The sequence below is a fragment of the Morus notabilis genome, unplaced genomic scaffold (genome assembly GCF_000414095.1).
Source record: "Morus notabilis unplaced genomic scaffold, ASM41409v2 Scaffold538, whole genome shotgun sequence".
Taxonomy (NCBI): domain Eukaryota; kingdom Viridiplantae; phylum Streptophyta; class Magnoliopsida; order Rosales; family Moraceae; genus Morus; species Morus notabilis.
In genome coordinates, this window is record NW_010359796.1 from 3,164 (window position 1) to 73,773 (window position 70,610).

The following is a 70,610-nucleotide window of genomic DNA, read 5'->3' on the forward strand; positions in this document are numbered from 1 at the left end:
AATTAAGGCATCAAATTTTATGCATCGTTCGAGTTCAGAATTTAAATAAGTTTTGACTTGAACTAATGAAATAAAAATGGTCTTAATAATGTAACAAATTGTTAGTTTAAATTTTATTTCTTATTTAGACCTTACATTATGTTGTAGGATAAAATGTCGAACCTTAAATTAATCTTGCATGGACTTATACGCTCTAAATAACAGCATTAAATGATTAAGGACAACTCAGCCCTAGCAGCCACTCTTAAGAGCTGCCGTTGTAAAGAAGTGTCAGACATATGAAGGAGGTCAACTGTTCTGAAAGAACACAAAGGACAACATGCAGCCGACCATATACCCGTAATCATAGGCGTAGGCGAATAAACTTCTGAAAACGTTTATGAAGTCAAGGCTGCACAAGAGATGTAATTCGCAAGATTTGCTATTTGTAAACAAAATATATGAAATTTAAATAAGTAAACCGTCATAATTGATTGTAATCTCTATCTTTTGAGAAACTATTCTTAAAGATAAAGGAAATAACCTAAATTCAAATAGAAAAAGTTTATGGGCGATAACCTAAGCTATTATAAGGGATTATGAGTCAGAAAATCTTGAAGTTTTATGAGCATTAATGCATGTAATTCCTCCAAATATAATGAAATTTCTCTCCTTTCCGCAGTGCAAGTAGCTTTCAAATTGAGGATGAACCACTATAAATTTAATGTGTTATTGTTTAAATTCCGCTTTTAATTATGTTTTAGATCATTTAATTAACGCAAACTGTTTAAATATTTGTTATTATTCTGTTGACGAATTTTCACCATTAACACACTACTAAATGCTAATTTAAACTATAAAAAACCCACATATAAGTTTAAACCTATACAATTCGAACATGCGAAGCAAAATGTAGTCTTAATTGACCTATTTTTAATATAATATAAATGTAAATGTAATCAAATTAATTTTCAGATTAGTTTACAAAAATAATAAAATTTGGATATCTTATCTTATTGTAGTAAAATATATATTTTTTTAAAAATCCGTTGTGGCTAATTTCTTGGCCCAACAACAACTGTGAGGTGGCACAACGGAGACCTAAAGCCACCCTATAGTTTCTATGATTAAGCCACCCTATAATTAAGAAGTTATTTTAACTAGTAATTTTTTAGTAATACACTCTAATCATATTTTTTATTTTAGCTAAGTATAAATTATTTTAATATTTATTGAGTTTACAAAATCTAAACAACTGTATTGAATTTTAAAAAAACCTTACATTTATTATAGTTTGAAACAATCAAATAATACAAAAAATTAAATAATTAGTCACTTCTTACTAGTTATATTTAGCTAATATGAAGTGGATTCTCTAAAATAACTAATAGTTAGAGTGGAGAAAAGTTAAATTCTAATTAAATTATTAATTATTTTAATTAAAGATATAAAACCTCGTTTATTTTATCGATTTGAGTTTTGTTATAATAAAAAGTTTTAAAAACAGTCACATTTAACTTTTTTATTACAAATAAAATTTTTTATATAAAATTACATCTCAATTTAAATTAAAAATTAAAATTAGTGAACTAAATGGGCTCTAAAATAATTAGTGTTGTTGGAATTACTCTAAACTCGCCTTTTACAAAACCAGATAAACTTCCGGGGTAAAAAAGGAAAAGCAGAAAAGGCATTCTCCTGAGTCAAAGTCAGACGCGCACGACCAGAGAGTGTGCTCTAAACATTTCGACAGATAAGGACTTTTCACGCGGGGAAGAGGATAGACACGCGCGAGTGCGCGTATTCCAAAGAGGGAGGGGGATTCTGGAGTATTGAATGAAATGATAATTCCTTAAGACAGGATAGTAAAGCATATTCTTCAGAGGATGGGGCAGTCCTCCAGTAGCTGCTGCTGCTATACTAAATGCGCTTTGTCGTGTGTACAACCAAACAGGGAACAGGGTCGCACTTGTATATTTACAACAAATTGAGGAGTATTTCTGCAAAATTGAGTTCAACGAAAATAATTCTCGCAGTTCTCGAAAAAAATATTATAATAGAAATTTAAATTTAAATTTTTCTGACAAAAATTATTATAATAAAAGAGTTTGAGTTGTGAAAAGTAAAAATATATTTGTTTTGAAATTGTGTCTATTTTTTTTAGAGATTGTTATAAGTATAGAAAAAGTAAAATTGAATTTAGTTATGTTTTTGCTAATTAATATTTATAAATTAAGGATACAAATTTTAATTTATTACTAGTTCATTAATTATGGATTAGTTAATATTATAAATTTAATTGTTTTCATTTATTAATTTATTATAAGGAATGACTTATTATAAAAATTTTAATTTATTACTAGTTCATTAATTATGGATTAGTTAATATTATGAATTTAATTGTTTTCATTTATTAATTTATTATAAGGAATGACTTATTATATACAATTAATTGGTCATTTTTTAAGATTTTTTTTTTTCGTTTTTGAAATAAGACTACAAGCAAACATTTTTTGTTATCCCAAAGTAGTGGCATCAAGAAACGTCAAAGCTTTTAAAATGATGGAACCAAAAGGCCCTGAACTTTTTTTCATAAGCAAACTTGTATTATTTTAAGTTTTTACTTACCGATATATTAAATAAAAACTTATACTAAGTCCATATAAGTTTTTAGCTTTTCTTTTTCATCATATAGTCATATATTTTTTTTTTTCATAGGCAATTAATTGTAATTATAGCAAATAAAAAGAAGGCGGTTTGCAATGAAAAGGAAAAGTTAGAAATGTCCTTGTATTATGAGTTCATTGGAAAAGTATACCATCTATTTTTGGATCTCATAAATATATATCAGGCTGCTTTAAGTTGTAACAAATTCATATCTTAGATTGGTCAATACTTAATTTTAACTATTAAGAAGATAAAAAAAACAAAAAAGACAAAAAATAACTTTAAAAGTGAAAAAATGTAAAGAAAAGAAAAAGAAAACGATTAACTTTGCAATATTAAAAAAAGTCAAAAACACGACAGAAGACGAGTCGCACACTGTCAAGTTCTTCATATAACAAAAGTTTTGCTATTTTTTTAATTATTTATTAGAACATTTTTGTCATTAAATTAATCAAGATTGAGCATCGATTATCAGTTATAAATTTTATTTATTTATTTTTTGATAATATCAGTTATAAATTTATAACACACTTCAAGCGTCCACCTAAATGTGTTTGATAAAATCCAAAATAGGTGATGCACTCATTTTTTATATATAAAAATGATATTTTTTTAAAAAAATTATAAAAATGATATATTTAATATCCAGCTAATCATTCCATAATTTAAATTCCTTAAAAAAAACTAGTTTTATAGATATTGCTCTAACAGAACAAAGAATACAATTTGCATACTTCCAAGGATCAGGAGTATAATTTTCATTCAATTTACTGATAATTTATAATGAAATTGTACACAAATCTAGAGATAATCATCGGATTCAACACACTAACTTGAAAATAAAGCTTCGGTCAAATCTTTAATGAGGTTTGACTTTCTTTAAGCTTCAATAACAACTTTGATAAATCTCGCACACCAGACTCAAGCTCACATGAGTTTCACAGTATATTCACATGCCATGCTCAAATTCACATGAGCTTCACAGCACTTACTTCAATTTTAAAAACTTCACATATCAGGCTCACACCAACATGACCTTCACAGCACATGCTTCAATTTCAATTTTCCAAAAAATAGGACCCGTTCACTTCGCTGATTCGAGTTTATAATTCGAGTTGAGATGTGATTTTGTGTGAGAGCTTTTTTTGATAAATCTCGCACACCAGACTCAAGCTCACATGAGGTTCACAGTATATTCACATGCCATGCTCAAATTCACATGAGCTTCACAGCACTTACTTCAATTTTAAAAACTTCACATATCAGGCTCACACCAACATGACCTTCACAGACCCGTTCACTTCGCTGATTCGAGTTTATAATTCGAGTTGAGATGTGATTTTGTGTGAGAGCTTTTTACTGTAGCAAAAAAGTTAGATGTGACTGTTTCTGAGAGCTTTTTACTGTAGCAAAACTCGAATTCTAAACTCGAATCAGCGAAATGAACGGGGCCTAAATTTCAAACCACACAATAATTTTTTTTAAAAAAATTTATCCTTTTTTTCTTTTTCTTTTTTAAAATTTTTCTCAATGCAATTCCTTTTTCTATTCAATCAATCATTTTTTTTTTCTTTTTTTTTTAATATACTTTATTTTTCTTTTCTTTCTTCTTCTACACGTTCTCTTTCGTCTCTTTTATTTTCTAATCTGTTTTCTTTTTTCCTTTCTTTGCTCCTCCTCTCACCGGCCATCTCTCTATTCTTTTTGTTCCTTTTTTCTCTTCTTTCAATCGCTCAACTCCCCCACCTTTTTTTCTTAACTACTCAGATACAGCTTTGAGACAAATAAAGATAACCAGCAACTAGGGATTAAATATGCCACACGACCCTTCATGCCCGCAACACAATCAGTAAGAAAAAAGAAAAATAAGTCTTCAATAGAGATTTGGCGATTCGGCAACTTGGCTAGAGATGACGTTGGTTTTAAGAGCAAACTCGCTATGATACTAAATTAAAAATAATAATAAATAAGACAAAATAAAAAATAGAAGAAACGAACATAAAATTTAACGTGGTTCGGCAATTCGTCTACGTTTACGGATCATAAGTATGCTTTTCATTCCATTCACTAATGATTTACAATGAGGTTATACATGAATATAAATAGGGATCGTTCCTCAAAATACAAGGTATCAATTAATGATAATTTCCCAAAATTATGCTAAGTTTTCTAAATTTCTTTCAATCAAACTAATGACACCCAATTAACAATTAATGCGCAAATCATCAAATAATTGAAAATAAATCAGAATTAGCAAATCTCAACGTATGCGTATACGAAATTATATACATGTCAATAATTTAAAAAACTGAGCATTTATTAGAGGCAAAGTAGATGAATGTGTACAACATTAAACACATAATGAACTCATCATTATCTCTACCCAAAGTTAGACTTAGGACTTAGGAGGCTTAGGACAAAAACGAAAAGTGTACATATTAGGTTACAAAGAATTGACCATTTAAAAGTTTTTTTTTTTTTTAAAATACACACACACACACACACACAAAAGAATAGGCCATTTAAAAAGAAAATGAAATAACCTTTTGCCTTCTGTAAAAAATAGTGGATTTAATTTTAAGAACAGACCTTTGCTTCGTATAAAAATCCATTTTAAAAAAAAAAAATCAAACCTGATCATTCTCAATTGTCAAAAAAAAAAAAAATTAGAAATCAGATACAAGTTTTGGAATTTCTCTCTTAGCTGAGAACTATAATTTATTTTATTGAGGCTAGTTATGTCTTTTATCACAGTCATTGTTGGTTAAATATGATATCAGGAGGGAATTTTATCTGATTATAAAACACATGAACGGATTTTATCGGACTAGAAAAACAGAGAAAATGATCTTAGCATTTTATAAAAAAAAAAACACACACACAAGATATATTTTGCATTTCAATTAAAGCACATATTGGAGGTTTTCCCCATTTTTCATTTAAAAAAATGCACAGCCTGAGATTGGGTTATGACACAAATTGTTAAGAAACGTTTCCCTTAAAAGATATTTACATACATAGTTATTTAAAAAAAAAAAATCAGGCATTGAAGTGAAATTTTGGATATATTTATGTTGTCTGTCAAAAGTAATGAAAAATAGTACTAAGTGAGAAAGGTAACAAATTTTATCTTTAAGTTCGTAAAATCAAACACGTGAGTTTATACTAAATCTTGTTTGTAGTCGTTCTTTTCAATCCAATATCATATTTGATTGTTTCCCTAAATAAAATATCCAATCGATTATTGTGACCTTTGGATCTCAATTGGAAAGAGGGCAATGTATGTCTCCTTCACTTTGTTGTTTTATTTATTTATTTATTTTATAATACATGATCGAATCTACACCTTCTTAAATTTTTTAAGCTTAAACTCAAATAAATGCCTTATTCGTTTCGCGAATTTAAATTTTCAATTCGAATTGAGATGTGATACTTTCGGAGAGTTTTTAACTATAACAGAAAAAGTTAGATGTGATATTTTCTGAGAGCTTTTAACTGTAGAAATTTAAAACTGAAAATTAGAATCGGTGAAATAAACGAGGCCAAAATTTATCGATATTATTTGACCCAATGATCAATGATCAATTTTGTCACTCGTTTTAATTAAGTCTTGATAAATTGTGATTTATGCTTTATGTCCCCAAAATCTAACATTATTAACGGGCAACCGCTTTCCTCGATTGCCTAAGACCCCGTTCTTTTCGCTGATTTGAGTTTAGAATTCGAGTTTTGCTACAGTAAAAAGCTCTCAGAAACAGTCACATCTAACTTTTTTACTACAGTAAAAAGCTCTCACACAACATCACATCTCAACTCGAATTAGCGAACCGAATGGGCCCTAAGTTACTCCAAGTATTCATACCCATCTTTATAATCTAATGTTAAATCTTGAATTAACTTCCGGAAAATGACACACTTTGTACTCGAGTAAACTTGGTTATCAACTTTTTAAATGGATAAGCTTTTCATATTAAGGCAGGGTAAATTTAGTAGTAGCACCCGAAAAAGTGCTTTTGAGATATCAACAAATGAAGGAGGTTTTGGCTAACAAAAGTTTGATATTTGGACGAAAATTTGATTGGGTTGCTACATTTTTTGAAAAAATATAATTTTTTTTATGTCCATAAAAAAACTATAAAAATGTACACGGTTTTACCTGAAAAGGACAAAAAGGATTTGGATATTTTTTTTCCTTAAAATATCATAAAAAGGAAAATGAAACAAAATTAGGTTCGGCATAACTTATAGCTCGTATAGGTATGTACCGAGCTTTTCAATAGTCGGCACCGTCTTCATACAAATCTTACTACGGTCTTTGTTTCCGCCTCCATAAAATATCCCCATGACCTTATTTGATTTTTTATTTTTCAAATTATTTTAATTTATTTCAAAAATTATAATAAATGACAGATTTAGAAAATTAAGTTAAGTAAACAATAGATTCTAATATTATTTAAAATAAATAACAGTTTATTATCTAAACTTTTTATTTTACGACTGAAAAAAATAATTTATATAAAAAAAATCTTTATTTATATGAAAATTTTCATTTTACCAAATTTTAATGAAAATAAATCTTTTATTAATTATAAAAAGAACATTTACACTTATATACTTTAAATATCTCTAAAATTTATGTTATTTAATTTAATTTAATTGTCCGAACTAAATTCTATTATACGGAACTCATTATTATCTTCTTGTCCTACTTGACGTGTGCTTCATTCCCCAAATCCCAACCGTTGATTTTTCCTTGAAATTCGTGCACTTCCTATATCCTAAGGGAAAGTAGACGGCGGAGATTTCACCAGGGTGATTTGATATTCCTTTGTACCTTTCCTTCTTTAACTTGGTCTTGTTTGGTTTTTATAGTGGTTTTCTTTTTGCCTTGTTTGGTTTGGTTGACTTTAATCTTTGACTTAAAGGCCTCAATTATAACAACGGTCCAAAATTTTGACAGAAGCGTGAGGGGATTGTAACTTTGACCAGTTCCGAGAGAGAGAGAAATCAAATACAAATAGCTGAGTTTTGGAAAAAAAAAAAAAAAAAAAAAAAAAAAAAGGAAAAAAAAAAAAAAAGCAATGTCTAGAGGGCAAAGGGTACCTACACGGCTGAAACTGTAATCGGAGGAGGCATAATACAATGATGGATGTTCAGTTGAGTTAAATTAAGTTTCCAATTTCATCTATAAAATAATCTGTTTATCAATTTCTCAGGAAAAAGTATTTTTTTTTTAGGGGGAAATTTATGACGAACTGTACTTTTACTTTATTCATTAATACAGTAAATCAGTAATGTTTTCAACTTGTCCGATTAAATTTACATTTTCGGGCCTATTCTTTTATCTAAAAAATTTAAAAAAAGATAACTCGAATTCTAATTTTATTCAAGTTCATATTTTTTTAAGTTCTAACTTTATTTAATTTTACTTAACTTTATTCAAGTTACAACTTCAACTCAAGTTATAACTCAAATTTAACTCAAAAACTACACTCAAGTTACACTCCAAAAGAACAGGCCCTAAGTATATTTGAGGTAAACTACAACTGCGTTTGGTAAAGAGATTCATAGTATTATTTAAATCATAATTTATAGTTTATTACAGTATTTTTTTCACAAAAAATACACGTAAATTAAAAATGATTCTAATCTATGAACCAAACGTCTCTTACGTATAAATTTACATTCTAAATGAATCGTTTATCATAAATTTTTTAAAATATGTTTAAAAAAAGTGGCCGTATTTGAAATTGATCCTGTTTTTATTTTTTACGTTTTTTTAGAAAGAAAAAATGAAAACGTTTTCAAAACGGTGTTTGGCGTAATAAAGATAAAAAACAGAAATGGAAATGATTTTTTGATTTAGTGTAAAATGGAAGAGAAATGAAAAATGATTTTTAGTCGTTTTTCATTTTTTGTTTTCGTTTTCTCCTCTTTCGAGCAGAGAGAGAGAAAGAGAGACATTAATGGATTTTTTTACACTGAAAATAATCTCTTGATAAAACTATGAAACGCATTTTCAAAAATAATTTACGTATGAGATTGAAAACGTTTTCATTTTCATTTTCATACAAAACATAAAATCATTTTGAAATGAATTTCAAACGCACCAATAATATGTATACTATAATTTCCAAGTAGAAAATGTACGAGGTTTACCATTTTTGAATCCTTTCAAATTTACAAACAAATAGAAGAGAAAATGTTATACATTCTTGACTACACCTCATTCAATCATTTCGTATAATAACTTTGTATGGAGTATAGACAATATTTTCTCTCCTTTATTTTTCTCCAACCAAATATTATTAAAATAATTAGGCAAATCATTCCTTCTTTTCATCCTTATTTTTATCTTCTCCGTCCATGCATCTTATAACTTCATTTGTAATAATGAAATGTAAATTCTCCTAGCTTTTTATTGAAGTAATAGTTAAGGCCGGTTTGTAACCACTAACCAACCCCAAAGAAAAGAAAAAAAATTCTTTTAGGGTATGTTTAGTTCGTTAATTCGAATTGAGATGTGACTTTATGTGAGAGTTTTTTACAGGTAATATGCTAGAATGACTATCTAACAAAGTGAAAATAGCAAAATGACCTTCTTCATTTTTTATGAAGAATGACCACCTAATCATTCTTTGTAAAAAATGGTCATTTTACAAATAAAAATTTTTAAAAAGTTATTTTACTAATAAAACTTTTCTATTGAGTTATTTTTACAAAGCCTTCATTTTTTACTGTAGTCGAAAAGTTAGATGTGATTATTTTTTAGAGCTTTTTACTGTAACAAAACTCAAATTATAAACTCGAATCGGTAAAGTGAACGGAGATTTTAATTAACAGAAACAAAAAGAAATATGGAATTGAGAAAAAGCCCTTTAGTGGGAGGAAATTTATAGCGCTCGAGTACATGCCAGCATTTTTAAAATTATTTTGTTTTTAGGATTTTATTTTATCGATTCTCAAAAAAAAAAATATCAGACTTAGGTTATCCAATGTGCAAAATGATATCTAATAATCACAAGATGACACGTCATTTAAAAAAATTTAAACTTTTTTAATTAACTTTTTTTATGCTTTAATGTTTGACACCGTTAAATAATATGATAACATATAATTAGTTGGATATCATTTAGTTAGATTTGGACGTAGTAAAAATAGGGAAAAAAACAAGTATACTAATGTACATCTGATTTTTCACATAATCCTCATCTTACATCTTAAAAATTTTCTCTATGCATCATTTGAAAAAAAAAAAAAATCTTTATGCATCGTTTCTTTTCTTTCTTTATTTATCTTTTTAGAGAGAAGTCTTGAATCGGGTAAGAATAGACGTTGGATACTTTTCCATGATCATCACGTTCGTTTTATGGATTCGAGTTTTCAATTCGAATTGAGATGTAACATTTTTAAGAGCTTTTAACTGTAGCAGAAAAATTTAAATGTGACATTTTTTGAGAGTTTTTAAGCGCTCGTTTGGTTCATGGATTAGAATTATTTTTGATTTACGTGTATTTTTTGTGAGAGAAAATACTATAGCGAACTATGAAATCATGATTCGAATCAGATAATGAATTCTTTAACCAAACGGACTCTAACTGTAAAAATCTAAAATTAAAAATTTAAATTAGTGAAATAAATGAGATCAAAAATATTTTGTCTGTTGTTAAACGTACGACCAAAGAATTTATAATCCTTATACGGTTGGGGTTCTGCCATTCAGTAGGGTCAGGGAACAATTATATATTATACAGTAACATATTAAGTAATTCGCAGCTTTACGAACTCAGATCGTTGAGTTGATTTTGAGGTGCTATAACAACCGGCCAGATATATGGCCCCGTTATAATTATAAATTACCGGTGCCCTTTTCTGATCTTATTGATCAATTCCCACCAACTCCTTAAGTGTCCAATTAAATGAAAATTTAGCCCAAAAAAGGTATGTAAAAGAATAATTCATGGCGTATCTACTCTATATTATATATATATATATATAACTCATTTATTTCATTAATTTAAGTTTTTAATTTAAGTTGAGATGTGATTTTATATGAGAATTTTTTACTGTAATAAAAAAATTAAATGTGACTGTTTTTAAAAACTTTTTATATTGAAACAAAATTCGAATTCTAAACTCAAATCGATAAAATGAACGGGACGTATAATGTGTCAAGTTGAAATTCTCTGGATATCTTTCAAGATTTTAAGATAATTTCTCAATTCTCATGATATTTTACCGGTTTATTAGTTAAATGCTGTTTTTCTAAAATGATCAAAACTCGACTAGATGGGAAACAATTATACATGGAATGGAAATCAAACATTTAAATTTCTATAAAAAAAAATAATAAAAAAAGGAATCAAGCATTTCAAATATTCAGCCAAAAAAATATAAAAAATAATCCCCACAGATCACAACTGAAAGTATAGTAATAAAGGTCGCAAGCAAGAGGTCGCGGCATGCCCACTGGACAAGAAAGCCTGTACATGCGTACGTGCGTTGTCCAGAGGTTTTAACTGATATCTATGTAATTACAATACGCCATATATACGTATTGTTATTTTCTTAAATTTCTTTGAAGGAAAACGATTAATTCATTCTACGTATTGTTGAACAGTATGATTTATAGAAATTAGTAATAGTACTTCAAATTAGTAATAGAAACTAGAAATTAAGTGAGGCGTGGCTATACTGTCACTGTTAAGAGAACTTTTATTATTAGTTGATAAATAGCTCATCTATATATGTTAATCTCTTGTTTTTGATGGAAAAGCATTTAGCATTTTGTCATATCACGTCTGTTAGATCCCTACGTGACTAACTGGCTAAATCCTCTATTCCTCTTCTTATCCATATCGTCCATATGAGCAGTTTTTCGCATTATTTGATTAATAAACAATATAATTATTTAAAAAAATCATAAAAGAATAGGAAAATAGATTGTCATTTTTTTAAGGAAACTTTTCTGTTATGATATTTATATCGTATTTTGTTAAATTTACTTAATATTTTATTAAATTAAAAAAGTTTACAGAATTAGCACATATCTCATGTCTCATGTCTGAAAGTAGGGGCTCAAATTTTTTTTTTTTTTTTTGGTTAAACAAAAATTCGTTAACGTATTTCAGAAAATCAGATTTCATTCAGACACCGTAGAAAAAGTCCGTGTGGGGGTTTATTTTTAACACCGGCTAGTTTTTCGTTTTACGCTGATAGGGTTAAAAGGAGAGTCATAATGTGGATTCCATGATATTACATGCAGATTTTCGTACCATTTTTAGTCAGCCCATTGCATTAGGGCTTTGCCATTACGGGACCCACAAAATTGCACCCCCCCAGTGTCCTAACCATTAGGCGACGTAGCAGATCCCTAGGCTCTGGACTCCCCAAGTATCTTGCCCCGAGGGGCAAAATAGTCTTTTCAACAACAATACCACAAAGAATTAAAAAACTTAAAAGAAGAATACAAACAAACAAACAGACAGAGAACAGAAGTAAAAAGAAAAAAAAAAGTAATAATAACTCTGATGGGTGCCTTTTTTGTGATCATGACGACGTTGGCGTATATTATCAGAAGAATTGAATTTAAGAGAGAGAGAGAAAGAGATAGAGAGAGAAAGAGAAACTAAGGTCAAAGGGAAGCAGTTGTAGTATGGCATAGGGGTAATGATTTAGAGAGAAGGGGTGGCACTGGCAAAAAAGATCAACTTTGTTTATTTTATTAATTTAAATTTAGAATTTAAATTTTATAATAATAAAAAAATTTTAAAAATAATTTTATTTAATTTTTTTATTATCATAAAATTAAAATTATATTTAAATTTAAATTAAAAATTCAGATCAATTAACTAAACAGACATTCATTCAGAATATATCATAAAAAAAATAAAAATTTCGTTTATTTTACCGATTTAAATTTAAAATTTAAAATTTATTATAATAAAAAATTCTTAAAAATAATAATATATAATTTTTTTATTATATTAAAAATTTTTAATATAAAATTATATATTAACTCAAATTATATAAACACCTCATCAATAGTACTATTGATTTTTATTATTTTTCTCTCCAAATAACTCTCGTTAAATAGAAGAGAATTTTCTCACATTTTCCCTTCGTTTTGTTTTATTTTCTTGTTTGGCAGAGAGAGAGAGAGAAAGAGAGAGAGAGGGGTTTGTGGTGGTAAGGAAAAACAGAAGCACAGCAGGGCCAGGCAGGTATTATCAGACTCCTTAAGGAATTTACAGAGCCTCTCAGCTTCGTCTTTTCCTTTTCTCGTGATCTTTCTCTCTCTATAATCTCTCTTTCTCTATCCTCTTTTCTCTTTATGTGTGCTTATAAAAATTCCTCTTCATTTCCAACACTTTTAAAGGGGCTACAGCTCCAAACCTACCTAGACACATCCAACGGGATAATTTTGAGAGACCACCAAAGAGAGGTCTTTTCTTCTAGAAGAAAAAGAAGAAGAAAGGGTTTATATCATATCATCAAAAGAAGACAAGAAAGGAGAAGTTTTTAAAGAATTTTGTGAAGAACCCAGTTGGTGGATTTTTATTTGGAGGGAAACAAAAAAGAGAGGATTTTGAAGTACCCATTTGGATCAAAAGTAGTGTTTTAGATCAAGAAAAAATGACAAATAGTTGTGGAAGAAATGGAGCTGTTAGGCAGTACATAAGATCAAAAGTTCCTCGTTTGAGATGGACTCCTGAACTTCATCACTGTTTTGTTCATGCTATCGAGAGGCTTGGAGGCCATAAAAGTCAGTTCTTTATAATGATATTCTCTTTTTCTTCGTTTTCATTAATTTGGATTCTTATTCATGTCTTTTTTTTTTTTTTTTTTAATATTGTTTTTCATTCTCCCTTTCGGTCTTCTCTTTGTGTAGAGGCCACACCGAAACTTGTTCTTCAGTTGATGGATGTAAAAGGACTCACTATTTCACATGTCAAAAGCCATCTCCAGGTTTTTCTTTCTTTTCAAGCTGAATTATTATTTTTTCTAGGTTTAGATAATTCAACTTTTACTTTTCTCCTACCCTCTCTCTTTTTGTCTTTGCTTCCTTTTCTTATTTTTGTCTTCTTCGCTTTGTTTATTTCGCTCTTCTTTTGTTTAAATAATTAACCAGATGTATAGGAGCATGAGAGGAGATCTTGGCTGCAGACAAGGTAATTCAATCTCTTTTTTTTTGGGTGCAACAGATACATTTAACCCTAATAAATAAATAATAATGCCCTTGTATCTTTTCTATTAAAGTGTGCTTTTGCAAAGCCAAAGCTCATTTTGTATGACCTTCCCAACTTTGCAATTTTTGTTTCCATCCAAGCAGTGATGGCTTCATTTATTTTATTAGTCCCTTTCTTATAGTATTTAGTATTTACACCAAGTGTATATGTATGCCAAAACTAGGTGAGAGAAAGAGAAACCATTACTCTTTCAAAATCTTCTAATATTGGCACTCATGATGAAACCCACAACCTCGGTCACATCTGTCATTAAGTTTTCGAATTTTAGTATCCCTTTGCGCCTTCAATTTTACTTCCCATTTTCAGCAAGTATATATAATTTATTTATATATATGTATACATATATATTTATTTATTTTTGCTTTACGTCTCATTGGGTATTTTTTTTTGGGCCTTATAAATTATAATATTCAGATAGAGATTCATCCCAACAAAGGAAGCAAAGTTTTAAAGAGCATGATCATCAACATAGCCTTATTGACGGCCATGATCAAGTAAATGGTGTGGGTTTTAACCGGCCATCTTCAAAACGCATTCGGGAATCAGATTCTCAGCTTTACAGTTCTCTTCCTTCCAAAAGGTTTAGAAAAAAAGAAAAGAAAAGAAAAATTATGTACTTTTTACCTTGCTTTTCAATTTCTCTTTGGCTCTGAAGGGTAGATTCAGAATCTTTTTATATGTGAAAATAACGTGAGAAACAAACAAAAAGTGTATATAGTATTTATTATATTATATTGTGCTTTCTTTTTCTTGATATTCTTCTGATATGTATATATTTCTAACACCGTACTCATGAATCATGATGTTATATACTTATATATAAATATATGTAGAGCTAGAATGGAGACAAGAAGTTCAAATATATCAGAATGCCACGAACAAGAAGAAAGTAGAATATCATCGTGTGAGAAACTAGTATCGAATCCGTACTGTTTTGATGATTATCTGATGGCATTGGCTGAGCGGAATTATGGAATAAAGGAGCAGCCGCTGCTGCAGCAGCAGCATACGCAGCCTCATCAATATTCCACAGCAGCTGCCTTCTCTCTGCCACCACAACATCATCTTTTCACGAACCTCAACCCTTTCAAATACGCTGTCCAGGAATCTGATTTCTTCAAGGTACACTACTCTACACTACTATAAAAACTATATATATAGGTATGTATACATGTATAGTTTGTATTTTGTTAGAGCAAGGGGATTGAGTGTAGAAGTTTTGGGTATTCTACAGTCGGCAATGAGTATCTCTCTCTATGCTTCTACCTTTTTCTTTTTTTCTTAGGTCAACGGACGTCCTCTAAATTTATTCTCACTTACACAGCTTTATACAGTACTGTATAATATAATACCTTTGTTCCTTTTCCTACTAGCTGAGAAATCTCTTCCTTTCTCTCTCTTTCTCTCTCTCTCTAAAAATGGGCAAGAAACTTTTGTGACTTCATATTATTCGTTGTGTATTTAGGGGATGAAAGAGAACTTTATTTAGGAAGAAAACCTTCAACAAGTATACAGTAGTAACCTTCGTAATTTTTAATACTATATAGTACTTTATTGTTTACCAAAATATTATATTATTGTCCGTGCCTTACACGTGCTATCCAATCAGATTTTTCTGTTTCCTTTTTAGTTTAGCGTTCCCAAATAACTAACGGTTACTCATAAATTCAAAAAAAATTTGAATTCAAGTTACAATTTTATTTAAATTTATATATATATTTTTTATAAAATTTGAGTTTAAACTTAAATTTAGGGTTGAAATTTGAGTTTAAGTTTCTCCTTTAATTTAAGTTTCTAAATTTAAATTCAAGTTAATGAATAATATTTTTTTTTATTTTTAAAAACGCTGTAATTTTTTTGTTTTAATTCTGATTGAGATGATTTTTTTTATGCATTCACAACGAAGAGATGAATAAAATTTAACTCATATACTCTATTAAAATTTCTATCACCATTGAGTTTTTATTAAAATACTATCCAAATACAAATTTAAATTTTAATCCACGTAAACACAAATGCAAATAGATTCTCAATTCAAATCATAACTCAAAATGTGCACATTTAAACACAAACTCAAATTAGAGTCCAAACTCAAACCATACTCAAATACACCTTAACTTAAATCAAGATCTGAATTTAAGTGACTCAAACTCAAAAACTTCAAAAGAATAAGGGTTTGTTTAGTTCGCTAATTCGAGTTTTTAATTCGAGTTGAGATATTATTTTATGTGAGCTTTTTACTGTAGTAAAAAAGTTAAATGTGACTGTTTTTGAGAGTTTTTTTACTATAATAAAATTCGAATTTTAAAGTTGAATCGGTGAAACGAACGAGATTCAAGTTTATACACCGTCTGTCCGATTGTGGGAAACGTTTTTTCTCATATATTCACTGTGGTCCTTTATGACTCTTTAGTAGTAGGGGACCCCCCCCTCCTATTCTGTGGCTGGCCAAATTGGAAATTCATAATACTCCCTTTATTGCGCTCTTCTAGATAGTACCATGTGTAGATGAAATAGTCCTTGCTAGCTAGCTTGGGATCTTATATGCGAAGCGACAATACATTCCCACTTGTTAGATACCATGTAGTCCCATATTTAACCGGTTGATTTTTGTTGTTTTTGTTTTTAAAATTTTATTTTTTAAATTAACCATTGAATTGTGTGAACCTTTTTGTTTTAGGCTGCGTTGAAATAGAGAAACTTTTTTTTTGTTGCTGATAGAAACACTGTAGACTTTGCAGTATAGTATTTCAGTACCGGCCTACTGGAATATGTTGTTGAATAGGCCCATACGAAATACGCTTTTCTATTTAGCATCCAATTTGGTACAGCATATTTTTTGTAATGTTCTATTATTTAGATCCTTATTATTTACATCTTTCCTCCAAAAAAAAAAAAAAAAATCCTCATTTACATATAGATCAACCTTTAATATAGACCCATTACCTTAAATGTCCTTATAATTACTTCCATTGTTTATATATGCTGCTTTAGTAGTTGAAACAAAAGCCAGACCTGCCTCCTATGAAAGTGGCATACTTGGTGTTATTCATAAAATTATTTACTGTTTTATATTGTGGCATACTTGGTTTTATATTCATAAAATCAATGGAAAGTTACGCACCAAAACATAGAGTTTGTGGGAAAACAATTAAAATAATTTAGATTAATGAAATTTTACTCAGTCCTTACGTTCTTTATATGCATTTGTCTCTACAGAAAGTTGGCAATCATCACATAGTGCAATACGCTAGCTGGTATGAAAATGTGTAGTCAGACCAAACTCATGGAATATTATTGACACTAATTAATCAAAAATTATTTGTGCTAAACAGGTTAACGAGCCTGATCAGGATGAACGGCATGAAGCGAAGCAATTACATAGATACGAAAAATCTACGGAGGCAGAGACGGATCAAGACATAGAATTAGCCGGGGGGTGTTGCGATTTGTCGTTGTCACTCTCATTGCATGATCATCAACATAATCCCTCTTCAAATAGAAGTAATGCTTCTTCAACGAGTGAAATCAGCGTGGCAATCTCATCGTACTCTTTGTCTGCGGCGGCTAAATATAAAGACTGCTCTATCTCATCTTCTACGGCGAAACACAGTCTTAACTTAGATCTTTCTGTTGCTCTATGCGGCAACTGAAGAGAGTACTAAATAGTAGAATCGTCATGTTTTAGGCCATGTCACTTGTCTGCTTTTTATTATCCATATTTCTTGTCTTTTTCTGTTATAGTTTTTTCCGATAGTAAATTCCTCTAATTCGTCTCTTTTCAGTGTATAGTTTCAATCTTTTTTTTTTTTTTTTTTTTTAGATATTAAGTTTTTAGTAGAGGGATCATTGCTTTTATAAGAATGGAAAGTGGAGCAAAGGTGAATTAGTGCAAAATGTTGACGGAATTTATTTTTGTCAATTAAGACTCGTGACTTTTAGGGTCGCTTAAAGAGATTTACCTTAAGTGTCATATGTAAAATAAACCAAGTATTAGTTTTAGTTATGCTAAACCTTCGACGTATTACTCTCATAATTAGTTATTCTAGCCACTGAAGCATACTTTGATGTAAAATGATCAGAACATTGTGCGTATACTCATTCATTTCTAGTAATTTAAAAATAGACACACACTAGTAGGTATTGGGGCTACTAGATTCTACACTAGGACATCGCAGGGTAGCGGATGTTGCGGTCTTCGGTTCATAGACTACGTTGCTAGTTGAAGAGGCCTTGGGTTGATGGAGATAGCTCCGGCAGGACCTCCAAAGGGGACTAAAGATGTCCGGGTTCTAAGGTCCACTTCGTCGCCAAACAACCATAATGATACTGCAAATACCCAAGAGAACAATGCAAAAGGGAACAAAAAAAGTCGGAGTACGGTGGGAGGAGGAACTAAAGTATTTGGGCCTTATAAAGTGAGTTGGGCTTACACGCAACACGCTAGAGCCCAAAATAGCTTGACGTGGGGTATCCATTAGCCATATCACCGCTAGAATCCGGAAACATGGTTCTCAAATCACGGCGTTTAGTACGCAGTAATGATTACTAAAAATTATATAGAGAGTAATATAATTTTTAGAAATAATTTATTATTATTTTTAGTTGTATATATGAATTTTTTCTCAAATTCTCAAAAATAATATATTATTGTATTTAATTATACATAAAAATATTATATTTTTTATTTTTTTTTAAATGAAACTAATATTTTTTAAATATTTAGCTCGTAACATTAAGACTAATATTTTAAGAAGTACAAAATACAACACAATAAGTAGTCACGAAGTTTCCTGCAAATACAGATAATAACACTTCGGAGGCCCTCCCGAATAAGAAGAAGAAATCGTCGTCATCGTCAACCTCGGCAAACATCCTTAATCTGTCCAAACACTCTCAGAAATCCAATTTCTTCTCCCTATCATTCAATCAATTCAAATCATATTGAAAACGATGGTGAGAGAGAGAGGCGGCTGGCGGGGCTGGGAAGAGAAGAGTGAGAGAGAGGCGGTTGGCGGGACTGGGAAGAGAAGGGTGAGAGAGAGAGAGAGAGGGGTGGCCGGGCTGGGAAGAGATGGGTGAAAGAGAGAGGCAGCCGGCGGGGCTGGGAGAGAATGGTGAGAGAGAGAGAGAGAGAGGCGGCCAGCGGGGGCTGGGAGAGAGAGAAAGGCGACCGGCGGGGTTGGGAAGAGAAGGGTGAGAGAGAGAGGCGGTTGGCGGGGCTGGGAAGAGAAGGGTGAGAGAGAGAGAGGTGGCGGGGCTGGGAAGAGAAAGGTGAGAGAGAGAGGCGGCCGGCGGGGCTGGGAAGAGAAGGGTGAGAGAGAGAGGCAGCCGACGGGGCTGGGAAGAGAAGGGTGAGAGAGAGGCGGTTGGCGGGGTTGGGAAGAGAAGGGTGAGAGAGATAGAGGCGGCCGGGCTGGGAAGAGAAGGGTGAGAGAGAGATGCGGCCGGCGGGGCTGGAAAAGAAGGGTGAGAGAGAGATAGGCGACCGGCGGGCTGGGAAGATAAGGAGAGAGAGAGGCAGTTGGGCTAGGAGGGAGAGAGAGAGAGATGTTAAGGCTCTTTCAGTAATATTACTTTCCTAGAAAAAGTGAATAACACTCTATTACATGGGTTTAAGATTACCTAATGTAAAATCTACGAGCTTCACTTTTTTAGATTTTAAAAAAGCCTAAAGGAGTGTTTGGTATGCGGTAATAAGTAGAAATTATATTACTAAAAAAGTGATAAAAGGGAATATGATTCTTATGAAATGTGTGTTACCACGTTTGGTTATGCATGTGAATCTTTTCTCATATTCTCAGAAAAATTATTTTATTGTGTTAGGTTGATACAAAGTAATGTAATATATTTCTTTTTAATAATAACTAATTTAAAATATTTTAAGTACTAAAAATTTGATTATTTTTAAGAAACACAAAAATTATTCTTAGTTTAAGAAATAAATTTGTAAATTTTTCTTCAAAAAAAAATCTTAACAAATTTTTAAGAATATATTAAAATCTCAAACCAAATATAAAAATTTGATTACGTTACAAAATTATATTTCTTCTTAATAATAACTAATTTAAAATATTTTAAGTACTAAAAATTTGATTATTTTTAAGAAACACAAAAATTATTCTTAGTTTAAGAAATAAATTTGTAAATTTTTCTTCAAAAAAAAATCTTAACAAATTGGGGGCATATTCCTTAATGGGTAAAACACCATATTGATATTCCTTAAAATCTGAATAACACCATATTGAGTGTCATTCAAATTATCCCATTTTCGGGTAAAATGAATCCCATGGGATTGATATTCTTGGGAATATAAAAATTAGAACTCTTGTACTAAACATAGTAATGTGAGAAGATTCTCATTCCCACTCAAAGATTACCTCATACCAAACGCCCCCTAATAATTGTACTAAACATGAGAATCTGACAGATTTTCATTCTCACATCTAAGATTACCTTATACCAAACCCCCCTTTAAGGTTATTGCTGATATCAATTTATTATATACAGTTATTGTACTTCAAAAACAAAAAAGTATAACAGTTATGTCAAAGGTTAGTTTTATCCATCTCCCAACTAAATGTAACGACTGAATACAAGCGACTTTGGAAAACAAAATTGTCGACTGACGAGATTCGGATTCCCACTTTCACAATAACTCTTCGAGCATCTTTTTATTACTGCAAACATACCCCAAACATATCGGTTAATCCCGCCTTTAATGCTTCCCGCCCTTTGCTTTGACATTTGAAATCAGTGCCTTGACACACAATCGTGGCTTTGTGCTGACTAGATTTTGTGGGAGAACTGATACAGCAACTACCAACGACCCATTCGGTACCCCAGAGAGGGGTAGTAACTCAACAAGTACCGAAAGCTGCAAATTTGGACATTTAGTTGGAAGTAGGAAAATGAAAGACAAAGTAAAATGTCGCTGAATTAGTGAAGAATGTGATGGGGTTTTAGGTTTCACCTCTGGAGATTTAAGGTCCACTATGGAATCTGGCACAACATCTTTAACTGCGGCAGCCACGGTCGAAAAGCAGCTGTTCCGGTCCAACAAATTTGAAGCAGGTGATGTACCTTTAGTGACCTTCATCTCAGTCTCTTCGATTCCTCGTCTGTTGTATCCAACTGCGAACTACAAAATCAATTTAAATACTTGCTATTATGATAAAAATTCGTTGCACCAAAACAGAAAGATGCATTACAAGACAATATGGTGATGTTGCAACAATTATCACCATGATTATTTAACGAATTAAGTCAACTGGCAATGGCTAAAGTAAACAAAATCACGGGCAGAAACTTTCATTTGGTCATGACTCATATACATCATATTGAGGCTGCAATTTGTAGTTGGCCCAGATGGCACGCACATGCCCACACACGCAAAAAGGATCAAACGAAGGGCAAATAGAGAAACCTAGGTTTCTCCTTTACTTCTTACCATACCACACTGTACAAAACCAGATTTCCTCATTTTCTTCTTATCCTAAAAGGCCTGACACCATAGAAAAGACTAATAGTTATCTACGAAAACAAATTATAACATTTACCTTTAAAGGCCGTGCAAGCTTGTTTTGTTTATCATTCACGAACTCAAGAACAAGCCGTGATACAACTACGCGTAGTTCGTTTTCATTCAAAGTACAAGTAGCTTGGATGGGAAAGATGCGGTGACACCACCTGCACGGCTGCACCATATTAATCACGGTTCCAACTGAACATATTTGAGAAAAAATAACCAAGATTAACTATTTACTTGGAAATAAACAGCAATTCCTATTTAAGACATGGGGTAAAAAGAAAAGAGATCTACTACTCACTGGGGTGAACTAGAACCTGCAGATTCCAGCGACTGAAAAATCTCTGATACAATATTGACAGTGTCAAAAGAGGTGCCTCTGGTGAAGGTAAAGAGAAGCAAGCCACTCCTCGTCAGCTTAACTAGAGAAAGAACAGAATTTCTCTCTTCCATTGTATCAATCTTTGCTGAGGATAAAGGAAACTCTCCCGAACGATTCCCTGTCGTAGCAAACGACATGTCAGTATACTACAAAAAGGCATCAAATACTATACATTGCAAAGGGTTTGACCAAACCCCAGCGGACATCGAGTGATAGTCACCATGAAAGTACCAGGTTTGTCCTCAGAGTTATCAGCATCGTTGCTTTCTTCACCATTGATGTGTTCACCATCTACATCATCCGTGCATGTTTTCCTTCTCTTAGAAGTAGAATTTTCATCAGAGCTATCTGAACCTTCTTTAGTGCGAGTAGTTACAGACGCAACAAACTGCAAAACAAATAAGAAATAGACGACCAATAATATTTTAGCAGAAATAGGATAATTTGCACAAATGGTCCCCAATCTTTTTAAGAAGTGACAGTTTAGTCCCCAAATTTTTTTTTTTGGACAAAACGACCCCCAACCTCTTTAAAAGGTGACGGTTTAGTCATTTCCTCAAATTCAGTTAAATTTTTAACAAAACATGTCACGTGACCCCCTTTTTCAGTAAAATGACTTAAATGTCCCCATAACCAAAAAAAAAACAAACCCCCCACTTCTCTCTCTCTCCCGTTATCTCTTCATCTCCCTCAACCTCTCTCTCACCTCTCACCTTCTCTATCTCTCTGTTTTGAAACCCTCAACAACATTGTTAGTTCTTCCTCAAAAATCGAGGTCGGAGTTCCCTCTTCGTCATATCTCTTACCATCGTGAGGTCAGAGTCTCTTTTCGCCGGATCTGACTATCGCGAGCAGCTCGTGACGGATTTATCATTTCTGACGGTGGACTCCTCTTCTCTGATTGTTCTTGCGAGCGCCACCGTGGAAGAGAGGACGGTGACGAGCAACTTTTCGTCGCGATGGCGGACTTATCTTTTCCGGATATGTGACCCGAGATCAGGCTGGAAACGGAATCGCGCTTTAGGCCAGAATCGTGAAGGAACTCATAAGATCTGGTTTGAGATTGCGAATGAAGCTGGCCAAAATCGAGAATGAAGCTTGCCGGAATCGCAGAGCCGCTGCCAACGCTGGTCATGGATGGATCTAGTTTGAGAGAGAAACAAAATAGAAAGGACGTAGGGGGAGAGAGAGAGAGAGAGAGAGAGAGATTTTCACGTGGGGAAGAAGAAAGAGAGGGATGTTGCTGGAGATAGAGAGTCGCCGGAGATAGGGATGTCGCTGGGATGACTTCTTTAGATTTTTTTAGATTTTTTATTTTAATTTTTGTTGAAAAAGAAATTATTCTGTTTACTAAAATACCCTTTATTATGAGATCATGTGCAGTGCACATGACTTGCACTATCAAAAATTGAACGAAAAGGACTAAACTATCACCTTTTAAAGAGATTGGAGGTCACTTTGTCAAAAAAAAAAGATTCGGGATCAAACTGTCACTTCTTAAAAAGATTGGGGACCATTTGTGCAAATTATCCGCAGAAATAACATAATTCATAAAATTCTGATGTATTTGAAAATTGAAACATGTATTGAATTTTCTCATGAGAACTGGGGTCCGTTTGGTTGGAGGGATGGAGAAAGTTAGAGAGATAGAGAGTAGGAATGATAGAGAGAATTATAGTAATCTCTCATATTGTTTGGTAGGATGAAAGGAGAGTTGAAAGGATAGAAAATAGTTAACTTACTATATTGTCCCTTTAAACTATTTGTCAATAATTTATTTACAGGATAAGACAGTCTTTTTAATATTAAATTTGATGGATTGTTTGAGTCCTTCCATTGATGGAAAGATCCAATTTGGTGGGCCCTAAAAGAAAGCACATCCCTCCACTTCTCCTCTCCCTCCAACCAAATAAGTGATTAGCCCTCTCCCTCCACCCCTCTCCATCCCTCCATCTCTAAAGCACATCCCTCCACTTCTCCTCTCCCTCCAACCAAATAAGTGATTAGCCCTCTCCCTCCACCCCTCTCCATCCCTCCATCTCTCCCTCCAACCAAACACACTTGGGAATTCGCTAATTACTAGCAAATAAAACAGAGAGTAACCCCCTACAACTCAAAAATCGCCCCCAGCCATCTCAGAAAGAACATAAGGTGTTCGCCTGATTAAACAAAATGAGTTACCAATGCTTAATACCTGTTGAAGGGATGAGATTGCAGTATCAAGACTAAAAACTCATTTCAAACTAGTTGCTTGTGCCGTCCTATGCGGCGTGAGGAAATGTCAACATCCATGTTTCCATTCAAGTTTTTATTTCTTTTTCTTTTTTCTTTACAAATGAAGAAGTCATCATCACTTTTTCGCAACAAAGAAAATCGCAACTCAACTCCACCGAATGCGCTATCAACTATTAGAAGCTAAACTAGTTGAAGTATGAACTGGAGCCGGAAAAAAAGAAGTTTGAACTAAAAACTGACCTTCCCAAGGATGGACATTGCTTCTTTTGTAGCGCTTTTCTCCCTCTCTATGAAAAAACGGAAAAGCGTTAAAATTTAACTATATGTTCATTTCACAACTCAAATCTGAGTTATGATTTGAGTTGTGTATTTTGAGAGAAAAACACAGTAGCGAAAAAGTTAAATTTGAATTTTTATGAGAGAAAACATAGTAGCAATAAAAGTTAAGTTGTGACTTGAGTCGTGAAATGAACAAAATAAAGCTTTATTTTCAACTTGAATAGTAAATAAATGAAATATAAAAAAAAAGAGGCACATAGAAAATCAGAAATTGGAAATTACATTTCACTTGTTGCATATCCTCATTGCCACCCACAACCCCAAAATCTCTTGAACAATGCAAGCAGAATAACAGATGTCATGTAGGCTTCATTTCCATTAAACTCATTCCTAAAAGAATAAAAAATAAAAAATGAACTAGTACTGCTTAATACTAAATATCCAATTCGAAATTTCATCATACCTAGCTTTTGCCATACTCAGACTCACTAAATTAATCCTAAAAATTCCGCAGCAGACAAGAATTACAAAACCCACTTGGGATCAATTTCGTTTAGAAAATTTAAAGCAAACCCAAGTCTTAGATTAGTCCAAAGTTGAGAACGTAAAAAGCGAAAGCAACGAAATTTCATAGAAAAAGGAATAAGAGAGAGAACAGACTGATGGTGCAGGTGAGAAGAAAACCGGAGTGGGAGTGTTGGAGAAGGGAAGAAGGCGCGTTGTAGTCAAAACGAGGTATGATTATGACTCCCCCATGCTGCTCCCATGGCTTCATCTCCTGTTGTTCACTAATCTCTGTCCCTGTCTTTGTTTCAGTTGTTGTCGTTTCTTCTTCTTTGGCCACCGTTTTGCCCCTTTTCTTTCACTTGCCTTTTGTTGCGCTACTTTGGTGGCTGCAGACAAGTTTTGCAGGTGGAACGCCAATTTCAAAACCCTTCGAATTCCGATTTCACATGGAAGTAATGGGAAAAGTCTAGGGTGGTATGCACTTCTGGGGCATACACATGGTACTCAATCGAATGGTGAAGAGGGCATCCCAGATATGAGGTCAACGGTGAAATAATGACCTGGGTTGCAATATATATATATTTTGATAAGTATGGGTTGCACTTGGTCTCTTCACCTTTTGTACAATTACTTGAGGGTCCGTTTTGCAGGAAGGATTGATAGGATAGGGAACGGGTGGAGTGGAAAGGAGGGGATGAATTTTGATTTTTTTTTTTTTTTTTTAAATTTGGTTTGATATGACAAGAAGAAATGATTATTGTTTGATATTGAAATGAAAAAAGAAAGAAGAAGATAAGTTTTATTTACAAAATTACTGTATTGTCCATGCAAAATAAAGTGTTTTTTTCCCCCTTAAAATGTCCATTGCTTGACTAATAATAATGTTATACTCAGTATCTTCGAATAAAATCATCAATATTCAAGTTTTATGTATAAATAATTAAATTTTATGTAAAAAAGAAACAAGTGAAAGACCTTCTAGATCTGGTGTTTTCTAATGACACTGGTGAATATGGTGCACGGTAGTTCACTAGAGGGTTGCCGGCACCAGAGTTTTAGCTTCTAAAATTGGGTATATTAGAAGGGAAGGCAAATAGAAATAAAGAGAATGAAAAAAGTGAATGTAGTAAATATGTGAACTAAATAGGTCATAAATGTTAGTTAATTAATACAACTAAATAGGTCATAAATGTTGCCAATTAATAAAGTTACGTTTGATAGATGGATTCAGAATCATAATTCTGAATTCTGGTTCAGAATCAGTGTTTGTTTATAGTGATTTTAAATCATGATTCAGTGTTTAGTTTTAAGGAGACGTTTGGTTCATGGATTAGAATCATTTTTGATTTACGTGTATTTTTTGTAAGAGAAAATACTGTAACAAACCATGAACCATTATTCAAATCATGGTTTGAATCCTTAAACCAAACATCCCCTAAATGATTCTGAATCATGATTCAAAATTTGATGTGATGTTTTAAACTAGAATCACTCATGATTCTAAAACCACGCCCATCTTATTTCAATGTGATTCAAACCCTTGATTCTGAATCATGATTTCAGAATCATAATTTAAATTTAAAATTATAAATTATAATTAGAATTTTAAAATTATAATTAGAATCATCTTAATTTAAATTTTCGTACCAAACGAATCCTAAATCTCGCCAATTATTCCCTGCGGTGTTTCTTCTCACATTCCATGATGTTTCCAGACCACCGTATTAAGAAAGGATCCAAACCAAACCTCCAAGTCAATTCAAAGTCAATAAAGTTCCGGCCCCACATAATTGATCCAATAATTTTTATGCCCGTACTCTATTCCTACTTCATTTGGAATTAGAAAAGCTGTTTGGGTGTTTGAGATAAATAATTTAGCAGAATCCAAAAAAACGACCAGACACGGAGACTTCCTTACCAGCTGATCTTCTCCATGGCGGCAACACAGACTGCACCAGTGCCTTATTGCAATACTACCAGTCAGAATGACCGAAGGTGCATACAGTATGGTTAGTATACATATCGACAAACTTGAATAATCTTCATTAACTTTCATTTCTTTAAGGATTTAGTTAATTTTTCCGCATTATATCATAAATTAATCTGTCCTCAGCTAAGTTTATGCCAATTAGATGAGATTCTGTAATATATCCCCTAAAAAAAAGGAAAAAGAAAAAAAAAAGACTCTAATAAATTGTGCCTAATCAGAAAAGTTAATTCCATCTTACGTTGAAAGCTAAATATTAGCTGATATACATAATATATTGATAGGATATCTAATATTCGATGCCTAATAAGATACAGCTTGTGGCTTTACCAGATCTGAACCAAGAGGAAAACAAAGTTATTAGAGAAAATGTAACGAATTTTGTGCAGAAAAATGCAAAACTAACGCGTCATTTACACGGCTAATCATCTCTTTAGTAAAGTCACAAGTCCTTTCAGAACAACATTTATGAGCGACAAGAAAATATATTTACTTATTATAGTCTCTCTAAAAAAGAACAACTATCATATTAGTGCATTGATTTTTTTTTCAATTTTTAAATTTTTATTTTTCAGCACGAAGGACACTTGTATTGTGAGAAGTATCTTACAATCAGTTTTTTTTTATGCCATAACTCGAGTTTATTTTTATTTTTATCTTTTTAATATATTTTCAAAACATGTATGAGTATTTCTTTTATTTTCATACTTGTCAATTTTTTATGCAACGTTATCTTCTCAATAACGTACTGTAGTTCATTGTTTTTCTAATTAATTAAGAAGAAGAAGAAGAAGGAAAAAATTGGCTAATCCCCCAATCAACTCCTCATTTCTCAAACTCAATTCGCCTCTTTCAAATTTTTGGGTTAGTATCATCGGTGTCCCTTAAATTTTAGGGTCACTTAAAATTTCATATTCAAACTTTAAAAATTCCTCACTTTATCTTTTAAATTTTAAATTAGTCTCACTTACCCATCTTTAATAGAATTTCTGTTAAAATAAGAGAAAAAAGAGAGTTAAATGGCCAGGTAGTCTTTTTTTTTTTTTTCATTTATTTTTAAGAGAAATTCTAATAGAAAGACTATGTGATCACACTACCTCCTTTTTTATATTTGTTTTTAATAGAAATTTTAACAGAAATGGGTTAAGTGAGACTATTTCAAAGGGTAAAATAAGAGTTTTTAAATTTCGGAAGCCAAATTAGAACCTAAAATTCAGGGAGCACCAATAATAATAATTCAAAATTCTTTAATTCTGTCACTCTTTCTCTACAAAAAGCATGTATTAGCTTATTATCGTAGATTTTAATTATGTTCAATGTTCGTTTCTTATTTGTTCAACTTAGGTGCATTGAGTTGTTCAAATTTTATCTTCAAATTTTGTAGTACTAAATAAGCTGGCTTGTAAAAACCACAAGATGCAAGAAAACCACATGATGCAAGGCACAACATGAGCAGTCGCATGTAGGTTCCGTTTATTTCACTTATTTGAGTTTAAAATTTGAGTTTTGTTGTAGTTAAAAACTCTAAAAAATAGTCACATTTAATCTTTTTACTACAATAAAAAGTTATCGTAAAATCACATATTAATTTAAATTAAAAACTCGAATAAACGAATTAAACGGACCGTAATGTCTTCTGGGCCTTGATTTCCATTTCTGTGCTGCCGCATTATGGAACGGGAAACTTTAGATACCCATATAACTTGATACTCAGAAAGACAACGAACTCAACTATTTCATTCCCTAAATTTTGTGTTTCATTTCCACTTTCTTTTCTCTCTCTTTGCTAGGATTACAATTCCCTTCAAAATAATCTCTTGGCTGAATGTCTTTATTAATTATGCAGCTATTATGAGTCGTAAATTCTATCTTAATTTGTACTTCTTCATCGCTCTATATATTATTAATTACTATTTTTCAGTGACTGTGCGCGCTAATGCAACAAGAGGATCACGAAGCAATAATACGTCACCTCCACCGTCATCTCCGCGTCCACTGTCATCTCCGCGTCCACCGTCACTAGGACCGATTTCATCACCTCGACCAACAAGGTCACGACTTCCACCAACATCGTCACCTTGGGGTAAAGTTACATAGAGGTTTTTTTTTTTTTGGGTAAAGTTTTGTTTTTAATTTTATAAATCAAAAATACATTTGTTTTCATTTAGCCTTCCTTTTGAATAGTTTTGATATATATGTTTATTTAATCCTGAGGATTTTGCTATTTGATAATTAATAATATATGAATTTTATAATGGACTTTTTATGAAATGATGTGTGATAATTAATTGTTATGAAAATTTAATTATATGTTTTATTCTTTTCCTTTTTATGAGTTTATTTATTTATTTATTTATTTATTTTTTATCTGCTTTGACCTATGATTAGTATAAGAAAACAAGTCTAACCGTAAGATATTTTAAAATTTGAAGTGCCACGCTAGAAAATGAGTAAATGTCAGGAATAAACACAGAAATGCCATTCAAAAGATGCAATCTTTATATCTTTATATCTATGCCATCCAGTGGGATTTATATCTATTATCCAATTTTTAGTGTTCTAAACAGTATCTAACTAATCAAATTATTTCACATCATTACATGATAAGTATAAAAGTGTTAGTTAAAAAACAATTCAAATTTTTTTACATGACGTGCATGATATTATTAGTTAGACACTAATTAAGACATTAAAATTATACAAAAGATACGAGTCTCACCCAATAATATAAACTTATCATTATGCCACTCAAGTCACCAGAAAATGTCCTAACTAATATTCTATTTAAATTATTATTTTCTTTTTGACAAAAATGACCTGACATCCTTGGAGAGTATCCTGGTCATAATATATATATTTTTTAAAGTCAATATACATGACATAAATATAAAGCTGTTGAATTTTGATGGTATACTACGTTATTTTATCTAAACACTTTAGGTGTTGTACTGTTGTTGGACAAAAATAGTCCTCTATTTAACGGAGAACTTTTAAGTTTTTTAATAGAGATTTGTGACCAAAATTTAAAGTAGTTAAATGAGGCATTTTAAACTTAAGTGCCACTCGTATGAAAAAGCGAGTAAACTATATATATATATATATATATATATATATGTATATTCTTGTTGCTCTTAAGAACTGTACATTTTCATTTATTAAATTTAGTTACCTTACCCACTCATTCGAATTTTTCAGGTACAGATTTTTCTGGAGATTTCCTTTCCAATCACAAGAGTACTGATAGTCAACATAAAGCTACAACAATAGGTAATCCAACAGTTAAGATATTATAATATACAGTTTATTTATTAATATATAGCTTTAAACATAACCAAAGAATATAAATTTAATCATGTACTCAATGCAGTTACAATTTGTTGTTTATGAACTAAATCGGTTGACATGCTCAATTCTCTGTTTACTCAGGTATTGTAATTGGTACAACAATGCTTTTGATGCTTATTGTTTTGATAGTCTATTGTCTCAAGCGAAAGTGCTTTAGGAAGAAAGATAAGAAAAACATTGCAAATATTAAGGCATTCTTGAGGAGCCATGATTTAGTATTTCCCAGAGAATATAGCTATTGGGAGATCAAGAAAATGACCAACTTTTTCGCGGAAAAATTGGGTCAAGGAGGATTTGGCGGTGTATACAAAGGAAAACTCCCAGACGGCCGTCTTGTGGCTGTTAAAGTCTTGAGTGATTCAAAAAGCAACGGAGAGGACTTCATTAACGAGGTTTCCAGTATCAGCAGAACTTCTCATGTTAATATTGTATCTCTTTTAGGTTTCTGCTACAAGCCTAAAAGAGTCCTCATTTATGAATACATGTCAAATGGGTCTTTAGACAAGTTGATATACAATCAAGGATCTTCGGATACAAACAGTTGCCAATTAGAATGGAAGATGTTGTATGAAATCGCTCTCGGCATTGCGCGGGGATTGGAGTACCTACACCGAGGCTGTAATACGAGGATTTTGCATTTTGACATTAAACCTCACAATATTTTGTTGGATGACAACTTTTGTGCAAAAATAGCTGATTTTGGTCTCGCCAAGCTAAGCAAAAGGGACCAAAGCACTGTGTCTGTGTTAGGTGCGCGAGGAACTAGGGGATATATCGCTCCAGAAGTCTGTTCCAATCACTTCGGAAGAGTTTCTTTTAAGTCAGATGTATATAGCTACGGAATGATGGTTCTTGAAATGGTCGGAAAGAGAAAAAATATGGATCCTAACGTGTCTCAAATCAGCAGAATATACTTTCCACACTACATTTATAAGCATGTTGAAGCAAGTCGCGATTTAGATTTTGATGGGATTAAGAGTGAAGAGGAGGAAGAAATTGCAAAAAAGATGATATTAGTAAGTTTGTGGTGCATTCAAACCAATCCTTCAAATCGTCCGTCCATGAGCGGTGTCATAGAAATGCTGCAAAGTGGACTTCAATCCTTACCTTTTCCACCAAATCCCTTTCTATCTTCACCTACAACGTCACCTGAACATTCAGGTAAGTACTTTAGATACTGATTGACTTTTAAAGAATTAATGGCCATGTTTGTTTCACACTTTGAATTCATGATTCTGATTGTACTGTAGGATATTTTTTTTTTTTTCAAAAAAAATTGAATAAAAAAAGATCTCGTTCATAAGTTCTCTCATAAAATTTAAATTTAGAATCAGAATTACTGACTTAACCGTGTAAACCAAACAGACCATAAGAATCTTACATTTATTTCAAATCATGTGACACATGAAGTGCAATAATTTTACTACTTTCTATCCTTGTTTTCTTAGAGCTAAATACGACTGAACAACGTTCGTTTTCTAACAATTTAGTCAGATCATATGCAATACTGAGCACAAATTTTAATACTATACATTTCATATGTTAAATAAGAAATTGCTTTTTTTTTCAAAAAAAAAAGAGAAGAAAATAATAGCCTAACAAAAAAAGAAAAGAGAAGAACATGTTGCATTGATCCTTTTCAGTATTGATTTTTGTTTAGTTAATACGGAGGCATCTTATTTCAGGAGCTTTGGACTAAAGAGAGCTATTGGGTGTCCTGTTTCATCTTTCTGGTGCACTTTTTTGTTTGACTTTTCTGAAACATAACTGAAGTATTTTTGAGACCAAACTTACTGGCATCTTGTGATTGAATGAAACTTCATATTAAATATTTTAATTGTGATAAGCACTGGCTATGTGAGTGTATGATAATTTGAAAACATTTATGATGCTTAACTAATTTAAGATTGCAGCTTTATGATTAAATTGATAATTACAGAGCTTAAATGATGTGATTCCATTTGGTACCCTTAATAGCTCAAACATTATCTAGAATGAGGCCTCGTTAACTTCGCGAATTCGAGTTTTTAATTTGAGTTGAGATGTGATATTTTTTGAGAGCTTTTCACTGTAACAGAAAAAGTTAGATGTGATATTTTCTGAGAGTTTTTTACTATAAAAATCTAAAATTAAAAATTTAAATCGGTGAAATAAACGAGACATGAGTGTAAATTAGAAAAATATATATATATTTTTCCATGCACTACAATTTGGGCATACAAGATTACCGTCCCTATCAAGACCCAGTGTGTGTGTGTGCATGCCAACTGCATCACATGTGATATGACTAGTCTAAGCTCATGATAAATGTAATCCTTTTCTGACACATCAAGAGTTTTCTTTGTAATTGTATATATGAATTTTGGGATCACGAAGACACAGCCGTTTATTTTATTAATTTAAATTTTTAATTTTAATTTTATTACAGTTAAAAATTTTCATAAAAAGTCATATTTAATTTTTTCTGTTATATTAAAAAGCTTTTAAATAAAATTATATCTCAATTTAAATATGCGAACTGAAAACTCGAATCCGTGAATTAAAAAGACATGAGATTCAATGTTGAAAATCAAATCCGTTACGAGAAAATTATGTAACTGACTCTTTTTTTACTATCATTTTAAACAAATGACCGAACTTTTTTTATTAATTATTTTAATAAAATGACCGTTTTCTGAAATAATCAATGAGTAATGAACCGACAGTTTAATATGTATATATATACTTATATATCAATTTTATTTCTAAATTAAGGTTTTGGTTATTGAGATATTGTACTGTGATTTTGGAAGCTCAATATTTCTTGCTTCGTCCGTGAATCACCAATACGTACTAATATATTTTCTCGATTATTTTGTTCTTCAACAACGATTTTGTTAAATTAGTATTAAAAAAGGGTGTTTAGTAAAAAATTTTAACATTTTAATTTAAATATAACACAAATTTTTTAATATCTTAATTTTTAATCTCTTAAACTAATAAAAATTTTAAATAAATTTAATTAAATGAAATACATTATAATAAATTTATATGTTCGAAAAATAAAAATTTAGGAAGTAATTTATTAAATCCGGACAAGTTCTGTAAGCAATTGTGTCAGAAATCCATGTTCTTTTTTGGTTGAGTGCAACCAATGCAGTAGGTGGGGGCCCATTCATCTCATATTTTGAATTAAGCCCATTACCATCGGAAAAAAGACAAAAAAAAAAAGTTTACTCATAATAAGAAAAGTAAAATCTGCAAGCATACAATTACAGAATCTCAAATACACAATAAATGTTATTTTTATATTTTCCTTCTGTAAAAGTCATTTTCACCGTCACAATTACAAAATCTCAGATACACGAAAAATGGTATTTTTATATTTTTCCTTCTATAAAAGTCATTTTGACCGGCACAATTACAAAAAAAAAAAAAAAAAGAAAATGTGCAGTAAAAAACAAAAACTAAAGAGAAAACAACTACACCAGTGCTCACACATGCATCACCACTCACAAAAGTGTTTCAGAGACTCAAGCTCTGGCAAAGTGTGTCAATGGCTGACGCCTATCACCGACACGTCTAACAACAACGATCGCAAGCCCTAAATGCCCGCCAACCGGACGCGGTAGTAGCGCCGGCACCGGCTGTCTCTTCCGGTGACTCTCCGAGCGAATTCCGGTCACTCTTCCTTTCAGTCGCCGACATGCTGCGGCGGAAACCCCCTGCGCTCCTCTCTCTCCGCGCGCTCTTCTCTACCGCCGCGTTTCTCTGCATCTTCTTCCTCTTCAGGAACTCCGAGTCTCTCCGCTACCTCCAGAGCTTCTCGTCGTCTTCTTCTTCTGTTGCCTTTCCTTTCGATGATTCCGCTTCCGTTAGTCCCTTTTTCTCTCCCTTCTTTACGAATGTTGCAATGTGAATCGTTTTCTCATGATTTAGTTTGTTCCTTTTGATGAAGAACGAGAAATTAGAGAAGAAATTTAGTTTTGCTTGGCCATTGGCTAGTTCTTGGTTTTCTTGTGGCTGAGAATGTTATTATTCTTGAATTAAAAAAAAAGAGAATATTATTATTCGCGAATTTATAGTAAATTGCTTCTACTCTGCTTTGTTTATAAGAGGAATTATTGCGTGAAGATAGATTTTGTGTTGTGTTTTAGAATGATGTGCATGTGGGAAGATTTCAACGACAAAAATTTGCGTTGTGATTAAATTATCATATCCTTGGATTCAACTTTCTAACATTTTAATGGAGAAAGTTTATAAATGAATAATTATTTAAGAGAATCTTTAGATTTTGTTTTCTGTTGGAATTTTAATGCAGAAAGTATAGAAATGAATGATTATTTGAGTAACTTTGTAGATTTGTCAGACGATTTAATAATTATGACAATTTAACTTTGTAGAAATGAATTTATTTAGTAGCTTTGGTGTGGGGTTATTTAAGGAAGGAATAATGTTGAACTTAATTATGGTAAAAACATATTTAACCTTGATATTACTAAATGCATCAAGTTCCCATTACAATTAGACCCGAGTGTGCTAATTACCATATAAAGATGTGCTGGTTTATTTTTATTGACAAACAATTTTGGAACTGTTTGGAATTAATTATCTCTTTTTTCTTGAATGGTTTATGGAGCATTGTCGCCCTTTGTTGCTAACCATGCTAAGGAATGAATCCTGCATTTTATTTTACTTTCATTCAGTTTATAGGCTTAACTTTGTGCTCAACTAACTCAATTGCATGTTTGCTTTGATACTTGTCCATTTGAACTCCGGTAGGTCAGCAAGGAATTTACGCTTGACAAAGTTTTGAAGGATGCCTCCATGCTCGACAATACTGTTATTTTAACAACATTAAACGAAGCATGGGCAGCTTCAAATTCTGTTCTCGATCTCTTTCTTGAGAGTTTCAGGATTGGAAATGGCACCTTTAAGCTGTTGAACCATTTGGTTATTATTGCCTTGGATGAAAAGGCATTTACACGTTGTGTGGAAGTCCACAAGTATTGCTTTCCTCTTGTAACTGAAGGAGTTGATTTCCATCAAGAGGCATATTTTATGACTCCGGATTATTTGAAGATGATGTGGAGAAGGATTGATTTTCTTCGCTCTGTCCTGGAGATGGGCTACAACTTCGTTTTTACAGTAATTTCTTTTTCACTTGGAGCATATTTCTCACAAACTTACAAGTACTGAGCTATTGGCACTCAAATTTCTAAACCTTTATTTATCCTCCTGGTTTTGTTATACATCCAATTGATATGCCTTATGAGTTGGTAATTTCGACCTCAATTTTTCTCAGCATAGCCCGTTTTTCTATAATTTGACTTGGTTCTTTACTTTGCTGTTTTCATTATTGGAAAAGAAAAACAGAGAAAAAGGTTACTCATAGAGCAGCATAGCAATGAGCAGGTAGGTTAGCTTAATATTTGTTCTGCTCCTCTTTTTTTTTTTTTTTTTTTTTTTTTTTTTTTTTTTTTTTTCTGGTCTATGTGTCCTTTTTCGGTTTTCTTTTGGGCTTGTTTCACAATCACTTTCCAGGTAAGACATTTATTTAATATCTTAGACAATTTTTTTTTTAGCTCCAACACCTATGCCTTTGATATAGGCACATACATCTTTAGGTAGACTAGTTGCTTATTGAATCTTAAAAACCAAAGTAACAAATTCTAGAAAACTATGCATTTGTATTCACGTGCATTGGCCTCCATTTCCGTGGTACTTGAATTTGAGAAATGTTTGTTTTGGTTTTATAAAGGAAACTAGAAAGTTTAGTATCTGGTTGTGGCATTTCTCCCTGTGAAAGCACTGTATGATTATTATAAATTGCATAGATTATTATAAATTGCACTATTGCACCCCTAAACTATTTAGTTTTTGCATAATGGACCTAAAATTTAAATTTTGGCAAAATTGCACCCTGAGCTTTAAAATTAGTTGCAATTGAAGTCCAATAATAGGTGACGTTATCAAATTGACAGTTAAAAACACGAGATTTACATGTGACATGGTTTGAAAAATGACAATCTTTGCCTTTCATGTGTGAATCTCGTGTCTTAAACCGTCAATTTGATTACATTTGTTAGCTATTGTACCTCAATTACAACTGATATAAAGTTCATGGTGCAATTTGTCAAAATTGAAAGTTCAGGGTGCATTATGCAGAAGACGTATAATTTTGGGTGCAACGGTGCAATTTACTCTTATTTTTATCTACATGCATATACCTACTTAGATTGAAACGGTGATACCGGTTTCTTGTTTTTGTGGACTGTTCTTGTCTTATTTCACTGTTGATTCTAAATTTAGTTTGTTATTACAGTGGGAAATATGTGAAATGAAATTAAGCAACATTATAGTTATGGCCCTACAGCCTGTAGGGGCAAGGATTTACTGTTGTACTTTGGAAAAGGAAATACAAAATAGATTTGACTCTGATCTAACCCAATGATAATTGCTTGTCCATACTATTTCATTTGTTGATTCAGTCGCAACTTGTTTGGGATATTAGTGTAAAGTGAAAAAGCATGCGTCTGCCTGTAGAAAAGCTATCTACAAACTTCCGCACTATAATCTACATTACGTTTCCTGTACAAACTGTTACCCCTTTGCTCTATTTATCTTTCTGTTCCATCTTATCTGAATGCCCCTATATGTGTGTGTGTGTGTATATATTATTTTTTTATTTCAGGATGCTGATATCATGTGGTTCAGGGATCCATTTCCTCAGTTTTACGTGCATGCAGATTTCCAGATCGCATGTGACCATTTCTTCGGTAGCTCTTATAATATACATAACAAGCCCAATGGAGGATTTTCCTATGTCAAGTCCAACAATATGACAATCAATTTCTACAAGTTTTGGTACTCTTCTCGGGAAACTTATCCCGGATACCATGATCAGGCTGTTCTCAATATGATCAAGTTTGATCCTTTCATCACGAGCTCTGGACTGAAGATTAGATTCTTGGATACCGCTTACTTTGGCGGGCTTTGCGAGCCTAGCAGAGATCTGAATCAAGTTTGTACAATGCATGCTAACTGCTGTTTTGGTTTGAGTAGCAAGCTTCATGACCTTAGAATTATGCTCGAGGACTGGAAAATTTTTGTGTCTTTGCCACCAAGTTGGAAGAGATCCCCGGACATATCCTGGAGGGTTCCTGAAAATTGCAGGTAAGACGAGCACGTCTTGGCTCGATTAATTTCGTTATCATAGATTTACGTCTCTCTTTTTCTGAAATATTCATCTTCAGCTACTGTTATTCTGATCTCCTTTTTTTTTTTTTTTCCCTTTATGATTTGTGCAACTTCATTTCAGCCTTGATTCTCTTCAACGCTATGATTCCCCACCAGAAAATTCGCATGCTTTGCACGATGGAGTAAACTCATCAATATGGTCCGGGGAGGTTTGAATTTTCGAGTTCACCATATCGAAAAACGTCCTGTGTGGTGTTGATGAGCTTGTTTGTTGCTGTCTCCCCAAGTCCCACCGAGAACGAGGGATGAGCTCTCTGAAGTGTTAATAGAATTCTTGAAGAGGGAAAATGATATCATTTGGAAGAGAAAACGCCTTTAGAACCAAAAGAGAGAGCCTTTTGCTTACGTAAATGACAGAATTTACGCTTGTTTTGGAGTACCATCATCGAGGCTGAACTTTCCTTTGAGGACGTTGGTAACGTGCTAAGATAGTTTTTGTAAATCAAGTACGCTAACCAAGATAACATGAACATTTTTTTTCCCTCCTGGAATTTGTTGTTTAGAAAATGTTTTACTTGCAGTATTGTTACTTCCTGTACTTGAAAAAGTAGCATTATTCTTCAGAAACATTGTGGAAGATTTTGGTTTCAATTTTTTAACTACTCTGTTTGGCACAAAATAAAATAAAATAAAATAAAAAGCTCTCTAGATTTCTTTTCAAATGTGGGATATTCTCTCTGTTCAATCTCTCTTTTGGGCGTTCTTTAGTTATTGTTGGAAGTTTAGGATACTTTTTCTAGTTCGCTAGTTATGAGAAATGCTAGTATTATTTTTTTTGGGTTATTTTATGTATTCATTATTTGACATGTTAGTAGAGTCTATACGTCAAGGAGACAAATAATACAATTTCCCTACAACAACTTCATTAATGAGGTTTCCATCCATTTGCCCTTGCCCCTCGGCAATGTTGAACGTTAAAAATTTTGACTACTTTTCCTTTTCCCTTTTTAAACAAGAAAAGAGCCTTAGTAACATGACAATAAATCTATTAAGTATTACGTTTTTTAGGAAAAAAATATTAAAACATCACTCCAATGTCATCTTTATATTTATACCGTTTAGTGGTATAAACTCAAAATTTATGCCACTCGGTACTACTTTTTTCTTCTTGAACAAAGATGACAAGACATCTCTAGTATAGCTCTTCAGAGATTATGACGGAAGCAAAAGCAAATGAAGAAGGAAAAATCACTTCTCATTAGAATAATGAACTTGTGTACAAAATACACTGGTAAAGCACTATTTATACATACACGGGTTGACTAACCCACTTAACCAAGAATAATTACAAAATAACCAAATCCTTACTAAGTCTAAAACTCCCCCTCAAGATGGATTGTAAATATTCTTGACAGCCATCTTGGACAAAAGTGAGGACAACAATGCAGCAGGCAGCGGTTTGGTGAACATATCTGCAAGTTGGTGCTCAGAGCGAATAGGCATGAGCTTGATAAGTCCAGCCACAATCTTATCATGAACAAAATGACAATCGATCTCAATATGCTTAGTCCGTTCATAGAATGTAGGATTGGTGGCAATGTGAATCGCGGCTTGATTATCACAGAACAGAAGGGTTGGTGGAGATAGTGTCACAGTAAAACACTGCAGCAACTATGTTAGCCAAGTTAATTCACTAGTGACAGCAACTAAGGCGCGATATTCAGCCTCAGCAGAAGACCAAGAAATGGTAGTCTGTTTCTTGGCTTTCTAGGACACTAAAGACTCCCCTAAAAATACACAGAAACCAGTGACATACTTCCTGGTATCTGGACAAGAACCCCAATCTGCATCAGAGAAAGTCTTAAGCTGGAGGGAAGAAGAAGCAGAGAAGAACAAACCTTGACCGGGAGCAGACTTGAGATATCGAAGAAGATGATGAGCAGCAGCCAAATGTGGGACTCGTGGTTGTGCCAGGAATTGACTGAGCTTGTGCACAACAAAGGTAATATCAGGCCAAGACAAAGTGAGGTACAGAAGCCTACCAATAAGGCGCCTATATTGAGATACATCCGAGAGGAGCTCTCCATCAGTGGCACTGAGTTAAATTTTGGATCCATAGGTACAATGGACGGCTTGCTGGCCAGAAAACCAGTGTCCTCTAACAACTGTAGAGTATAGTGTCGCTGGGAAAGAACAATGCCTTTGTGAGACCTTACTATTTCAAGACCAAGAAAATATTTCAAAGGACCTAAATCCTTAAGCTTGAATTGACTTTGAAGAAATAATTTCAAAGAATCTATGGTAGAGAGTGATGGTCCTGTAATGATGATATCATCCACATAAACCAATAAGGCCACAAAGGAAGAACCAGAGCCCTTGGTAAACAAGGAGTAATCGGATTTGGATTGAACAAAACCAAACCGGATAAGGGAATGTGAGAACTTAGAATACCACTGTCTAGAGGCTTGTTTAAGTCTATAAATGGACTTATGAAGCTTACAAACCATCTTACCCTATTGCCGAAAGTTCTTCCCCTGAGTAACATAACCAAGAGGCAAGTCCATATAAACTTCCTCAAATAGATCCCCATTGAGAAAAGTATTATTCACATCTAGTTGAGCAAGATGCCAATTCTGACTAGCAGCAAGGGCCAACAAAACCTTAACAGTAACCAACTTTGCAACATGAGAGAAGGTTTCAATAAAGTCAACACCTTCTTGTTGAGTGTAGCCCTTGGCAACTAATCGGGCTTTATGCCTATCCATAGAACCATCAGACTTATACTTGATTTTATAAATCCATTTGCAGCTAATGGAATGTTTCCCCGCAGGCAAGGGAACAACGGACCAAGTGTGATTGGTTTCCATAGCATCCAATTCGGCCTTCATGGCTTCCCTCCACTGTGGAAACTTAACAGCTTGATGATAAAATTGAGGCTCAAAATGTGAGGAGACTTGCAACACCAAGTGCTTGTGAGATGCAGACAAAGAATCATAACACAAGTAGTTGGCCAAAGGATACAAACTGCTAGAAGGAAGAGAATCAGCTTGACAATTGAAAGATAGTAAATTACAATGAAAGTCCTGAAGATAGGAAGGAGGTTGATGTAACCGTGAAGACTTCCAAAGAGCAACAACACCCGTTGAGGGCGAGGGCTCGTGGGAAGGAGAAGGTCTTATAGATGGAAGGGAGGAAAGATCCGAAGGAAGAACCGGAAGTGGATCTTCAAAGGGAACCTCAACTTGCGGCTGTGGTAGAACAAGATCAGGAAATGGATCAATTAAAGAGTCCTCAGCAATAACAGAGTGAAAAGGAAAGATTTCTTCATGAAATACGACATCCTTGGAGACAAAGACCTGCTTTTGTGCAATATCATACAACTTATATCCTTTCATACCAGGAGGATAACCTAAGAAGACACAAACTCGAGCTCGCGGATGAAACTTTGCTCGGTGGCCAGGTAAGGTGGAGGCAAAAGCAAGACAACCAAACACCCTTAAAAGGGAGTAATCAACAGAACGCTCATATAAGAGTTCATATGGAGCTTTGTTTGTAAGCAAAGGAGAAGGTGTTCGATTGATCAAGAATGTTGCTGTTAAGATGCATTCATTCCAAAACTGAATAGGAACCCGAGACTGAAAATATAACGCTCGAGCAACATTTAATAAATGCTGATGTTTCCTCTCAACCACAGAGTTTTGCTACGGTCTGTCCACACAGGAGAATTGATGTAGGACTCTATGTTCATGAAAAAAAATCTGTGAACGGTAACTCTTTGGCATTATCAGACATGAATTCCTTGATTTTCTTGTTAAACTGAGTATTGACCATGTGGAAAAATCTTGGAATTGTTGTTGACACATCAGACTTGTTTTTAAGAAGAAAAACCCAAGTAAAACGGGTATAATCATCAACCAGGGTTAAAAAATACCTATGACCAGAAGGAGCAGGCACATGGTATGAACCCCAGATGTCACAATGAATCAAGTCAAAAGCAAACTGAGACATGTGATGATGAGAAATAAAAGGTAATCTCCTTTGCTTGGCTAAAGGACAAATGTAGCAAGGATCAGTTTTATTAATCTCGGTAACATCACAAGGCAATTGACTTTTTAAGGTATCCAATCTCTTGTAATATGGATGACCAAGTCGATTGTGCCAAACATGAACATAAACATTATTAACAAAAGAATCTACACCAAATTTGTCTGTGTTAAGAATATAAAGATCCTGCAGCTTTTCACCCTTGCCAATCATCCTCCTGGAGCTGATTTCCTGAATAATAAAGTGATCATGAAAGAAACTGATAGTAAGACTCACATATGTTATGAGAGCACTCACAGAAAGCAAGTTAAACTTGAATTCTGGAATAAACAGGACATCTCTCAATAACAAATGAGGGTTTAGTTGGACATCACCATAGAAATGAACAGCCACATGTGTATGATTTGGCAAGGTGACAGTAGAGTTCTTTAAAGGCCTCAAAGAGAGAAAAACGTTAGCATTTGAACATATATGCCTAGAAGCTTTGGAATCCACTATCCAATAGTCTGAAGAAGACAACTTAGATATCACAGAAACAGAGAAACATGTACCTGTGAAAGAAGTAGTAGGAGCATCTTGATGTTCACTGGTCATAGCAAAGGAGGACAGGTGGCTAGCAAACATGGCCATCAGCTGGTGGTACCGGTTCTTGTCAAGGCTCTGGAAGAAAGTCTCAGTTCCTCTAGTGTCTCTGTCACTTTTCTCAGGCAGACTGGGCTGGTTAGAAAGCTGATTAACAGCCACCATCTGATTAGTAGGCTGACTTTTTGGTCGTTGCTTGAAGCCAGGTGGATAGCCATTCAACTTGTAACATTTTTCAATTGTGTGACCATGATAATTGCAGTGGGTGCAAAAAGGTCTGTCTTTCTTCATACCTTTATTATTTCCAGCATATCGATTGTCAACGTTAGCAACAGAGCCTTTGAAACCATCATTTTTAACAACAAAAGCCATCCCATTAGCAGAATTAGTGCCTAGATTTTGCTGTCCAATTGATCTCTGACGTTCTTCTTGAGAAATCAGGGAGAAAACCTTATTAATGGGTGGAATAAGATCCATCAAGAGCAATTGACCTCTTACTTGTGCAAAAGAATCGTTAAGGCCCATGAGGAACGACATAGTGTATTCCATTTGATAATAAGAATTCAGCTCCTTAACTCCTCCACATGTGCACTTTCCACAATTACAAACAGGTCTAAAATTGCCGAGTTCTTCCCATAAAGTTTCAGCTTTGTAAAATACACACTAACAAAGTTTTGATCCTGATCATGATTCACCAATTCACGACGTAATTGAAAAATCCTAGGTCCATTACTCTGTTGAAATCGATCCTTAAGATCGAGACAGATTTCAGAAGCAGACTCAGAGAAAATAATACTAGCAGAAATTTCCTTCGACACAGAGTTCAGAATCTAAGAAATCACCATATTATTGTTCCTAATCCATGAATTAAGAAGATTCAGATCATTACCTCCAGGTTTAGGAATGGAGCCATCGATGAATCCTAATTTGTTTTTCACAGAAAAAGCAATCAGCATTGCTCTACTCCAGGAGGCGTAGTTATCTCCCGTCAGCAGCTGTGAAACGAGAACAAGGCCTGGGCTATCGGAATGATGGAGATAGAACGGATTAAGAGGATCATCAATGGCGGATTTACCGATTGACGGAGTAGAGGAATTTCCAGAACTTGGAATATCCATAGAAATGAAAGAGGAATATCGAAGAATTCCAAAATATTCAGTCGGAATCAAAGGAAAAGAAAACAAGAATTTAAGATGAATCGAGAATCGAGAATCAAGAATCGAGACGAAGGAGAATCGAGATTGAGCAGCGAAATAGTTGCTCTGATACCATATGACGGAAGCAAAAGCAAATGAAGAAGGAAAAATCACTTTTCATTAGAATAATGAACTTGTGTACAAAATACATTGGTAAAGCACTATTTATACATACACGGGTTGACTAACCCACTTAACCAAGAATAATTACAAAATAACCAAATCCTTACTAAGTCTAAAAGAGATGACTTTAATTGTCGAATCTCAGTGGCATATCACTCAAAAAAAGTGCAACTTACCAATTTATCTTCCAATCTTGTATGCCCTTTAATATTCTGTGTGCCCGTTTGGGTGCCCCATTCACCTCATTTTTCGTGAATGTCATTTTTGGATATGTGAAAAAAAATCGTTGTTTTGGATATTTTTCTAATAAACTTTAGTCGAAGTTTGGAAAAATTAGGAAAATGATTTTGTGTCGGTAACAAATCATAATAAATTATTAGTAAATTGACTTAGAAACAGGACGAAAAAGTTTCATTCCACCTCACTTAAGAATGAAACCTTTGAAGCTGCTTCGCCACTTTTATATATACTAATTTTAGTACGTGTGACTCACATATTGAGTTATAATTGAAGTTTTTATAACAGCGAATACAAACAATAATATGCAAAAAAAAATAAAAAAAATAGAAAGATTCTATTTAGAGATTTTAAAAGATTATGTATCGGGCGTATCTTAAAAAAATTAAACTCATAATTCCACTATAAGATGTAGAGTTTAAATCCCCACACTTCTTTTTATTTTTTATTTTTTTAAAGAGGATACGTTATTAGTAGTTTAAATCAAAAGGTTTCATTTGACCATAAAAATTAGGGAGAAAGAAGGAAATAGGCCAAGACTTGAGATGAATTAAAATTAATAGGCTAATAATTTACATAAGTTAATAAATAGGCAAAATTACTGTTTTTGTCAATAACTTGTCTGGTTATAAACCATAACTTGACAAGTTATTGTCCATAAATTACGATTTTTGTCCATAACTTGTCTGGCTATGAACCATAACTTGACAAGTTTGTCTATAACTATCTGACTATGAACCATAGCTTGACAAGTTATGGCCTATTAATTTTTATGACTAAAAGTTAGCCTATATACTTCCTTAAACTTTTCATATTGGCCTATTTTTTACTATTTACGTAAAAATTAATACATGAAGTATTCTAAATTATAAGACAACAAATAATAATAAAAAAAGTTGGAACTTAAAAAGAAAAGAAAAAAAGAAAGCACATAAAACTCACTGAGATAACAATAACCTCATATTCACTCACTTGTATATTTAGAATTTACGATTAGGATTTAAGATTTAACCTGCATAAAAAAAAAGAGACAGAGAAGAAGAGAGAGAGAGGGGCATCAAAATAGTGTGTAAAACATTACCAAAAGAAACAATATAATTCTTATCTACTCTTATATATTTAGCATTTAAAATTTGAATAAGATAAGGTTTATATTAAGATTTAATATTAGAATTACGATAAAAATACCAGAAAGGGAACATATGATAGTCCATAATCCCCCTTTATTCCTAACACGTCATTTCTTTAATTTAAATGTTTGGAAAGAAAAGAAAAACAGACGAACAAAATGATAAATAAAAAAGAAGAATAAAAAAATAAATAAAAGACACAAACAACTAAAAAACAAAAACAGAGGGACCAAAACGAATCGTTTCGGACGACTACAAAATATAAAGTTAGGTAAGGATAGGATCTTTTATATATGTATGATTTAAGATTTAAGATGCACCCACCACCCTCTACAAATTTTTACCTTAATCATCATTCTGCCTCACGTCGATCATATCTAGTATCTACAACATGGGAAAAAGTAAGAAAAACATAAGACTTTTGTTCCCACCAAGGATTAAGGGAATTTTTCACTTCATCAAGGATTAAAGATGACAAGAATCGTCCTTACATTATAACTCGAGATTGATCTTCATGAAATGATAATAAAAATAAGAGAAAAGAAAAAACCCATTGTTGCGTATATCCGCTACAACAGACTCACTTTGCATATTTACACCCCCGCTTCTTTCTATCGCTAGAGGACAAAGAATAATATACAAAACAATAATGACTATAGCCCTGCTCACATGTATATATTAAGAATTAACACTATATTACTGACGTCAAGAGTCCAATGGGCTACGGCTTACAAGAATACCTTCATCCCAGTTCTCAACACACCTGCAGAAGAGGGGATTACATTAAAAAAAAGAAAAAAAAAGAAAAAAGAAAAGCAGCAGCAAATCATACAACTTGAACACAGGATTAGGGCATGTTTACAGAGGATTCAGAGTGAAAGTTTTATGTCACAATAGATTATCGACTCAGGTGTCAAGAATCAAAATTGGAATCATTACAAATCCCATATAATACGTACAACCGAAATCATAATGAACTGTTGCAAAAATACACTTGGTAATATTGTATTTTCAATTTTTTTTAAAAAATTTGTATTTACTATAATTATGTTAATAGCAATTAAGATAATTACTGTGAAGAAAATTAATCAAAATGGATTATAGTAGTTTTCAGGAAATTAAAATTAGTACTAAGAATTTATTGTTATTGTTGCTATCGTTGTCGTTGTTATTGTTAATATTATTATTATTACCATTATTATTATTGTTTTATCAAATGATAAGTAATCATCAGATGAGATCACCAAAGAAAGTTGAGAAAGCAACAAAATAAATTTTAACATGCAAAAATTTCAGAAAAGCATTACCCCTATAAGCATGGTGATTATGCAATACTGAAAGCAAAGATCTATGTATGTCATGTTCAAATATGATCGTATACAAAACAATTAGGTAAATAATGTGCACAACATTACAGCTATGTTATTGAAGCATAGCTGAAATTAAAATGCATGCATGTATTTCGTACCAGAAATTTATCCAGTAACTAAGGCCACACAATTGAGACAAATAAATAGAGGACTTCTGAGTGAAGACAAGGACATTGCTGGTATCACAAGGACTAAATGGAAGGCGGGGGGGATTACAACTACATCTCATGGAAAGCCTCTTGCGATTCAACTATGGAAATTAATCCTCAATAGATAAGACTTAATATCCAGGTAAAAAGTCGAGGTGAGCCGCTATCAAGCAATACCAAGGTCCGAGAAATCACCAGTGAGTTGGAAAAACAAAAACACACATAACAGAGTGAACTGACCTTCTCCCATCAACATCAATACAAATGAACTCGCCATGTCGCCATCCATTTTGGAAATAACCAAAAAAGATATCACCAGACTTGGAATAGAAGCGACCTTCGCCATTTGCCTTTCCCTTCCAGAAGTTTGCAAACCATCGATCTCCAGTGTGAAAGTAAAACCAACCCTACATGACCCAAAGAGACGGTTTAAGGATAAAAGACAAAAAATTCCTTAGGGGGTAGTTTCTAGTATCCACTTATATAGGGGGTTAGCTGTACAGTACAAAGGAAAAAACGTCATCATCAGCCATGAATATTATAAACACAAAGACACTGCAGGTTTTGGCCTCAAAGACTAGTACACAACACGATGATTTTAGCCTCAAGAAATGGACACCCAAAAACCACTTCTACTGCCCTCCCATCCAAATAACAAATAATTTTCATAAATCAATTAATGAAAGATGTTGCAAAACCATAAAAAGGAAACACAACTGAAAAAATGCTAATTAATCTTCCATTATTGGTAGGAAAAGAAAGTGTACTCACTGAGAGAAAAGGCTTTTACTAAAATTTCATTTCTTATGTACAAGTGCGCGCACGTGTGTGTGTTATTTTGGATGGAACTCTCTCTCTCTCTCTCTCTCTGTTTTTTTGTTTTGTTTTGTTTTTTGTTTTGTTTTTTTTGTTTTCATTTCTCATGTACAGTGTGTGTGTGTCAAAGAAGCTATCTATGAACACAAGTCACATTAAATGAAAGAGACAAACCTTGCCATGCATAACATCATCTCTCCATGACCCCTGGAACACATCGCCATTACTGAAGTAGAATGTACCCAAACCTGATTTCTTGCCATATCTCCACATTCCGTCATATATACTTCCATCTCCAAGAACCAAACGACCCTGTATAAATCTCATAGTTGCCTTATTATTCTTTAGATCAATTTCAGGAAAAAAACCATGCTGTAATTTAGTTTAACTGAGTTTTTTAAAGTTATCGGCAATAAGTACCTTTCCTTTAGGAAGACCTCCTTGGCATCGTCCTTTGTAAATTCCTCCTCTATATTTCATCTCCACTATAGGACTCCACTGCTTTGGAGAATCTCGTTCAGCTTCCTGCAATTATACCGGACAATTAAAACTAATGTTCAACTTCTGAAAAGTACAAGAACAAGTCAACTGCGATACAAAAATAGATGATAACATAATGTTTAATTATAATACATTGTCTGGAAGGTAAAATGAACCTTTTTCTGTCTTTTTTTTTTTTTCAGACATTGGACGGTCATTTTGAAAAATTTTATTTGTCCAATCAATGTTGTAGGTTTCAAAGTCGAATTATTGAATCAAGTGGTCGCAGCTTTGTGCAAAAAATGTTCCAGACTTGAGAAAAAAAAATGAAAAATGGGCACTCATCCACTACAAGCCCGGCCCTCCTTTTCTTTCTCCTTAATCTAAACCTGGATAATTTACACCATATATTGCAGGCTTGCAGCTATATAGTCCGATTTATGGAAACTATATTACAAAAAACTATCACGATCTTCCAACAGGAATTGCACTAGTGATCAAGCTTTAGAACGCATGGTTATAACATAAAAGAATTTGCATGTGCAAGGGGGATTGATGATTGAAACACTTGTTTGGTATCAGCACACTACGGATTATATATCATATACTGAAAAAAAAAGACAAGGAAACTAAATCCAACTTGGCTGTCAGACGTATAAACTACACATAAATTGAAATAAAACTAGGCAGGTCACTGCTCAAAACAACGAACTTTAAGAAATCAGCATACCATCTAAAATCAATAAAGAACAAAAGTTAGAAGTAGCATAATACCAGCATAGATGCCGCACGAGCAGAAAGAAGTCCTTCCCTTTTAGGGGATTCATTAGAGTTTCCTTTTAGCAGTGCTGAGGCTGTATTATAAAAATCCCTTACTGCTTCAAGTCCTGTGTCAGTCAACTCATTCCAAGAACGTGTACTTAAATTGACACTTGATTTTAATTCGACAACATCCTTGGTCTTCAGTGTTGGGAGCTGTGTTGAAGATGAGATATTGATTCTATCTTTCAACTCTTGTGAAGGCCTCACACCAACTGGAAGGCAAAAGATGCTTAGTTTATCAAGAGTTGAAGTGGCTTCAGCTTCAGCAGCCCTTTCTTTAGCCCACTCCTGTGCAATCTGATAACCCAGACCCAAGTTCCAACCAACAAGTTCCTCTCTTTGAAAAGCAGAAGTTTCTTGATAAAATTTTTTTAACCACAATTAGATCCAATGAAAGGAAAAATTCTTTTACTTTTAAATGGCAGTACACTTAGGCACACCAAACCCTAAACTGAATATTCATGTTCTAAATAGTAGAAAAACTTAGTAGCTACCTTCAGTGCTGGGATTGTGAAAACTGGAAGAGTCAGTAGCAGCGTCAAAGAATTCAGCCTCACTTGATTCAAATTCACTAACACAACATATTCCAGACATCAACAAATATTAGACTTGAATACAATTTGGATAGCACGTAAAGTTCAGTAAGATAAGATTTAAAGCAAAAAAAAGTAGCTAAACCTTGAATCATGGAATTCATTGTAGTTGTTCAAAATCATCTGAAATTTTTCAGAGTACTTGTCCGAACCTTCAGCAATGACATCAACATCATTTGTATTTCTAATCACTTCAGTAGTAAGTCCCCCCTCAAGCACACTACTCTCCTTAGTTTCACTTGATTGAAGATGGGATCTCCTAAAAAATCTGAATATGAACGGAAAATGCTGAGCCAACCTGGTTAATATGCTACTCTTTTGCGATACCTGTTGTCCAGTAGAACTGGTAATTCCATAAAATACATGTCAGAAAAAAAAATAAATACATAAACTAGTCAAAATTTATTTTATAGCCAGAAGCACACAAGCAGAACATTCCACTTACTAAAGCACAAAACAAATTTTGTAAAGAAAAACCTAGAACTGGTATCACAACAGATGCAGCAAAAATGGGAAAGGGAAGGAAATGGAGCAAACATAGAGGAGAGAAATAAAAGTAGGGGCATTGAGAGAGGAGAGAGGGGAGCATTGATGAAGAAAAATTGGGAGGAGAAGAAAACATAAAATTAAGGAGTTTAGAGTAATTTTTCAGCATCTAAAACTCAAATTCAAATGCATAAAAAAAATCTATTTAGAGTGTCAAGTTTTTAACAACTTTTCAAAACCAAAAACTGAAATTCGAATACGTAGAAAGATATAATCATTACGCGTCATTTGTTAGAAAGCAACTGAAACTGACATAACACGTAATTTTTTAAAACACTTCCAAACAGCCCATAAGCTTTTACAAGCATATGCACCTTTCAAGTTAAATAAAAACACAGTGAACAAGAAACGGTCAATGACTAATCTTGTTTTCAACCGGGATAATTATGTATTACAATTTCAAGACAAATGTGTTTCAATGAACTGGTTTCTAGAGATCTCCAGCTCTAAATGATTAAGGGATTTTTTTCAGAAATGCTCAAACATCCAAAAAGTTGGGAGAAAATGCTTTATTGATATATTATTTCTTTTATTCTATTAGGGAACTAGCAACATGGCCTCTTAGAGAAATGGTTCAGACTTTCACACTTTATGAGGTTTCACCTTTCCATAAGTTTTCTCATCCTGAACAAGAATCTTACCCTACAACAAGAACTGTCGTTACAAGCAGGTTGGGCTCCAGACTGGGTTCATGAATGGTAGCTAATAAGATTTCCTTTCTATATTCTGTAGTTTGACGGAAAGTACGCAAAAAAACATCTAAATCCCCTTTTTTTATGACATCCGAACTTGCAAGAGTGCAGATAATTATACCATCCAAGTCCTACACAATGAAAAAAAAATTAAATGAGCTTAAGAAAATAAGATACTTAAAACATTTGTCAAAACACCATAATGATAAACGTTGAGGGCATTAATGCATAATATTGGAAGCTATATGAGTATAAAATGATGAGCCAGCCATCAATGATGAAGACATTACAAAAACAAAGAAAACACATCACACCAAGAAATTATGAAAGTAAAGTGGTCTAAAACTAAAAAGGAAACAAAACGCTATGTGACCCAGATCAGTACAAATTACCAACAAAGAAATTCAAAGAGTGCATTTTCATCAATTCGAGAGCTTTTAGACAACCACCATGGGAAGGGTTTTTTTTTTTTCCCCCTTTTTTTTTTATAAGAAAAAATCCTTTGATTGATGATTTAGTTACAAGGAGAAAAGGAAGAGATATCCTCGGGAAAATACATGTGTTGAAACGCAAAACAGGGTAATATTGAAATAAATAATTCCATTGAAAACAATGAATTTTGAAATGAGAGAAGAACCAATAAGTAAGAAAATGAAGTAGAAACGTATAATATCAATGACAACGGATACAACTCAATTAAATAGTACTATACATCTGCTGCATATGAACCGGAGTAAAAAATAAGAGGAATTCCAGAAAAGAAGAAAATGAAGTAGGAAAGTACACAACGCCATGACAACAAGTACAACTCAATTAACATGGTAACACACATCTTGTACGTTAACCCAAGTCAATCACACCTTGAGAGCAACATCGAGGAAAGGTCAATTGGTATATGAACTGAAGTTGAAAATAAGAGGAGTTCTATAAAAGAATACGAAGAAGGAAGGTATACAAGACCATGACAGCTGATAAAACTCAAATAACATAGTAATACACATCTTCTGCACTATGATCCCCAGTTGATCATACCTTAACAGCAACATCAAGGAAAGGGCAATCGTACATAGTCTGTAAAATTGAAGTTTTCATGTTGTAACCAGCACCAAAACCAATTTTTGCCTCTTTATAGCTTTCCAGAATCTGCACATGGTTGCACTTGCCACATAAAAGGGCTAGGAATAAAAGAAGGAAAAGAAGTAACAATACGAAAATTTGGGGAAGGGTGGGAGTTAATGTTAATTCCTTGCGCCTATAAATTTCAGAAGACTAACCTCATGACTAATAAGTAAAAATAAATAACCTCACAATTAACTAAATGAGGGTTAATTTCAAATTTGGCCCGACGAATAGAAGTTCTCATTTTGCTCCCTACAACTAAAAATGGAACAAAACCTCGCCCAAGCCTATCATAAGTTGCAAATTTCGTACTTCTATCATTGAGGCATCAATTTTTTAGACGCTTTTAAACATGTGTGGGTTACATGAATGGTTGGTGCAAGGCAATTCTTTAATGGTTTTAATCACATATGGGTCACCCAACGAGCAAACTTAATTGAAACTGTTAAAAAAATTGACGCCACAATAACGGAAGTACATGAGGTGCAACTTGTGATAAGCTGGGCCTTGGGTGAGGACTGCACTATATTGAGTTCTAGGAGGCAAAGTGAGATAACCCATAATCTTCGGCGAACAATTTGAAATTAACCCTTATTATAATGAATATGATATTCAATAAAGTTTTTCTTATTTAAAAAAAATAATTATAAAGAATATGATATAATGTAGAATAACCTAAGAAAGAAAAATGAAATTATTAGATAAGAACAAGTAATCAACTGCAAAAAGAAGAGATGATTGTGGACACTTACATGAAAAACTTCTGAGATTTCAATATCCTTTACATCATTACATGATGCACCAGTAAGTCTTCTGTGCATATCCTAGGAGTTATTAGTAATAATCAAGTTGAGTGATGGTATCACGACCTTGAGAAGTCAGAAAGATTGTCCAGAAGTAAACTTACAGATTTAAGAACAGATACAGCAGTAACGGCCATCACCACAGCATTATTTGCAGTCTTTACAGCCTCATCTAGAGTGACCAAGTCCTTTTTCAGTAGCTTGTCCGTGTCTAGATCTGCAGATATAAAACAGCAATTAGCAGTTCGACTAGCAAGAAAAACTCAACAGAAAGCCATATTTGTTTGTAATTGATGCCAAAAGAAAGGGGCAAGTAGTAATTTGAAGGAAAAATGACGGAATTCTCACGAAAACAAAATTTGCATTTCCATCCTGAAATTTTTCACTTGTTAGCATCCATTAGCTTCAAGAATATATGAACATTTCATCATCCACAGCAATTCGTTTAGGCTTTCCTATAATACTCTTTTTTTCCCCGTTTTGTCAGTTTTGATGTCTGATTGAGTCAGAAATTATGACAATCTTTCCAAGTAGCCGGAAGCAAGCAATTAAAATATATCACATTCTTGTTATCGGCATCAACTCAAATTATAAGAAAACTAACAAAAGATAATGGGAATACCCACATATTCCATCCTTCACTGCTGCTATACTAGGCAAATCTTGAAACATGCATATTCAAGTGTTGCTCTATCAGACTATCACCATGTTAAACAGAAAGGAAGAAACGTAGAGGCATATAAAATGGAAGGTGCTCGCTCTTTTCTTCAGTTCTTTGGTTGATGGAAATAAAAGAGGAAGGAGAAATTCATATTAGTTATTTAACTATTATGTTTGTTCCTGTGTTTTTCTCTTAAGAACAGTTTGCCATCTTCTTTTCTCTGCCTTTTCCTATTAATAAAGTCAGTTTCTTGTATATTAAAGAACAATGTGTGTATTATTCTACTATTATATTTTATTCATCTTTCCAAATTCCTGGTGAAAGAGTTCAAAAAGAATAAACATGTCATTCCTCCACCTCGTTTAGTTTAAGGATAAGAAAATGGCAGGTCTAGCAATTATGATGCTGTGCCCCCTCCGTTTTTCTCAATTTTTCTCTCAAGAAACAGAAGTTCAAACACACTACTCACCGATAAATAAATTAGTATGCTCCTTAAGTTTTTCCATCAGATCTTTGACCTGCGAACAAACATAGAAAATGTTAAAATATTCAAGTCCATTTCCAAGTGCTAACTCTAATATTCCAATATCACCTCCAGAAGTCAATATTGAAAGAAAAAGAATCTTATTCACAAATCAGAGTAATCAATTCAATATCTCATTTTCTCAGCAAGTAACAGCAGAAATCCCAAATCGTACTGCACACTTACCTCATCCCGACGCCTATGTCCTTCAAAGCTGAATGGCTTCAAGATAATAGCAACAGTAAACCCATTTGCAGATCTTATAGTTTTAAGAATATTGATGGCTGGAATATAATCCATGCCATAACCTGCACTTGCCACCTAGAGAAAAAGAAACAGACAAATAGAATTTCCAGTGAGTTTAATGTAGGAAACAAATTAGAGAAATGTAGCAGCAAAAGTCATTTATCATATTTATATCTTTTTATCATATATATAGTTTAATCAAAAGGATGAACCAATGTTTTGCCACAAGAATATGACAACAAAAAGGCAAGGAAGAAAATGCTATTGATAAGGAAGCATTAAAAAACATGACATAATAAAAATGAAATCAATCCATTGCACAGGTCAAAATTTTCAAACCACATTTATTATTGGCAGATAGAGACAAGTGAGGAATTCTCAGTACAACACCCATGTTTTTAATGTTAAGACATTTTAATTCATCATACTGAATTGTTTTACAGTAAAGGTTAAACTGCAAACAAGTAAGCCTCATATTCGTATGCATAACGGTGATAAGAGGACAGTATCACGGTTGTTTACTCTAACACATTCGCATAACATATAAAAGTACTTTCTGAAAGAGTATATATATATATATATTCTCAGTGTTAAGAACGTAAAACATACAAGAAAATGAAGCCAACAAGCTTCATTATAAGCAATACAAAGTTATATTAGCAACATCCAAAACAATACAAGAGTAATGGGTAGGAAATGTACAAACAAGGATAATAGTCTTTGAAGCTGATGTTAAAGATAGTTGAGCTTCAAAAGTTCTGGGATTTGGATCTGCAATAGAAAACGAACAAAGAGAGAAATAGCTAAGTAGAAGTTTTAGATTTGGCTCAAGAAAATAAAAATTCTTCTCCTTTTTGTTTCTAAAGAAAGAACAGAAACAGAAATAACTCTATAGATACCACAATGACCATACTCCGACATTCTTATTGTCATAATTTGTTAATGATACTAGAGGTCATAAAATTGAAAGTAAAGACATTCTACGTAATGTTTACATAAAATAAAGCTGAAGAAGTATTAAACCTTTTCCAAGGACCCTTTGCTGCAATTGCAACTTCTGTGAATCCTTACTAACAATATTCCTGCAAAAAAAAAAAAAAAAACCACACACACAAAAACTAGATTCAGTGCTGGCACTTCAATGGTGAGTGTAATATCGAAAACCAGAAAACAAGAACAATGGTTTACCAGTATCTCAGAGACGACGACTGAAATGGCGATTCGAGACAGAAATTGAGAACCGCATCTTTTCGACTACCAATGCCAATCACCTCGAGGAACTCGGAATCCCTCCAAAAGTCGCCACAATTCACTTCGCTTTCCGCTTCGCGGAAACGATTTGACGGAGAATTCTTCGCCGAAGTAGCAGCGATTCGAAGATGGCGCTTCGGGCCGCCAAAATTCCATCCAACGCTGAAGTTTCTGCGGTGAAACGAGCATTTGTTGAAGACGACGGTGAAGTTGTAAGAGCAAGGGCACGAGGCCAGCCTCGACCATGAACGGAAGCTCGTAAACACAGGGAGCTCCATGGAATTGCAGAAGAGTTAATATTGAAAATGGAGGGTTTTGAAGCATTTGTGAGGAGAAGTGAACTATGCAAAATCAGTTGCTAAACAAGATATTATTATATACTTTAAAAAATAAATATACATATTATTATGACCCAAAATAAACTATTTTTTTTTTAATTATTTTGTCTAGTTGTTGTCTGGTAGGATATGACTAGATTATTTGATCATCCAGGTTATTATAAGCAACCTCGGTCCACATTGATGAAGTGGGTTTTCCTCAAGAGTGTGGGCCTTCTTTTGCTCAACCTTACAGATCTGGGGCTTATTGGGCTTTATAAGGGTTTATTTGGACTTGTGAAAGTTTTGGTCCATTTTTACTAAGTTTAAGGAGATGAGAAAATTAACTACCAGTCTACCAAAAAAGGAGATGAGAAAATTGCAATTAAGGGATAAAAATTCTAAACACATGCACTCTAAGAGTAAGTTAAGCAATTTTCTCTTAATTTTCTTGTTTAGGACAAGTCCAATGACCATTCTTTAGACTCCATAATCAATCCATAGGCAAGTCCAAACTATATAAATACAGTCCGGGAGTTAAATTACTATTTTGTTCACTTAGCTTCTTTTCATTTTATGGTTATTTTATGCACATTAAATTCTTTTCTCAATTAGATTTAGTTCTAAACTTAGTGTATGATTAAAAATGTTTATTATATTTTCGAAAAAACTGTTTATTTTAGTTATTGTAAATATGTCCTTAGTATATGGTTTACCATTCTACCCCTTGCTAGTAAAATGATCATTTCGCCCCTATTGAATCTTGGCAATCTAACTTCGAAGTTCTACAGTGTTTCTTAAGGGGAACATATTTTCCCAGAAGACGTTGAGCTAGAATGAGAAGCTCGGTGTTTGTTTTGACCCTTTTACTCCTGAACTAATGAAAATGACTATTTTGCCCCTAATAGGTTTAGCAGACCTTTTAACGAGTTTGATCACTTGCTTAGACCTAGTTACTGCCCTTTTTTTGAGCCCAAACTTTTCATGGTTCGACATTTTTGATCCATGACATAAAGCCTCTATGATTTCTCAAAAAATTTTCTTCGGCAAGTCGTATTCATCTTTCGAAGATTTATAACTTTCCAATTTTGGTTCAGTAAGGAATTCATTTTTCGAAATTTATTTTTCCATACATTGTGAGCACTAAACTGTGACCAAGCATAAATCCCACATCAATATTCCTTTTAAAACCTTTCGAGCGACTATAATATACTTTAGGCCCTACATAATCATGCCATTATAATAACTTTTTATGCCAAAGTTTAAATCTCATGTCATCAGTGCACAAAGTTAGAATTTTTTTTTTGTAAAGAAAAACCTAAACTTTGTTTACCACGTTTCATACTTTTGATTATTCCTACCTAAGTATCATCCCATTATGTACTACACCATCGTACGACCGTAATTAACACCATAAACATGTTAGTTCTAATATACATCCAAAGTTCTTAAGAAACCATGATACAAACAAACTGCAAAACTTTTATTCAAAAAAATTTCGAACTTTGATATTCGTAGTGTTCAAAATGGGACCTTACTCTGATCTCTTGGCTCTCGGGTCACCTTAATCTCCTTGAAAAGTTAACCTTATTCTAGAAGGAGAGAAAGAGAGAGGGGGCAAAGACATTTGGAAAAAAAAATGACGAAGAAGAAGCCACGATTGTGATTTATACTAAGAACTTTTAGTGATAAAACAATCATTGCTAAAACATACATAATCATCCCAAGACAACACAAAAGGTGGAGCTTACATAAGCAGTGTTTTAATGATTATCAAAAACTATATAGCAACGTCATATGATATTGAAAAATTCATTAATGTTGTCCAAATTAATTGGTGTTTTTAAAAAAAAAAAAAAAAAAAAAATTTCCGTAATTTTAGCCACGACTAAAACCTGGTGCTGCGCCAAAACTAGCGCTAACACTTTACATTATCCTCGCACCAGAATTGCAATGCAGTTTTTGCATTCTTTTAGCAATGTATTTTTATAGCACACATGGAACGTGGCGGTATTTTTATCACTGAAAGTGTATATTTTTGGTGCGTGGAATTTTACTAGAGATTGACACGACTATTTCATTTTTTGAATAATGATAAAGTCGTCGCTAAAAATAGTTTCTTATAACCAACATTGACGCCCTAAGGGACGACAAGGTTGTATCTGCCAATAACAGTTGTTAAAAATGTTGTAACCACGATATTTTGGAATATTTTTCTTGAGAGTCACAAAAGCTAAGCTAATGTACCAGTTCATAGCAGTGTTAACAGCGGATGATTTACGTATTGCAACAATTAGTAGCATTTGCACAGCCACTAGCGATCAACAGAGTTGAACCTAGCTATAATACAAAATTATACATTTCATCCAAAGTTAAATGCTTTAAATTTTTTATTATGTGAAATTATAATCCACCCCTTTAGAATGGTAAAATCCGCTCCCTTCTCAATCATCATCTGTGTGGTCAATTTCTCGAAAAGGACACACAAACTTTAAATTTTGCTGTGAAGCCAATGATCATACACTCCCATTTGATTCTGAGCTGTCAGGGAGCAATTACATTCTAAAGGTTCAAGGTTTAGTGGCTTACACTCTTAGGCCTCGTTCGCTTCGCAGATTTGAATTTTCAATTTGAGCTGAGATGTGACATTTTCTGAGAGCTTTTAACTGTAGAAACCTATAACTGAAAATTTCAATCGGTAAAATGAATGAGGCCTTAGACTTAATGATTTAGTATTATGTTTTAATATCAAGCCAAACATTTGGAGTTTAGCTTGTCAACTACCATCGTGAAGTCCTTCATTAACTTAGTTCCATTTAAACATTCGAAGAGCCTCTTATACATAGATACATACACACACACACACACATATATATATATATATATATGAATGTTTGTGTTGCAAAACAAGATTAATTCTATCGATCCGCCATTCTTAATTGCAGCTCCAACGTCCTACTTTACCCTCTCCCTCTAAGAAATATATGACTTTAAGTAATGATATCTATGTACATGTGCATGAAATTTACACCTTTTTTCTTTTTCATATCCAGTTTTTTTCTCCCCTCCTCAATAGATTTAGTTATTCAACGTGTGTGTGTGTCTATATATATATAGCAGCATATCCACTTTGAGCCCTCTAATTCAAATGGCATACAGTGCCCACCATTGCTACCCGTGAATGGCTATAACCTGTTCAACTTTTTGTCCTATATATATATATATATCAATATTCCAATTTTTATTTTTCCATCATAGTACGTACTAATATTAACATACAAGGCTAGCTTCCCCGAAGTTGCCAATATTTTGGACCACCACATCTTTCTCCCCAACTTTTGAGTCCTTCTCTCCCAAAGATTTCAGGCATTAGATTCCTTCTGTTCAGAAAAACACTTTTACTTCTTGCTACAAAAAGAAAACTTACATACAAACAGTAAAAAGGACTAACTGATGAGTAACGAGTTCCCTTTATTTTCCTTTTTCGTCCTAAAGAAAGATGACATACTTCCAAAACCCAAATTTCAATTACAAATTAAGTTAAAGCAAAAAAAAAAAAAAAAAAAAAACAACAATAACTATATAATATATCAAGTTCAAAACAAAGTTTTGAGCTTCTAAAAGGTGGTCATACGCTTTCCAATATATGTCCTATTCAAAAGACTGCCGAAGAAGGAGACTTGACCACTCTAGATTCAAGAGAATGTAAAACGAGAGAAAGAAAAGTAAAAAAAAAAAAGAATGTAAAACGAGAGAAAGAAAAGTAAAAAAAAAAAAGAATGTAAAACGAGAGAAAGAAAAGTAAAAAAAAAAAAAAAACTTTGGGAGCTTCCATGGTAGGACTGAAAAAAATGAACTATTAGTAATTTTTTATTTTTCAACTGTTAAATTTGTATTAAAAATTATCTCTTCTATATACTTTTACAATCTAATATGATTTTTTTTTTTAAATCTAGAGATCAGAAACTGGCCGCCTTATCAGTTACTTAGTGGATCAGAAGGTCTCGAAAATTTTATATAAAATTTGTTGGTTAGAAGAAGAGAGAAGAGGAGTTGGATAGAATTTAGAGAAAGTTGAGGGGCATGGAGTGTAAAGTGCAAATATGCCGCCGTTGTTGAAAATGAAGCGTGTCCATGTTTAACGGAACCATCGTCCTCGTGTTAGCCAACAGACTGTGCTTTGTTGTCACTGTTTATTAATAGTCCTACTATATATTACTACTCTTACTTCCTTCGAATACTGGTTTCTTGGTGAGCTTTTTAAATGTGGCGGGTTTGACAATTTTCTGTAACCGAAGCCTTTTTACCATTTTGTTTGAATAGGCTTCTTCTGATATCATAAACAGATACAATAGTTATGGTATTTTATGGTCAAAAGAAATATTATTTATGGTATTTTCCCTTGATTACTACGCCAGTGAGATAGATGTTCCAAGTAAATAAAACAAAACAAGGAATATATATTTCCATGGCCAGCAATTAATTAATGATGAAAGTCCATTTTTATACTTATATCACAACTTAAAAGATTAACCTGTATATATATACATATATACATCTATATACAATATGAAAAAGCTCCAAATTATTATGTACATCAAGGAAATTATCTCGTAAATGATTGGAAAGACGTCCACAGAACTCAATTATATACGGATAAAAAAAGAATCTTTTTTTTTTCTTTTTAGTTTTATTTTCTGATCAATTGAGGCACCTTTCCAAACAGAAACTCCAATTAGGAAATTGCAGCTTATAATGGCTCCAGGTACATGAAATTGTTAAGGGTACTTAGTAATTAAGTCTCAGCTCCAAATGAAAAATCATTTATCGGGGGAAAAAAAAAAAAAACAGCGTAATTGCATGCATAATATCCTCATCTATCAAAAGGATATATATGACAATGATGCATATATATTCATAGTTATAGTTAGGCTGTCATTGTTTTTAAGAATGACTATATGTGTTTCTAGGTAATAGCTGATCAACTGAACTCTTCCTTGAGAGAAAAGGAGAAAAATAATACTCTAGTTGGAATGGAATAAAAACTGTCATTCAAAGTTTGAAAAGCAAAAAATGGAAATTAATTAATTAGAGGGAAAATGAAAGCTGTCCCAATCAACAAATTCAAATTCCACAAAGACGAAACTGCAGAGTTAACTTAATTATGACACCATTTCCCTTGACTAATTAAGTATAGTAAGGTAATTAATATCCCTTTAACTAATATTTCACCAAGCATTAAATAATTTTGACTGTAATTTTCCTCAACAATAAATAAATATTCTCCGGCTGATACAATTTAATTATCTGTCACATAAAAGAGTAGGTGATGATAGAAACAATTAGCTAGAGAAGTAGTAGCAGTACTTGCAAAATCTTAAAAATCAGTGTGGGGTGATTGTTCATTGTTTATCCATAGTGGTTGGATTAGGTCTCTCTTTAGGTCTTATGATTGTGATAATTTAATTAATTTAAACCCATTTCTTATTTTTTTTATTTAAAAACAAAAGAATAAATAATATTTTAAAATAATAAAATTGCCATTTTATTCATGCCCTGATGTGACTGCAACATAGCATATTGTAACTGAACCAACCAAATTAAGCTCAGCCCCAGCAAAAGGAGCCTGACCCCTTTTTTAGCTCTTCTGCAAAATACATGTCATCACTGACCCAAAAAAAGCCTAACAACAGTACGCACTGCGCTTAAGCTAATTTTTCAGCAGACAAATACTTCATCAAAACCAGAATTTTCAAAACCTTATCACCTAGCCAGTATACCAACTCTTCAGGTGTTCTTTAATATCCCAAACAGCACAAAATTTTATTGCAATTCTTTTAATGCATGCCTTTTTCATTAACTCTTTCTTTTGATTTATAGCTCGGGGTCTAGTTTAATTCTTTTCCTATTTTGCTTTTAATATATATGTATAATATACATATATATTTAAAGTTTTACCGTGAGGTCCACTTGGAATCGGTGATGCAGGAAGGTTTGTCTGGAAGTGAATGAGAAGATACGAAATAAGAGAGAGAAAGAGGAGAGAGAAAGAGAGAGAGAGGTTGCTGTTCATGCTAGCGCTGCTCTCACGCACCATTCCATGTCGTTAAGCGGCTAGGATTGGGTCCACCGACCTGAAGGCATTACCTCTCTCTCTCTCTCTCTCTCTCCGAATTGCCAATATAATTTTTTTTTTTGATTATTTTTGTTTACACATTCATTTTTAATTTAAGGTGGGGAAAATTAACTTCAATAAAGGAAGAAAAAGAAGTGGGAAATATATTCTCTTTTGTATATGTGTTAATGTACCCTCATGACACCAAATCAGGATAGAGAAAGCAAAGTAATATCACTTTTTTTGGGGGGTTGCTAAAAAACATTTTCCCTTAAAAACAAAGCAGCTAGCTAGGAAAATAAAAATATATAGGAAAATAAAAATATATAGAAAAGCAGAGAAGAGAAGCTTCAAAGTCTGTCTATGGAGTTGATTCCTTTTTCCTTTCTGTCCAAACAGCCCTTGGTTCCAACTCAATTTAGTTCTAAAATCCATTTTTCTTTCTAGCCAGCTTTCCTGTTCTCCCAGATTCCCCAAAAGCTTCTAATTATCACAGCAGGCTTTTGGGATTTTATTTTCCCCTTTTCTTTATTTTTTTTTTCTTTTTGGGATAAGATTTTAGAGAGAAAAACACTCAATTTGCATGTTTGGCTGTGCTGGTTTCTAGAATTCAGGTATAGCTCCAGATAGAAGAGAAAAAGGGAAGCAGAGAAACTCAGAGAGAAGAGAGAAAGTAAAAGAATATAAGGAAAAAAAAAAAAGTATAAGGCCTTCTTCTTCTTCTTCATCAGCAAAAACAAAAGAGAAAATGGCTGCTGCTTCTTCTTCTTCGGCACAAGTTTTTGGGAATAGAGAATTAGAAGACCACAACCAGATGAAACAACAACATTCCACGACACCAACTAATATTTCATCAACAGCTCAAGCAGCTTCGGCACAGAAGAAAAAGAGAAACCAACCCGGAACACCAAGCAAGTATCCCAACCATTTCTTTTCTCAATCCAAGATCTCTATTCAAAAAATAATTTTCCCAATCAAATCAAACAAATCCCACTTTTTCTTTTTCCTCCTTTTTCCTTTTTCACTTCTTTTTATAATCCCATAAAGCAACCCTAGATTTGGAGCCACTTTTCAGTCTCAATTTGATATTCATCAAACAGGAAAGGAATGAATACTGAGATTCATTAATCACTTTATTTTGTTGTTTGGTTTGTTTCACTTCCCCAATCAAATTGAGCAAATCCCAGTTTTCTTTTTGCACTTGTTTAGAAAAATCCCATAAAGAAAACAAAATTTTCTCATTACTCTCGATTCATCAAATGGGAAAGGAATGGATACAGACTACTTTAATTGTCCACTTCTTTGTTTTTGTTTTTTTTTTTGTTTTCCTTTTCTTTTCCTTTCCTTGTGAATTTTCTAATAATTTTGTTATTATTTTTTTGTCATTTTTTATCATGGGTAAAACACTTAACAGATCCAGATGCAGAAGTGATAGCACTATCTCCCAAGACCCTAATGGCGACAAACAGGTTCATATGCGAGGTGTGCAACAAAGGGTTCCAAAGGGAACAGAACCTACAGCTCCACAGAAGAGGACACAACCTGCCTTGGAAGCTTAAGCAAAAGACCAACAAAGAGCCGAAGCGGAAAGTCTATCTCTGCCCCGAGCCGACGTGCGTCCACCACGACCCGTCGCGGGCCCTCGGCGACCTCACCGGAATCAAGAAGCACTACTCGCGGAAGCACGGCGAGAAGAAGTGGAAGTGCGAGAAGTGCTCCAAGAGATACGCCGTCCAGTCCGACTGGAAAGCCCATTCCAAGACATGCGGTACTAGAGAGTACCGATGTGACTGTGGCACTCTCTTCTCGAGGTAATTAACGAAAGCTTAACCTATGATGAGAAAGCCTGTTGATATTGAATTTTGTACTACTATTCTAACATAATCCTTCTCCAAAAAAAAAAGAAATCTGTCTGGACCCGTCTAACAATTAGTCGGGTGATGAATGAAGAGAAAGAAGTAAGAGAGAGAAGGAGAGACAAGCATCGTACTCGTGTTCAGCGGGTGCTTGCCTTTCTTTGTCTTAGGGTTTTCAGTCGCTTACTAGATTCCTCTAAAACTTACGTGGTTCTAATTATACTTTTCTGTTTTCTCACAAAATGGGTGTTTTTTTATTTCTTTTCTTTTGTTTCCACGGTACTGTTTTCTTTTTTTTTTTTTTTTTTTTTTTTTTTTTTTTTAAAAAGTGTTTTCAAAAATCTTTTCTAGAAGGAAGGAAGGGAAATTAGCCGAAAACATGCTCCCACGTGAATAATCTCTGGAAACTGCCATGGTCGAAGAGGTTACAGAATACCCAAAATCACAAACACCCAATTTCTTTTTTTATTTTCATTTTTTTTAGCAAAACAAAAAAAAAGATTAAAAGAAACAGTAGTGCCAATATCATTTGCCTCGGGAAGACCGTCCCTTTTCTCGTTCTCTTTTACTTTTTTCTTTTCTTTTTTTTCCCTCGTTCCCTCATATTCACGTGTTGCTATGCCATTTAGAGATGGTGGGAGTAGTACTGAGAGGGGCGTTCTTATTTACCAGGATTTGTTCTCTTATGGGTTGGCTAGATGTGATCAGTACTGTGTTCTTGCAGGTACTTCTTTTCATGATAACGTTAAGCCTCTCACCAAATCTCTCTCCTTCTCTCTCTCTCTCTCTCTCTCTCTCTCTCTCTCTCTCTCTCTCCTCTTTTCCTTTCTCAAGTCTCAACTGCTTTTCTCAGATGCTTTTCTGTTTTGAAGAGCTTTTAAAGACCCGTGGTGATACAGTTCATCATTTGGGCATAGTGGAGGGAATTAGGATATGAGGTTTTGATTGAACGCAAAAAAAAAAAGTGGGATGTTTTGATTTTTTTTTTTCCTTAATGGGGGTTGGGTATAATTATTCTTCGACTGGGAAAACAGATGTTTCACGAGTTTTGCATTAAATGACAATAACCCAGAAGGGGTTTTTCTTGATTGATTGTTCATGTGTTTCTCAGCGTGTTTGAATACATTCTCTTGTTGCATTTATTGAACAACTAGTTTCTGAAAATGGTAGTTTTCTTCTTGATTTAATAATCATATTTTGTTCCGAGTTATAGAGAAGTCATTAATTCTCTAGCATTTCCCTTATTAAATATCTTCGTATCTCTTTTGGGAACTTTTAGTTGAGCTTTCTCCTGCGAAGTTCTTCACTGTATTAATTGTTTCAGTACTTTAATTATTTTCTTCCTCTTTTTTTTTTTTTTTTTTTTTTTTTTTTTTTTTTTTTTTTTTTTCGTTTTTTGGTTTTAAGCTTTGCCACCTTGAAGATTTTTCGTATCTATACTGAATAAATAGTTGTTAGGCATAATATTACTATTTGTCGGCGGTGTTAGGGAATTATCTATTCAATACTAAAAAATAATATTCTTGGACAATGAGGAACTTAACTAAAAATGACACTAATAATTCATTAGCCCAAAAAAAAAAAGCTAACAACTTAACCTAGCTATTGAAATTCATGTCCTTGTAATAATTTTCGCCACATTTTTTCCCAAAAAATGATGTGGGTTTGTGCTTTTCCATTGAATTTTTCCTATAGTGTGGGACCATAAATTTGTTGAGATTTCAATGGTCCATCGAACATAATGGATCACAAGCACTTGTAATTCCTTTTCAATTGTCCTTCCAACACTATAATTTCATGTTCTTTCAAGTCGATCTATTTACACATAGACATGACTTCTTGTCTTTACCGCACAACTATTTACCACGAGAGATTTTGACGTAATATTGTCAATCATTTCTTTCTTCCCAATATATATATATATATATATATATATATATATTTTCAGGCGAGACAGTTTCATAACTCACCGGGCATTTTGCGATGCATTGGCTCAAGAAAGCGCAAGACACCCTTCCAATTTGAGCACAATTGGAGGAAATTTGTACGGAGGAAGTAACACACCTAGCTTGGGATTGTCCCAATTGGGTCCTCAAATAATCTCTTCATTGCAAGACCATCAGAACAATCAATCCGGCGATGTTCTCCGCCTCGGCACCCCCTTGCACCACCATCACCGGCCGCCGCCTGCCGGGCAGTTCGACCATCACATTCTCTCACCGAATTTTCGACCTCAACAGCCTTCGGCAATGCCGTCGTCGGCCGCCGCTTTTTTCTTGCCCGGGGATCAGTCCAACCAGCAGTACCATCATGATCAAGATCATCATCAACAACAATCTCATCAACATGGGTTCTTGCCAAACAAGCCTTTTCATGGACTAATGCAGTTTTCGGAACTTCAAAGCAATGCAAGCAACGTTAATAATAACTCTCCTTCTGGTGCTATGCTAACCCTCTTCAAGACTCTTGCAAACTTACTAATGTCAATTAATTATCACATTATTTCACTAACATTGTTTTTTTCAGGACTATTAATTTCCAATCATTTCTCCGCGGAAAACGGCACATCTGCTGGTGGCGGAGGTGGCGGCGCGGGGGAAGGGCCTAATATATTTTCAGGACACATAGTCAGCAGCGACCAAATGAGCGCTGGCGCCGTCCCATCTCTCTACAGCGGGGCAATGCAGAGCAACCATGCCTCCGCCGTCGGCCACATGTCCGCCACCGCGCTCCTCCAAAAGGCGGCTCAGATGGGATCGACATCGAGCAACAACAGCACCGCCTCGCTCCTCCGAACATTCGGAACATCTTCCCCGGCCAGCACCGGCCCCAACAAAGCCTCGTTCGTAGGAAGCGGACTTTTCGGGGCGGATCAAAACGATCAGAGCCATCTCCAGGACCTCATGAACTCCTTCACCGCCGCCGGAAACTCGTCAATCTTCGGAACCCCATTTGGCGGCGGAACGGAAGAGCCCAAACTACAACAAAATAGTAATCTCCCAATGAATAGTAGTCTCGGAGGATCCGATAGATTTACGAGGGACTTCCTTGGGGTCGGACAGATAGTGAGAAGCGTTAGCGGAGGATTTGCGTCAAAAAGATCGTCAGAACAACAACAACAGCAACAACACCAGCAAATGAGTTCATTGGATTCAGAGAGTAATGCTGCGCCGTCAAGCCAATCTTTTGGAGGATCAGGTGGGAATTTTCAGTAAAGAATGAAGGGGGAGAGAAAAAAAAAAAAGGTACTACTACAAAAAGAGGGTACGTGAAAATTAGTGACGTAGTTTAGATTAAATGATTATGAAGGATAAAAAGTGAGCTAGTTTTCTTTGGTAATTGTGCGTTGGTTTTTTCACTGTTACAGCTCTGTGTTGTTTTTTGTTTTGTTTTCTTGAAAGAATAAATTATTTTTCGTTTTATAAAATTTCTTTGTCTGACACATTGTCTTACATTGGAGCAGTCACGGCTCGTGGTCTGGTATGCATGTAGGGTTTCGTTTGTTTTTTAGTCTTTTGAGCTTTTAATATATATATATATATATGTATTTTGTTTTTTCACTTTTTCTTTTTCAAATTTCTTGCTTTTTTAGTCACGAGTGCCCTTACATAGGGTGGGCGGAAAAATATCTTCTTTAAACAGTTACAATTTCACTAGAAATAAAATAAAGTTTGTATGGCCGCCAAAAGAAGAAAAAAAATACCTATGCAAATTTGTAAATTCTTTTTTTTTTAATCATAAGAATGTACTTTCTTAAAATGAAGTACATGTAATTTATGAACTTATGGAAGGAGATCGTTTCCTTGTTGTTAGCTGTTTTTCTTCTTCTTAATTCCCTCATTTGGAGTTGCATTCATTAATTTCAAACCGAAAAGAAGATTTAGCAATATTTTGTGAAGTTCTTTATAATTAAGAAGGATTAATCATAGATTCCTTTTCACAACTTCTCCTCTCTCTAGTACAAATATTACAATATATGAAACAAAAACTATAAACTTATTGCATGTGTAACTTTTTCATGCGTCAAATGCTTGACAAACTTGTTAAAATGTCTAAATGTGGCTTCTTTTGCAGGAATTCAGACATGATAGATAAATCTCCGATATAATTTTCTCGATCATCTACGGGACGCACCTTCGTCTTCCTGACAAGATAAGCAACCCTCAAGTCCTGAAGAGTATTTTGAACAACTCAGTGATATGGATCAGCACAATTTAAGCTTCTTGGAGCTGTGTCCTATCTTTCATGCTGCAAGTGCCCCTCAAGTGTTCTGGGGTTTTGAACATTGGCAGCTAGCTAGAACTCTTTCGTAGTTTTAACTCTTTTTTTTTTTTTTTTTTAAGAGGACAAATCTTTTTCCTGTTTTTCGTATGTTGAAATATTGTTGTTACTTTATGCACTAGTTGTTACTGCGAAAATCCAAGCAGATAGGAAGTTTCCAAAATTCCAAACACATCCAATTGTCAAGTCATAATAAAAAAAAAAAAAAAAATTTCAAGTTGCTTTTTGAGACAGTACTTCTGAAAAATTTCATATCCGTTCTAACTTATGACGTTCAAATGAGGGCTATTTTGCATGGAGATCCCTCTCAACTTTACGAGTTTAGCAAATTGGTCTTTTTAACTTTTTTTTGTCAATTCACTTCTTAAACTTTGAAATTCGTTACAATGTTTGTCAAATTAAAAAAATTAAAAATTTAGACTATATCTTTCACGTAAGTATTTAATGAGGATAATTAATATTTTTTTTTGCATCGAATTGATCCTCATATACTCATCACGAGCGGAAATTTATTTAAAATTGAGAGTTAACCGTTTTGGGTACAAATTGGGGGTCTCCCAATTTCAAAAAATTTGCATTCGTGACGTGTATAAATGGTTTAATTTGATGCAAAAAGACTAGAATTATCTTTATTAAACACTCACGTGAAAAGACACCGTTTAAATTTTTAACTTCGTTTTCAATTTGACCAACAATGCAACAAATTTTAAAATTTAAATGGTGAATTGCTAAGAAAAAAATTAAAGGACCAATTTACTAAACTCGTAAAGTTAAGGGGGTGTGCATGCAAAAAAAAAGCCTTTAAATAAGTACATATCTAAATTGTTTCTTAAATTTAATCTATAACCCATTAGGATTAAAATCAACTGGCCTCTAGATATGCTATTCCCGTACCAAGAATTGTGAGATTCCAGTCCTTTTACAGTCTGTTTTAGAATATATATATATATGTGTGTATATATATATATATGTATATATATATTAAAATTATGAGATATGCATTTTGCAGGACTTCTTTGGATACCATGGCCGAGTACATTTAAAGAAAATGATAAAAGAACAATTATTTGTGTGTACATGTTTCCTGCCAGCCAGTACTTCTAAAAATCCAACAACTAAGGGACAAAACTAATTTAGAGAAGAATAATGGCAGAAAACTAGTTTGGGATTTAAATGATTTATGTATGTGCAGAGATCTAGCCTCGCTAATAGCAATATCATTTGTTATTATATATCTTGAGATGTTTTTATTGATCATATATAAGTCTAACAACACAATCATTCTTCTTGGTTCTTCTTCAACAGAAAAAAAAAAAAAACACATACACACACAGGGACAAAAGTGGTTTATAACTGATTAGAACAATGTGTTCATTAAGGATTTGTTCCATGCCAATGGTCAAGAATGTGAATGCAATAAAAACTCTAGGCCGTAGCAACAAGACAATTAATTTGGGATTAATTACTAGCTACATTGCACTCTTTATTTCTTGCTTAACTTTTCAGGGGATGTAGTAGCCACAACATTGAATTTTATATAAATGGAATGCAATCCTATTTACTTGTCTTATTTTCGCCTTTTCTACACATATATGTAAATAAATACTAAATTTATCCACTCCACTTTATAGTCACCAAAAATTCCAACTAATTATGATAATGTGTAAAACTGATTCTTGAGAGAAAGAGAGAGAAAAGATAAAAAGGCTAATTCTTTCTTACCACAAATAAATAATAAAATAAAGAGAAAATTTTAAGTTGAAGTATTATTTTTTTCAATTCTATTATTTATGCTATTAAATAAAATTTTAATGTCACTATGAAAAATAATCTGCAGGTTACGAAAGATAACTTGCGGGTTATAAAAGATATCTTGCGGTTTATGAAAGATAACCTGCAAGTTATAAAAAGATAACTTATAGGTTATTAGTGACATAAGATAAATTTAACAACAATGGAATAAATAAAATAGTGTTACTTTATTTGACAATTCCCCTAAAATAAAATAAAGGAAAATATAAACAAAATAGTTAGATTCAATTTACGCTCCATTTGAAGAACGAAGATGGAAAGAGAAATGGTCGGAGAGAAAATATGAAATAAAGAGAAAATGTTATGAGTTCATAAAGAAAGTTGTTTTTTCTTTAAAATTGTGTGATATGAGAAGAGGGAAAGAAAATAAATGATGAAGGCATTGACTATTTGACCAATTGATTAACATTATACTAGTTTAAAAATAAGAATAAATAAGTAAATTGACTATTTATACAAGCTAACAAGTTTTCACTCAAAAAAATCTCTTATCTCTCCACTTGAGAGGGGTAAAATGGTGGACTCATTGGTTTTTTATTGAGTAATGTCAGGGACCCCACCTTAAATTTTAACTTTTGTGTGTCAATTGATGTGGCATGTGAGTTGTCATTTTTTTATCGGTAGGTACAATCTATCATTAATTGATGTGATAATGTTTTAAACACTAACCAATATAAAAATAACAACTAACATGTCACGTTAGTTGGTATATAAAAGTTAGGGTTTCAGTTAGTCCATAGCATTATTCTTTTTTTATTTTTTTTATCTATTCAATTTTCTCCTCTTCACTTTTTCTCTCATACTTACCAATGTTGGGATTTGGTTCTTTTTCAGGATTTTATATTCAAATTTTATGCGCTTTTAAATATATCTCATTTATAAAATTTTATTTTAAAAAGCTTTATTGTGATGTGCATTTCTCTTCCTCTACACCTTAACTAATTGCAACTATTTTTTTTCAATACATGTGTTCTCTCTCTAATTTGTTTCTATTGGGTGATTTTAACTAAAATGCGGGTTTTCACTTATATTACTCCTAGTACCATAAATTATTTTAAATATTTTTTTTTCAAGTACTCTCATTAAAATATATTTTTCCAGATGTGTCCTTATTTTTTTCCAGTGTAATCCTTCCTATTTTAATGGCAATATTTATAAAGATGTTTGTGTTAATTATGTATTAACTGCCTACCTAACTAAGATCTTAATTTCTTGTTAAATGAATTAAAAAATAACAACATGGTAATCAAAACTTAACATATAGATTATTCTACGTGCATAGCATGTGAAGTTCAATTAGTATATATATAATAGATATATATGGACAACGTACCTAGAATTTTGGTCGGATATAAATATTCTTGTGTATTATGTCGGAATTACTTCTCTCTTTTATCATAGATAAAAAGTATCCTCTATTTCTTTTTAATGAAATATTTAGAGAAGACAACTAGAATTTAAGAGCTCTAAAATATCCCTTACTAAATTGGTATCCACTAATGGCATCTT

The 70,610-nt window shown here is 33.2% G+C and overlaps 6 protein-coding genes across 11 annotated transcripts; 4 read left to right on the plus strand and 2 right to left on the minus strand.

Moving 5' to 3' along the window:
• The first annotated feature begins 12,791 nt into the window (after positions 1–12,791).
• Positions 12,792–17,679, plus strand: LOC21405703. 2 transcript variants are annotated; one of them, XM_024163657.1, is made up of 7 exons: positions 12,792–12,869; positions 13,025–13,411; positions 13,538–13,614; positions 13,778–13,817; positions 14,310–14,475; positions 14,729–15,017; positions 17,231–17,679. In XM_024163657.1, the coding sequence occupies exons 2-7, from the start codon at positions 13,282–13,284 to the stop codon at positions 17,546–17,548; spliced, it is 1,020 nt and encodes a 339-aa protein (XP_024019425.1). In that variant the 5' UTR covers positions 12,792–12,869; positions 13,025–13,281; the 3' UTR covers positions 17,549–17,679. The 2 variants fall into 2 exon arrangements, with proteins under 2 accessions (XP_024019425.1, XP_010093351.1); XM_010095049.2 differs by having other exon boundaries at positions 12,798–13,411.
• A 2,470-nt stretch (positions 17,680–20,149) lies between these two features.
• Positions 20,150–25,543, minus strand: LOC21405705. 3 transcript variants are annotated; one of them, XM_024163622.1, is made up of 7 exons: positions 25,004–25,543; positions 24,281–24,327; positions 22,037–22,193; positions 21,725–21,923; positions 21,455–21,584; positions 20,869–21,036; positions 20,150–20,772 (listed from the first exon to the last, which is right to left on the minus strand). In XM_024163622.1, exons 1-7 carry the CDS (start codon positions 25,092–25,094, stop codon positions 20,614–20,616), a joined length of 951 nt encoding a protein of 316 aa, XP_024019390.1. In that variant the 5' UTR covers positions 25,095–25,543; the 3' UTR covers positions 20,150–20,613. The 3 variants fall into 3 exon arrangements, with proteins under 3 accessions (XP_024019390.1, XP_024019391.1, XP_024019389.1); XM_024163623.1 differs by lacking the exon at positions 25,004–25,543 and adding an exon at positions 24,602–24,687; XM_024163621.1 differs by having other exon boundaries at positions 20,151–20,772; positions 24,980–25,543.
• A 1,135-nt stretch (positions 25,544–26,678) lies between these two features.
• On the plus strand, positions 26,679–31,995 carry LOC112091012 (LEAF RUST 10 DISEASE-RESISTANCE LOCUS RECEPTOR-LIKE PROTEIN KINASE-like 2.1). The gene is made up of 5 exons (XM_024163648.1): positions 26,679–26,835; positions 28,735–28,896; positions 30,009–30,080; positions 30,240–31,319; positions 31,844–31,995. The coding sequence occupies exons 1-5, from the start codon at positions 26,760–26,762 to the stop codon at positions 31,855–31,857; spliced, it is 1,404 nt and encodes a 467-aa protein (XP_024019416.1). The 5' UTR covers positions 26,679–26,759; the 3' UTR covers positions 31,858–31,995.
• Positions 31,996–33,629: 1,634 nt separating this feature from the next.
• On the plus strand, positions 33,630–37,974 carry LOC112091009 (uncharacterized protein At4g15970-like). The gene is made up of 4 exons (XM_024163631.1): positions 33,630–34,011; positions 34,920–35,285; positions 36,832–37,313; positions 37,459–37,974. Exons 1-4 carry the CDS (start codon positions 33,844–33,846, stop codon positions 37,550–37,552), a joined length of 1,110 nt encoding a protein of 369 aa, XP_024019399.1. The 5' UTR covers positions 33,630–33,843; the 3' UTR covers positions 37,553–37,974.
• Positions 37,975–45,141: 7,167 nt separating this feature from the next.
• Positions 45,142–55,051, minus strand: LOC21405706 (protein ACCUMULATION AND REPLICATION OF CHLOROPLASTS 3). The gene is made up of 16 exons (XM_024163630.1): positions 54,658–55,051; positions 54,493–54,551; positions 54,176–54,240; positions 53,410–53,544; positions 53,170–53,218; positions 52,144–52,256; positions 51,989–52,060; positions 51,150–51,260; positions 50,067–50,248; positions 48,965–49,222; positions 48,781–48,857; positions 48,239–48,642; positions 47,405–47,509; positions 47,159–47,296; positions 46,409–46,575; positions 45,142–45,412 (listed from the first exon to the last, which is right to left on the minus strand). The coding sequence occupies exons 1-16, from the start codon at positions 54,996–54,998 to the stop codon at positions 45,355–45,357; spliced, it is 2,334 nt and encodes a 777-aa protein (XP_024019398.1). The 5' UTR covers positions 54,999–55,051; the 3' UTR covers positions 45,142–45,354.
• Positions 55,052–61,861: 6,810 nt separating this feature from the next.
• On the plus strand, positions 61,862–67,518 carry LOC21405708 (protein indeterminate-domain 5, chloroplastic). 3 transcript variants are annotated; one of them, XM_010095054.2, is made up of 5 exons: positions 61,862–62,063; positions 62,567–62,963; positions 64,957–65,447; positions 65,535–66,272; positions 67,083–67,518. In XM_010095054.2, the coding sequence occupies exons 1-4, from the start codon at positions 61,901–61,903 to the stop codon at positions 66,221–66,223; spliced, it is 1,740 nt and encodes a 579-aa protein (XP_010093356.2). In that variant the 5' UTR covers positions 61,862–61,900; the 3' UTR covers positions 66,224–66,272; positions 67,083–67,518. The 3 variants fall into 3 exon arrangements, with proteins under 3 accessions (XP_010093356.2, XP_024019382.1, XP_024019383.1); XM_024163614.1 differs by having other exon boundaries at positions 64,957–66,272; XM_024163615.1 differs by having other exon boundaries at positions 64,957–66,253.
• Positions 67,519–70,610: the final 3,092 nt, after the last annotated feature.

What these genes read in the sequence shown, in the direction of transcription:
- LOC21405703 (XM_024163657.1), top strand. Translation starts at nt 13,282, where the DNA reads ATGACAAATAGTTGTGGAAGAAATGGAGCTGTTAGGCAGTACATAAGA. An exon ending in GAGGCTTGGAGGCCATAAAA is followed by an intron (nt 13,412 to 13,537) that starts GTCAGTTCTTTA and finishes CTCTTTGTGTAG; the next exon opens with AGGCCACACCGAAACTTGTT. An exon ending in AGGAATCTGATTTCTTCAAG is followed by an intron (nt 15,018 to 17,230) that starts GTACACTACTCT and finishes TGTGCTAAACAG; the next exon opens with GTTAACGAGCCTGATCAGGA.
- LOC21405705 (XM_024163621.1), bottom strand. Translation starts at nt 25,094, where the DNA reads ATGAAGCCATGGGAGCAGCATGGGGGAGTCATAATCATACCTCGTTTT. An exon ending in CAATGTCCATCCTTGGGAAG is followed by an intron (nt 22,194 to 24,280) that starts GTCAGTTTTTAG and finishes TTTGTTTTGCAG; the next exon opens with TTTGTTGCGTCTGTAACTAC. An exon ending in TAACTCTGAGGACAAACCTG is followed by an intron (nt 21,924 to 22,036) that starts GTACTTTCATGG and finishes TTGCTACGACAG; the next exon opens with GGAATCGTTCGGGAGAGTTT.
- LOC112091012 (XM_024163648.1), top strand. Translation starts at nt 26,760, where the DNA reads ATGGCGGCAACACAGACTGCACCAGTGCCTTATTGCAATACTACCAGT. An exon ending in ACCAACATCGTCACCTTGGG is followed by an intron (nt 28,897 to 30,008) that starts GTAAAGTTACAT and finishes CGAATTTTTCAG; the next exon opens with GTACAGATTTTTCTGGAGAT. An exon ending in ACATAAAGCTACAACAATAG is followed by an intron (nt 30,081 to 30,239) that starts GTAATCCAACAG and finishes CTGTTTACTCAG; the next exon opens with GTATTGTAATTGGTACAACA.
- LOC112091009 (XM_024163631.1), top strand. Translation starts at nt 33,844, where the DNA reads ATGCTGCGGCGGAAACCCCCTGCGCTCCTCTCTCTCCGCGCGCTCTTC. An exon ending in GCTACAACTTCGTTTTTACA is followed by an intron (nt 35,286 to 36,831) that starts GTAATTTCTTTT and finishes TTTTTATTTCAG; the next exon opens with GATGCTGATATCATGTGGTT. An exon ending in AGGGTTCCTGAAAATTGCAG is followed by an intron (nt 37,314 to 37,458) that starts GTAAGACGAGCA and finishes ACTTCATTTCAG; the next exon opens with CCTTGATTCTCTTCAACGCT.
- LOC21405706 (XM_024163630.1), bottom strand. Translation starts at nt 54,998, where the DNA reads ATGGAGCTCCCTGTGTTTACGAGCTTCCGTTCATGGTCGAGGCTGGCC. An exon ending in TCGTCGTCTCTGAGATACTG is followed by an intron (nt 54,552 to 54,657) that starts GTAAACCATTGT and finishes TTTTTTTTGCAG; the next exon opens with GAATATTGTTAGTAAGGATT. An exon ending in ACGACAGTTCTTGTTGTAGG is followed by an intron (nt 49,223 to 50,066) that starts GTAAGATTCTTG and finishes TGGAATTACCAG; the next exon opens with TTCTACTGGACAACAGGTAT.
- LOC21405708 (XM_024163614.1), top strand. Translation starts at nt 61,901, where the DNA reads ATGGCTGCTGCTTCTTCTTCTTCGGCACAAGTTTTTGGGAATAGAGAA. An exon ending in AAACCAACCCGGAACACCAA is followed by an intron (nt 62,064 to 62,566) that starts GCAAGTATCCCA and finishes AACACTTAACAG; the next exon opens with ATCCAGATGCAGAAGTGATA. An exon ending in TGTGGCACTCTCTTCTCGAG is followed by an intron (nt 62,964 to 64,956) that starts GTAATTAACGAA and finishes ATATATTTTCAG; the next exon opens with GCGAGACAGTTTCATAACTC.